The sequence below is a fragment of the Notamacropus eugenii genome, chromosome 1 (genome assembly GCF_028372415.1).
Source record: "Notamacropus eugenii isolate mMacEug1 chromosome 1, mMacEug1.pri_v2, whole genome shotgun sequence".
In the NCBI taxonomy this organism is placed as follows: domain Eukaryota; kingdom Metazoa; phylum Chordata; class Mammalia; order Diprotodontia; family Macropodidae; genus Notamacropus; species Notamacropus eugenii.
The window spans coordinates 145,654,821-145,726,909 of NC_092872.1; the positions used below are offsets into that span (position 1 = coordinate 145,654,821).

The 72,089-nt window shown below is 41.8% G+C and overlaps 1 protein-coding gene across 1 annotated transcript; it reads right to left on the minus strand.

Moving 5' to 3' along the window:
• Nucleotides 1–10,561: 10,561 nt before the first annotated feature.
• LOC140520994 (mucin-16-like) lies at nt 10,562–32,775 on the minus strand. Its single transcript, XM_072635512.1, has 20 exons — nt 32,496–32,775; nt 29,134–29,255; nt 28,972–29,039; nt 25,251–25,417; nt 24,824–24,865; nt 24,509–24,553; nt 23,466–23,590; nt 23,297–23,364; nt 22,792–22,964; nt 22,054–22,089; nt 19,180–19,304; nt 19,009–19,076; nt 18,105–18,277; nt 16,048–16,083; nt 14,336–14,401; nt 13,978–14,099; nt 13,805–13,872; nt 13,202–13,374; nt 11,561–11,596; nt 10,562–10,858 (listed from the first exon to the last, which is right to left on the minus strand). Exons 2-20 carry the CDS (start codon nt 29,242–29,244, stop codon nt 10,617–10,619), a joined length of 1,944 nt encoding a protein of 647 aa, XP_072491613.1. The 5' UTR covers nt 29,245–29,255; nt 32,496–32,775; the 3' UTR covers nt 10,562–10,616.
• Between the last annotated feature and the right edge of the window lie 39,314 nt (nt 32,776–72,089).

The following is a 72,089-nucleotide window of genomic DNA, read 5'->3' on the forward strand; positions in this document are numbered from 1 at the left end:
GATTACCCATGGAATAAAATAGAAGTGTCCCTATTTCATATTTTAAGCCAACAACAAATCCAGTTAAAGCCCAATGATCTCTATCCATTTCATTTACATGTCTCACAGTCATACACTATACATTCTAGCTGTTGTATTTTACCCGTACCTGACATTCCATCTTCTGGCCTTACATAAGTGCTCACACACCCCTGGAAAGCTGTCCATCCTCACTTCCACTGCTAGGAACCCCTCATCCTCTCACTGGTTCACCTGAAACCCTGTCTCCTCGAACCGTTTTCTTGATGTACCCCACTAGAAAGAGAGGTCGTGTATTTGCTGTAAATATATTTCATGTTTTGCTCTTTCTGGATACATGCAAGCTGCTTAAGTTCAAATGCTATTTGAATTTATGAGCTCAGCAAAATGAATGACACTCAATAGACAACCATCCAAAAGATAATTGGTTTGACCTGAATGGAAGTCCACTCCATTTTCACCCTGTTCCTCAGTGAGCCCCTCCCTGCCCAACACCCTCCTCAATTGTAACTGAGAGATTAAACTCGGTATTCAGATGTACTCTGATGCATCCAAAGCATGGTAGGACTAACACTTCTAAAGCTCTGCATGTGAAAATAGTCTCTGTAAATATATGCACGATACTTTTCAACTAACTTGTGCCATTGTCATTGTACTTGTCATTCATTATGGAGTTTGAAGTATGTGAGAACCCCCACAAAATGCTGTCTAGCCATGTCTCCTCCATTCTGAACTCAATCCATTGATTGAAAGAAACCTAATTCCAAAATCTTATATTCGTCTTCACTCAATTTATTTTGTTAAATGTAACAGCCTGTTTGTCGAGTGAGTTGAGTCCTTACTACATCCTGTTTCTTTGCCGTATGGTAGCTACCTACCAAACAACTCTGTGTCATCTATACATTTGCTTCCTTTGATGTATGACTTCCTTGAAGTTGTTTAGAAATCTGTAGAACCAAACAGCTACTTCCTCAGAGATTGGTGACTGAAACTGACTGAAAAGAAGAAAAGCCAGAACCCACTCTCTGGGGAACTAGGTATGTGTAACATGACTTTGGTGCAATTGTATCGACAAGGGATGAATGAGAAGAAAGTTTGGGCTGCCTGAGGGGCCAAAGCATAATGAAAATGAGAAAAGAGGTAATGTTGGGATTAGAACAAAGACAAAAGGCATGGGTGCGAAACCTTGCTTCAGTTAGGTAGCTCACCATTTAGGTAGAGGATGTCATTCTTCAGAATATACACGCCCAGCCTGGTGGTGCCATAGGTCTGGTAGTTCAGCTCGCAGGAAAACTTCTCTCTGATCAGAAAGGGTGTGGTAGGATCTTGCCAGCAGTGGCATACAACAGCCACTCTAGTCATGGATCTACACGTCATTGGTCTAGGAAAGGAAATTTTGATACAATCTCCTAAGACTGGTGCTGACTGCGGTGACAGAGACTTGTGTATTGGGGCAGTGAAACTGGGACGTCAGAGACGTCTGCATAATAGTTGATAGTGCCCCCGAGAGGACCTACAAACCTACAACTGTTCTGGAGAAAGCACTGTGGAAGACACAAAGATCTCCATTCCTGACACTCCATGGCCAAGACAGAGAGGCATGAAACAACTGAGGAATGGGGAAATGCAGGAAAAGGTCACTTTGTGGAGACTTTATATGTATATTGTCTACCGTGAGCCCTACTTATGTGAGTGTAGCCCCAGGACAGAAACCTAGACCTCCAAGTCTTAGCTTCCCAGGTCTCACCTCAGTGAAGTTAGTGTGCTTCCCGAGGAGAAGGGATTCAGCTGCAAGGAAAGGAAAATGTGAGTGAACAAATGGGCCTTGTAAAGATGACGCCCAAAGAATGGAGTAGACTATTGAGGAGGAGGAGGGGGCTTGACATCATAAATCTGGAGCTCCCAAACACCTTAGAAGCTGTCTTCTGACTTGCCTACATACTAAACTGCTTACACTCTGCTCCTGACTCGTTCTATCATACCTCTCTCCCCAACACAATCATCGCCACCAAAATATAAGCTTTCACCTTATCATCCCCGGAACCAGAGCCTTAGGACATTTCTCAAACACTGTGACACAATGCAATCTGGAATATATAATCTGCTGATTTTCCACATTGCCTTAATGTGCTGTCTTCAACCCCTTCCGGGCCCCTTAGAATTCAAGCTCCTTGAAGGCTTGGATGGTCTTCTTCACTTGTATCTGTATTCCCAGTACTTAGCAAACTGTCCAGCACACAGTATGCACTTGATTATGAAAGACTCATTCATTCATTCGTTTATTCTGACTTTGCTATCCTAATTTCACAGATGAGGAAACCTGAGGCTCAGGGAGATTAGATAATTAGCCCAAGGTAACACAGGCAAGAAGCACCAGACAACGTATTTGAACCCAGTGTCCTATCTCTCCAGAACCAATGCTTTTGTCCATTAGAGCATCCCAAGGTCAGGGTAGGGACTGAGAAATCTCACCAGCTGCTGCAAGGTCCTTTTGATGGAACACAAATAGGCAGAACCAGGGTGATCCATGTGGTCTTGGTAGGACAAGCTGGTCCTGATGAAGTTGAATGGTAAAGGCTGCAGGCTGTTTACACCAGCTATTGTAGAAGAGGAAAAAATATCCATGTCTGAACTCTGGGCACATCGAACAAATAGATGTACTGACAAATCTATTCTTATCTTGTCATGGAAGGAAAACTGGTAATCCCTGGCCTCAATAACATCCATTTCAAGGTACCCCTACCATTTCCTCAACCTCCCTTGCCTATGCCTCTCATCTGCTAGGAAAATACAGTAAGACACTCCTGAGGAAATGCATACTAAGCTTGCCCTCTGTACCTGAATAACCGTAATTTAAACGAAAAATTCTTTGCCATCATGTGTATTGACTTCTTTGTTACTATACATGGTGTTGCTTGGTGGCTTGGAAACGTGGCTTTCTGAGGTCCCAATCAATGTTTTTTTTCTACCTTCTCTATGGAGCATCTGTTACACTTTGCAATTGACAACTATGCCAGTATATATTCACAGTTACCCCCAGTACCGTAAACACTGCCTTAGCGATTCATTTGGCACCATGGACAGGATTCCAGGGGATAAAATTTGGAAATTAACCGTGCAAAGTTTCAAGAGCTAACTGAACTTGGAAAATTTGAGGGGTACATAAAGGAAAAGGGGGTTGACACCTCCCACAAACCTGAGAAGAGATTCAGAATTTTTCCATCTGCACCAATAAGATAGAGGCCCAAAAGTTTCAAGGATTATTTGGATATTGGGGACATCATGTACCACATCAAGAACAAAATTTGAACCCTTATAGAAGATTACAATAAAAAACACTGAATTGGCGCTTGGTCACTTGAACAAAGTAAAGCTTTTGTGGAAGCATAGACCACGATCCAATTGAGCCTTGATTTATGGCATATTCAACCTGTCTGAAATGTGCCCTTTGGATTTTTGTCTAGGAAACTCCTTTCATCTGGCATTCAATACACCCCTTTTGAAAAGCAGTGGTTAGCTGCCTGTTGGGCTTTGGTAGAGACTGGACAACTGACTTTGACTCATGGGGTAACATTAATGCTGGCAAATGGATTCAAGACCTGGGTAATGATTACACCAGCTTCTCAAAGAATTGGACAAGTCATTGGAAATGCTATGTTCAAAATACATTTAAATCAACCCTCTATGAATGAATAGCAAACATACCCACTAAGGGAAATGATATACCCTCCGAACCATAGCAAAAGTTGGTATAACCCTTGGCAAAATGGAATGAGGGATTAGAAGGATTAACTGAAGAAAAGGGAAAGGAAGAGTTTACTGATGGTGCAGCAGAATATTAGGGCCTCAGAATACACTGGAAAGCGGTAGCCTCTAAGCCAAGTACTAGGTGGATATTGGAAAGTCCTTGCACAGGTGGAAGGGGTCAATATGCTGAATTTGTGGCAGTGCATCAAGCTGTCAAAACATTCCAAGGAGGACAGAGTGACATATTGACTGATTCATGAATGGTAGCTAATTGCTTAGATACAAGGATGCGCATGTGGAAAAAAATCACATGTATATATACATATATATAGATATATACATAGATATAGATATGAATATATATAAATATATCTATCTTTATCTATAAATATATATGTATGTTATATATATAAAGATGTAAATGATATACACATGTGTGTGTGTGTGTATATATATATGTATATATATGTATATATATGTATATGTACTTAGTCATTCACTCCACAGCAGGAAATTTATGTCCTGTCTTCTGTGTGGGTATATGTGCACATGCGTTTGGGAGGAGGTCTTTGAGGGTCACCCTCCCCCACACAAGATGTGGAGGATGTGATCGTTGAACAAAGGGACAAGAGAATTCTCCTGGGAACCTGTCAGCTCTCTACCGTGACAAACATAACAAAGGATCTTGACTTGCTCTCCTCTGCTCTAAAGAGACACAGACAACAGCACACTTTCCCATGGGTTGCCTTGGATTGTCACCAGGCTCTTCTCCATAGTCTTTTCACTTCTAGGAGAAAATCAACACATCAGGATGAAGGACGAACAGAAATGTGACACCTCAGGCATGTCCTGGTCCAACCCTTACCTGACCAGGAATACCCTCTACCACATCCCCAAGAAGTGGTGATCGACCATTTATTTGACATTCCTCAGGAAAGGCAAACCTTCTCCTTCCTGAAGTAGACCATCCCACCACATGATACGAAATTTTTCTTCACTTCTAGTGGATATTTGCTTCTTTGTAACGTGACACTGTATTGCTCGTTCTACCTTCTGGGTCAAAGCAGAACAAGTCCAGGCACATTTCCCTGTGACAGCCCTTTAACTCCCTGAAGACAGTTGAATACTCTGTCTCTTTCATGTACCCTAAGGTTTTCCTTAACCTTTGTTATTTAACACATCACACTGTTGAACCATGTTGAGCTTCAGTCCATTAAATGTCCCAATATTTGTTCAGAAATTCCCAGCCTCTGCTTGTCCATCTTGGACTCATAAAAGGGTTTTGAGAGTACAGATGCAAAATTCTACTATGTCTATTAAATTTCACCTTACTACATCTGAGCCCACCATTCTAGCCTAAGATTTGGAATTCCAAATCTGTCATCCAATATATCCATTGGTTCTATCTCAAACCCTTGGGGTTAGATGTAAAATCAGTAAACGTGTTTTCTACCTATTCTCTAGCTGTTTTCCTTCCCTAGGTAGCACAGAGACCAAGAAATATCCCTGGGACAATTCACTACACACCTCCTTCCAGGAATAATTACTGACTATTCTTTGGGTCCAGCCATTCTTCCAGTTGTCAACTACTTAGCTGTGATGCCATCTAGTCACCATTTGTCCATACTGTCCATAACATTAGCATGGCAACATTTGACAAACCAATTCCTCTTCTGCTTACTACAAATGTCTTCCACCCTTAAGGGGAGAAAAATACCTTTCACTTGATCCTGTCCTCACCTTCCCCTATTCCTACATGTCTTCTCCCTTTTACAGTCAATCGAGAAAAAAGCTGCTTCTCCCTCTCCTCCTCACTTCTCACCCTCTTGCAATCTGCCTTCTGATCCTACCATTTAACTGAAACTCCCTGAGTTTGACCAATCATCTCTTCATGGCTAAATTCAGTGGCTTTTACGCAGTCCTTATTCCTTTGGAAATTTCTATGATACAGACACTGCTGATCACACCGTTTCTCCTCCAGACTCTCTCTTTCATAGCGTTATATGATTTAATTCTTCTCTTGAGGGACACGATGACTGGACATTTCCACACAAAGGTTGCAAACTCATCTTAAATACAACCTGTCCAGAGGGTGATTCAGATGTCTTTCTAAACCCACATCTCAGCATCATCTACCTATTGCTGCTGATGGCACCATGGTGACCCGGTTCACAACACTCACCCTCAGCCTTGCTCCCTTGCCTCCAGTTTCCAAAATTAACATCTATTCTATTTCTACAGCACCGCACACATTAACTCACCCAGACACTACCTTCATTCAAGTCCTCATCCCCACTAGCTGGCATGGCCTAGCACAATAGCCTCCACAAACTGGCCTCTCAGATTCTGCCCTCTCGACTTCAACCATCTTCCACACACTTGTTAAATTCAAGTTCCCAAAGCCCCGGTCTGGCCATGCCACTCACATCCTTAAGAACCTTCACTGGTCTAAAATTTGCAGACTGCCTTCTTTAAGATTACCCATGGAATAAAATAGAAGTGTCCCTATTTCATATTTTAAGCCAACAACAAATCCAGTTAAAGCCCAATGATCTCTATCCATTTCATTTACATGTCTCACAGTCATACACTATACATTCTAGCTGTTGTATTTTACCCGTACCTGACATTCCATCTTCTGGCCTTACATAAGTGCTCACACACCCCTGGAAAGCTGTCCATCCTCACTTCCACTGCTAGGAACCCCTCATCCTCTCACTGGTTCACCTGAAACCCTGTCTCCTCGAACCGTTTTCTTGATGTACCCCACTAGAAAGAGAGGTCGTGTATTTGCTGTAAATATATTTCATGTTTTGCTCTTTCTGGATACATGCAAGCTGCTTAAGTTCAAATGCTATTTGAATTTATGAGCTCAGCAAAATGAATGACACTCAATAGACAACCATCCAAAAGATAATTGGTTTGACCTGAATGGAAGTCCACTCCATTTTCACCCTGTTCCTCAGTGAGCCCCTCCCTGCCCAACACCCTCCTCAATTGTAACTGAGAGATTAAACTCGGTATTCAGATGTACTCTGATGCATCCAAAGCATGGTAGGACTAACACTTCTAAAGCTCTGCATGTGAAAAGAGTCTCTGTAAATATATGCACGATACTTTTCAACTAACTTGTGCCATTGTCATTGTACTTGTCATTCATTATGGAGTTTAAAGTATGTGAGAACCCCCACAAAATGCTGTCTAGCCATGTCTCCTCCATTCTGAACTCAATCCATTGATTGAAAGAAACCTAATTCCAAAATCTTATATTCGTCTTCACTCAATTTATTTTGTTAAATGTAACAGCCTGTTTGTCGAGTGAGTTGAGTCCTTACTAGATCCTGATTCTTTGCCGTATGGTAGCTACCTACCAAACAACTCTGTGTCATCTATACATTTGCTTCCTTTGATGTATGACTTCCTTGAAGTTGTTTAGAAATCTGTAGAACCAAACAGCTACTTCCTCAGAGATTGGTGACTGAAACTGACTGAAAAGAAGAAAAGCCAGAACCCACTCTCTGGGGAACTAGGTATGTGTAACATGACTTTGGTGCAATTGTATCGACAAGGGATGAATGAGAAGAAAGTTTGGGCTGCCTGAGGGGCCAAAGCATAATGAAAATGAGAAAAAAGGTAATGTTGGGATTACAACAAAGAAAAAAGGCATGGGTGCGAAACCTTGCTTCAGTTAGGTAGCTCACCATTTAGGTAGAGGATGTCATTCTTCAGAATATACACGCCCAGCCTGGTGGTGCCATAGGTCTGGTAGTTCAGCTCGCAGGAAAACTTCTCTCTGATCAGAAAGGGTGTGGTAGGATCTTGCCAGCAGTGGCATACAACAGCCACTCTAGTCATGGATCTACACGTCATTGGTCTAGGAAAGGAAATTTTGATACAATCTCCTAAGATGGTGCTGACTGCGGTGACAGAGACTTGTGTATTGGGGCAGTGAAACTGGGACGTCAGAGACGTCTGCATAATAGTTGATAGTGCCCCCGAGAGGACCTACAAACCTACAACTGTTCTGGAGAAAGCACTGTGGAAGACACAAAGATCTCCATTCCTGACACTCCATGGCTAAGAGAGAGAGGCATGAAACAACTGAGGAATGGGGAAATGCAGGAAAAGGTCACTTTGTGGAGACTTTATATGTATATTGTCTACCGTGAGCCCTACTTATGTGAGTGTAGCCCCAGGACAGAAACCTAGACCTCCAAGTCTTAGCTTCCCAGGTCTCACCTCAGTGAAGTTAGTGTGCTTCCCGAGGAGAAGGGATTCAGCTGCAAGGAAAGGAAAATGTGAGTGAACAAATGGGCCTTGTAAAGATGACGCCCAAAGAATGGAGTAGACTATTGAGGAGGAGGAGGGGGCTTGACATCATAAATCTGGAGCTCCCAAACACCTTAGAAGCTGTCTTCTGACTTGCCTACATACTAAACTGCTTACACTCTGCTCCTGACTCGTTCTATCATACCTCTCTCCCTAACACAATCATCGCCACCGAAATATAAGCTTTCACCTTATCATCCCCGGAACCAGAGCCTTAGGACATTTCTCAAACACTGTGACACAATGCAATCTGGAATATATAATCTGCTGATTTTCCACATTGCCTTAATGTGCTGTCTTCAACCCCTTCCGGGCCCCTTAGAATTCAAGCTCCTTGAAGGCTTGGATGGTCTTCTTCACTTGTATCTGTATTCCCAGTACTTAGCAAACTGTCCAGCACACAGTATGCACTTGATTATGAAAGACTCATTCATTCATTCATTCGTTTATTCTGACTTTGCTATCCTAATTTCACAGATGAGGAAACCTGAGGCTCAGGGAGATTAGATAATTAGCCCAAGGTAACACAGGCAAGAAGCACCAGACAACGTATTTGAACCCAGTGTCCTATCTCTCCAGAACCAATGCTTTTGTCCATTAGAGCATCCCAAGGTCAGGGTAGGGACTGAGAAATCTCACCAGCTGCTGCAAGGTCCTTTTGATGGAACACAAATAGGCAGAACCAGGGTGATCCATGTGGTCTTGGTAGGACAAGCTGGTCCTGATGAAGTTGAATGGTAAAGGCTGCAGGCTGTTTACACCAGCTATTGTAGAAGAGGAAAAAATATCCATGTCTGAACTCTGGGCACATCGAACAAATAGATGTACTGACAAATCTATTCTTATCTTGTCATGGAAGGAAAACTGGTAATCCCTGGCCTCAATAACATCCATTTCAAGGTACCCCTACCATTTCCTCAACCTCCCTTGCCTATGCCTCTCATCTGCTAGGAAAATACAGTAAGACACTCCTGAGGAAATGCATACTAAGCTTGCCCTCTGTACCTGAATAATTGTAATTTAAACGAAAACATCTTTGCCATCATGTGTATTGACTTCTTTGTTATTATACATGGTGTTGCTTGGTGGTTTGGGAACGTGGCTTTCTGAGGTCCCAATCAATGTTTTTTTTCTAGCTTCTCTATGGAGCATCTGTTACACTTTGCAATTGACAACTATGCCAGTATATTCACAGTTACCCCCAGTACCGTAAACACTGCCTTAGCGATTCATTTGGCACCATGGACAGGATTCCAGGGGATAAAATTTGGAAATTAACCGTGCAAAGTTTCAAGAGCTAACTGAACTTGGAATATTTGAGGGGTACATAAAGGAAAAGGGGGTTGACACCTCCCACAAACCTGACAAGAGATTCAGAATTTTTCCATCTGCACCAATAAGATAGAGGCCCAAAAGTTTCAAGGATTATTTGGATATTGGGGACATCATGTACCACATCAAGAACAAAATTTGAACCCTTATAGAAGATTACAATAAAAAACACTGAATTGGCGCTTGGTCACTTGAACAAAGTAAAGCTTTTGTGGAAGCATAGACCACGATCCAATTGAGCCTTGATTTATGGCATATTCAACCTGTCTGAAATGTGCCCTTTGGATTTTTGTCTAGGAAACTCCTTTCATCTGGCATTCAATACACCCCTTTTGAAAAGCAGTAGTTAGCTGCCTGTTGGGCTTTGGTAGAGACTGGACAACTGACTTTGACTCATGGGGTAACATTAATGCTGGCAAATGGATTCAAGACCTGGGTAATGATTACACCAGCTTCTCAAAGAATTGGACAAGTCATTGGAAATGCTATGTTCAAAACACATTTAAATCAACCCTCTATGAATGAATAGCAAACATACCCACTAAGGGAAAGGATATACCCTCCGAACCATAGCAAAAGTTGGTATAACCCTTGGCAAAATGGAATGAGGGATTAGAAGGATTAACTGAAGAAAAGGGAAAGGAATAGTTTACTGATGGTGCAGCAGAATATTAGGGCCTCAGAATACACTGGAAAGCGGTAGCCTCTAAGCCAAGTACTAGGTGGATATTGGAAAGTCCTTGCATAGGTGGAAGGGGTCAATATGCTGAATTTGTGGCAGTGCATCAAGCTGTCAAAACATTCCAAGGAGGACAGAGTGACATATTGACTGATTCATGAATGGTAGCTAATTGCTTAGATACATGGATGCCCATGTGGAAACAAATCACATGTATATATACATATATATAGATATATACATAGATATAGATATAAATATATATAAATATATCTATCTTTATCTATAAATATATATGTATGTTATATATATAAAGATGTAAATGATATACACATGTGTGTGTGTGTATATATATACATATAAATATATGTATATATATATGTATATATATGTATATGTACTTAGTCATTCACTCCACAGCAGGAAATTTATGTCCTGTCTTCTGTGTGGGTATATGTGCACATGTGTTTGGGAGGAGGTCTTTGAGGGTCACCCTCCCTCACACAAGATGTTATACCCTGTGTTTCAGGTACTGCTTTATCTTTGTTTGGAAGGGTTTTCTTAGAATGAGGTGATTCTTCATATTTAACGCAAGGTTCTTAACTTTCTTATCACAATCATATTCTCTACATAGCTTCCATGTGGGATCTAATGGATAGTCGCCTAATGTTGCTGATTTTCTACCTCTGGAGGATGGAGGACCTGAGGGTTCCTTGAAAGTTGGGACTGATGATGCATTGGGATCAGGAACTGCTGTAAAAATGAAGAAGTAGTACTGACATTGCATACTGCCCAACACCACTGTGTCCTATAACTCTTTGTGATCATTCCAATTGGTATATGGTTATTAACTCAGAGTTGCACATGTAGGGGATACATAATAAGTGTTTGAAAAATGAAGGAATGAAGAAAGTATCAATAAATGAGTGAATCTGGACAGGCACTTCAGGTTGACTTAGCTGCCTGGGGCCACACAGGAGGAGCCTTTTATAAGGACATGTCTAATGGGTCCTGCTGATGACACTCCAAGAAAAAGAGGTATTCAGTGGTACAATGGACACCATCATGACTTTCCCTCAGAAAATCTCTCTGAAAGAGTTGATTTACCCTGCTAATTCCCCTGACCATTCCATGCGCATGCCTTGCTAAGGTATCACCATGCAACCTCAGAGAGAGACCTAGAATCCCAGAAAATGAAAGAGTGTCTCTGGATCACAAAGGTCCAGAAGGATGGAGAGCCCATTTCTATACAACCTGGGACATTTTCTTCAGGGAAAGCCCTCAGAGACCATCTAACCCTCTTCTAATGCATTCTTAACATCTTGAGTGTTCACAATGATTTCTATTGCTGGGAAATTTACTATGGTGTGGAGAATTTCTTGGTAAAGCCTACAGAGTTAACTTCAGTGGAAGGAACAGAAGACTGCAAGTTGATTTGGATATCAAGACACTTACTGGTGAAGAGCTGTAAGGGATGGTGTTCATTACAACCTGTAAAGCAAAATAAGATATAATGAAGGGAAGATCAGAAATGAAGGAAGAGGAAATGGGAGAGACCCAAAGATGAGAGCAAGAGCTGTCAACATTTCATTTGTGCCAAATCATGAAAGAGAAGAGGAATGGCATTCCTGAGGACACGAAGAAAGAGACTGGGAATGAAAACATCTTCAGATTTGTAAATGGAGGACATGGACGCTGGATATGGGGAATGGCCTTTCCTGTTTGTGCACCCTGAACCTTAGCCATGACGTGAACGGCAGAGTCTGAGTTCTCCTGTTATATCCTTAAGGGAGGAGAGTGCAATTCTTCAGGGCCCTTCCGTAATCTGTTCCATGAAGTTCTTACATGAGGATAGAAGTAAGAAGGACCCTTCAATCTTCTGAGATTTAGATGGATCCAAGAGCCCTGATCCCTTTCATTTTTGCCTTTTCCTGGCTTGCAGAAACTCGGTAGGAATTCAAGCCCCCTACTGTCTAACCCGTTCATCTCTAAGAGCATGGAAGAACGCTTATAGACAAAAGGTACCACTTCAAAAGCTTTTTCATTCCTTGTGGTCCAAGCTTCCTGTAGATGTACTCATTCCGTTCCACTCCCAGCAAAATGTGATTTAGCCTAAGCATGGAAACCTTCTGTGAATGGGTGTCCACTGCATTAATCAATGAGAACAATTTGCTTTCATGTGAGTATCAATACTCACATGAGTATTTTGACGCAGGAATTTTCACGCCTTCCTTAACATTCTGCTGAGGCCAAGTAGAAGCATCTTATATAATATGCCCCAAGAGAGGTACTGGAATGTTTGAAGACAATCTTTATACCTCTTTCATCTGACTAAATACCTCAAGTTCCTTGAAGCAATCTTCTTATCACATCATTTCAATTTCCCATCATGGCCATTTTCTGTCTATATATGTTCTTTCTGAAGGCTGGATCCTCAGATCACAACAGATTACTATCATCAAGGGCTGATAAGGCCAGATGATAAGGGAACTAGCATCTTCCTCTTTACAGTCTCTAGATTTACCTTCATGAAATCTAATTGGTGTCTTCGCAACATGAATCCTTTCTGCTCATGTCCCCATCACCCTCTGGTCAGCCAGATTACTGGGTAACTCTGCATCCATATTTTGGCCTTACGTTGGTTAAATGTCAGGTTCTTAGATGTGATGCACCTTTCTCATTTTTGTGGAGTTTATTTTCTGCCTTCTATTATTGACCACCCAACACTTCTACTTGTCTGTCCTTTGTCTATTTTCTGCCATCTACGATTCTACACGATTGATGGCTAAAAACATTACATATAACAGGATCAAAAGCAGAGTTCAAGAGTGGGCAGCAAATGAAAAAAGTCAGACAAAGAGAAAGAATGGCTTAAGGTAACCAGGAAATAGACATGGGTACGGCTGATTGAGTGCAAGTGGATGAACAAGGGAAGAGTGAGAACATGAGCTGCTGGGGTGGGGCTGGGGTGGGAGAGATGGCCTGAATCTAAGTGGGGAATCAAGGGAAAAGATAGGAATGTTGGGACTATGGTCTCATTACAAAGCTTATGCTGGAGGGAAAGAGATCAATGGTTGTGCCAGTGAGGAATCTCACCATCAAGGTAGAAACTTTCCTTTTCCACAATGTAGGGGCCCAGTCTGCTGATACCCTCAGTCTGTTTGCTCAGCTCCCAATATGCCTTGTATTTGTCTAAGGAGGGATTGGTCGGCCCCCCTCGAAAGTTGCACACAACTTCCACTCCAGTTTTTGAGCCACCCTTGAGAGATCTGTGGAAGGAAACAAATGCTGAGGTTCCTGAGTTTCGATGCTGAGAAAATTACTTCTAGGAGACAGTGGGGACAGTTCAGCTGAGATTTCCTGCCATCACAAAGGCTGATACGGAATCCTTGATGGTGGAAACATGCCCATTCCTTGTGTGGGGAGTTTGCCTGTGCAGCCACACAACTCCCACTTGAGAAATGTATTTCCACAAGCCAGCATTTATTCCCAATCACGACACACAAGGGGAATCACTTTCCTAAGGACTCTGGAAGGAAGAGAATGGGTAGGAAATCCTGCTCAGATTTGAAAAAGGAGGAAATGGACCGTCCATGGAGACAGTGCTTCTGTTGTCCACCCACCCTGCACGTTAGCCATGAAACTGGGGGCATCATGGGAGATGATGTGTGGGCCTGACAACTTCTTCTCAGGTCTCACCTCAGGGCCACCACTTGGCATCCATCATAGGAGGAAGCAATGCTGCTTTCCCCGAACAAGGGTTTGAACTGTGAAGGAAATAAGAAGGGGAATGAATAACCAGATTTTCAGCCCCCACGGTGGAGAAGCTTGCTATGCAGGAATGGGTCTGGACAAGGCCTGTGAAATCTCACCACGCGACGAAGCATTCTCTGGATGTTATTGAAAATGCCAGAGCTATGGTCATCCATGCCTTCCATGTAGCGTAAGTTCGTGATGGTAAAGCGGATGGGTAAAAATGTCATGTTGTCACCGGCTGTTACAGAGGAAGGAAACAAAAGATCCAGCCCTGAATCCTGGGCATGTCTTGTACTGTCTTACGCTTTCCTGAAGGGCAATCTCATACTCCATGGCCCACTGACATTCACATCAAGGAATCCCTAACCACTTCCTCTCTTTTCCTTGCCTATGTCCCCACAGTTGTTCTTCCCCTTTTCTAGTTATGCACACAATGATACTCCTGGGAATGCCTATCAGCCGCATTCTTTTTACCTGAGGAAGTGGAGGATTGTGATGGAGTCAGAGAGGTGTCTGCAGGGTAACTGGTTCTCACAGGAACTGAGGAAAAATCATGAAGAGTGGAAATCACTGATAAAGACACTGTGGACAATTTCATAGTGGATGTGGGAGAAAAGTGAACACCTGGATGTAGTCACAGAATGCTTTGGGGAGGAGTTAAAGCAGTGGAAACAGATATTTGAAAAATGGGCTTCTCCTGACAAACTTGTCAAGCTGTGCGCTTCTTGTTTAGAATGGTCCAGGTCTTCACTTCTTTTAGGTTTTGAATGGGAAACATGGACTCATTTCCTAGAACTATGGGAGTATTTCTTGAGAAGCTGTTAAATCAACTGCCAGAAATTCATATCCTTCTTTCTTCGGTGTATGTGAGGATTAATGAGGGGAGAGCCTTGCAATATCCAACATACCAAGGTCACTGTCCCCCACCCAAGATGATGCACCAAGTCTCAGATTCTGATTCGCTCATTTGGAAGGAGGTGATTTTTAAGGATCGTGGCCATTTTCATTTTCCTAATCACATTCTTTAAGCAGCTTCCATGGGGGACCCAGTGGACATCACCTAGCATCCTAATCTTGCTGATTTTCTACCTGCGCGGGCTGCAGGCCCTAAAGATGCCTTGAGAGTCACAAATGATGACAGAATGGGGTTTGACGCCAAAAGGTGTCAAAAAAGAAAGAAATACTGACACTGAAACGTGACAGAAACTATTGTGTCTTAAAACTCTTTCAGATCAACTCAATTGTCATGGGGTTATTAATTCCGGGTTCCCCCTGTAGGAGATGTCAAATAAGTGTTTGACAAATCACTACATGATTGAAGGTGGATGGGTATTTCTAGTTGCCTGTGCTGCCTGGGCTATTACAGAAGTAATCTTTCATAAGGCCATGGCTAAGGTGCCGAGCTGGTGACACTATGAGCTCCAGTGACACTTCGGAATACTTCCTAAATACCATTATGAGTTCTCCTTTAGAATATCTCTCTAAAAGAGGTGAGGTCCACTGTTAATCCCCTTGACCATCTCGTGGGGATGCTTTGCTAAGTTTTCACCATGCTATCTCAGACAGAGGCTCTGGATTCCCCCACAACAGAATGTAAACCCCCTTCCGAACAAAGATTCCCACATTTTTTCACCCTCTACTCTGAGCACCGAGTTCAGAGATTGATACATAGATGGAAGTTAAGCAATGTTTGGTGCATCATTGACTGATGGTGAAGACAGCTTAACAAGTCATCTCCACCCAGTTTCGAGCCAAGGAAGGGCGAGTGATGAAACAGGAAGCCATTTTTGCATGGCAAGGGAGACTCAAAGGATCTTGAGTGCCTTCCCTACATTTCAGTCTTTTCTTCACAGTTTCACCAAATCCTATTATATCAGAACTAAAATCATGCTGAGAGGAAATCTAATTGAAGAACACATGCACACTCCAGTATCCCTGAGAACTTGTCCTTTAGCTGACATTTGAAGACCTCCAGTGACAGGAGGTCTTTGTTTCCCATGATTTACGGAAACATGCTAACTCTATATCTTGGATTCCTTTCTCATATCACCTGAAAATGGCCTCCAGGGTCAGGGACTTGGGCATGGCAAAGGCACTGGCCTCCAACTTTAGGGGTCAAGAAAGGAGTAAGGTTCAGTGCTCCCAGATGGCTCAAGATTATGAGATGAGAGTGCCCACATACTTACCAACACTGGGTAGATCTGGACCAGGTTCATTATAACCTGGAAACAAAAAGGTTGACAATGAGGGTCATGAATACATCATGGCAGAAAAGAACAGAAAGGAATTCTCATACTGAATAACACAGGTAAAGTGGATCAGCTCTGCTGCACCTGATCACTTATGAGAAAAAGCTGCTTCTTGGAGGAGAACCCTATCACACCAGGACGAGATAGGAATGGGAAGCTTGCAGCTTGTGAGGAATGAGAATAAGACAAAGCATAAGTAAGTGCCTGAAATAAGGCATTCTTTCTCCTTTGGTGTATAGGAAAGTGGAAATGGTAGCTCCTCTCCTTCCACTCCTGGCTTGATGGAAAGCTTAGGATCACACATAAAGAATAGAAAGGGTCGTCATAGGCTTTCCAATGCACACCCTTCCTTCTCCAGATGAAGAAACTGAAGCTCTGAGATGCTAAAGGATTGGATTGTTGATGGACTTGGTGTCAGGGACACTGAGTCGGATTCCTCCCTCAGGCCCTTGCTTCTTTGGTTTAACCTCATTCAGTCTCAGTTTCCTCATATGGAAAATTAGAACTATGGTAGAACCTACCTCACAGGACTATTGAGAGGACCAAATGACCCAACATTGTCAGTGTTATAGAAATGCTATTGTTATTATCATTATTAGAAGGTCATTTTCATTATGACAAGGATTTCTTCAAGGTCACCCAGCTAGTAAGTGTCCAAGGGTAAGATCTGAACAATGTCTTCTCTTTTTTTCTTGGAGAGAGAAGGTTCTCTCTTCTCAAAAACTTCAAAGAATAATCCTAATTTTGAATCCTTTCTGCCACTGTTCAAATGAATTCAACATGCCTTTATTGAGCTAGTTGGTGCTGTGGGAAAATTCCAAAAAAATACAATGCTAACCATCTTTCTCTAGTCACCTCACATTGCTGTCAGAGGCACAATGATAACAATTACTGTTCAGTCAGTTTTCAATTTTGTGAGACTCTTCATCATCCCATCCGGATGTTTTCTTGGCAAACAAAATGGATTGCTTATCCATTTCCTTCTTCCACTAGTTATTATTTTTTTCCAATAATTAATCACTTTACTTTTGCTTCTTAACATTGACTTCCACAACATTTTGAATTCCAATTATTCCCCCCATCCCTCCCTTCTGAACACCCAAAGACAGCGTGCTTTCTGATTGCCCCTTCCCACAATCTGCCCTCCCTTCTCTCATACCCTTCCATCTCTTCTTCCCTTCCTCTCTGTTTTCTTCTGGGGCACGGAAGATTTCGATAAAGCTATATCAATATTGCTTGCCTTCCCAATGAGAATAGGGGGAAGAGAGTGAGAGAAAATCTGGAACTTTTGTAAAAAACAAAAACCAAAACAAATGGGAAACATGCTTCTTTACATGGAGTAGGTGAAGAAAATAAAATATTCAATTAACAAACCCAAAAACTAGGACTACAAACAAATTAGTCCAAGACACTAGAATTCTTTCCACATAGACTCACAGGGCCAGAGAGTCTCTCGTTGGCACATTAAACTGCTGACTGTAGCTCAACAAGAGCTCCAGCAGCATCTTCCCAGAAATTGTTAAAGGACATAATGTTTTCCCTGTTCTATCCTCACGTAGAATTTTGCATTTATTTCTATTAAAAGTTACCTGGTCAAATTTGTCACATTGTCTCAGCTTTCTGGATTCTGGTTCTACGCAACACATCAATGACCCTTTCTCGCCTAGTCTCACGGTATCAATAATTGGTTTCCATCTACGTATCTCTCTAAGCCATTGAGAAAAAGGTTGAAGAAGACAGGACCAAGGAATGCTCTGTATAGTTTCCGTCAGATGTCAAGAAACTCACAAACTCAGAGGAAAGGTCTCCGTAGAGGAACAGGTAAGGTCTCTAGAGTCTGTCTTTCTCTCTTCTGAATTGCTGCATGAGATTAGAACCTTGTTCATAGCAGAAGCGTCAGAAGGAAAGGCGAACGTTCAGATTAAAAGAGAGGAGGAAGAGAAGAGACAGAGGCAGAGATAGATGTTAAGACTTCCTTCCATGAGACTGCTTACCATTGATGTAGAGACTATCTTTGTCGAGGGAGTAGTGGCCCAGTAGCCGGATACCACGAGTTTGGTTGCTCAGCTCGTGGAAAATCTGCTTGGCATCTAGATGAGTGCTGCTGGCAAATGGGAGACACGTGCAGATGGCATCTACAGCTGTCTGTGATCCTTTCTTCACAGGCCTAGGAAAACAGATACTCTGGATAAACTGAGAAAGAGTGGTAGGGACACAATTTTTTATGATTATTTTTCAATGAGGAAAACAGTAATGATAATTGTCATTTCTGTAGTGACATTGCAAAGCGCTCCCTTCAAGCAACTTTATCAAGAATATGGTATGAGTACTCTCTTCTGTGTTCTACAGATGGAGAAATTCAGAAAAGGTAAGTCACGTTACTCATCCATGTTCAAAGACACTGGCATTAAAGCTGGAATTTGAATTCAGCTCTTCTGAATCCAATGGAATTGGGGGTAATAGAAGCAAGAAAGAACTCCAGGCATAGCCAAAATTGTGATCAGATTATAGTGACTCCCCCAAATGAATGTAAGCTCGTTGAGGAAAAAGATTGTTTGGTGGTTTTATTGGGGGAGAGGAAGACATTTGTTTTTGTTTTGCTTTTCTGACCCCAGTGCCTGCCACTGTTCACAGAATCTCGCTGATACTACATGCATTTCGCTGAATGGATTGATGCATGTGAGGTGTAGAACTGGCTCTAGATAGAAATCCTAAAATATATGTCTTCTAAAGGACGGGGAGAGAAAGGAGAAGAGATTCCTTTTGACAGGGCTAGCATGAAACTAGAGGAAACAGAATGTGTGAGTCAATGTACAGTGAAGCTTTGAAGTCTGTGCTTCAAACGTAGAGCTCTCTCCCAGGAGACTCACTTGCAAGTCCCCAGCTTGGCAGCCTTACCTGAGTTCAGTCACTTTGCATGCAGAGTACAGGGAACCAAAGGTGGTGTTTTTGAATGAGTGGCCAATCTGGTCAAAAAAGAAACAAAGAGAAACAAATGGTGAGTATGTCAGGTGGATGTTCAAGATATTAGGGCAGCTCGGCAGGGTGGCTGGAAGCAGGCAGTCTCACCAGATGCTGCATCATGGTGTCTACGATATTGAATTGGATTGAGTTCGGACAGCTCATGTCTGCCAAATACCGGAGGCTGGTGATGGTCAGCTTCAGGGTGAAACACTTCAGGCTGGGTTCCATGGCTATAAGAGGGAGGGAGAGAGAAGCCCAGGTTTTCAACTGGAGGCATATTTGTCTCGTGCCTCTTAAGAGTGCGTGGAGTAAAGGAGTAGTCGTACTGGCTCAGTGACTGGCTTTGAAGTCAGGAAGACCTGGTTTTACCTCCAAAACTTATTAGCTTGGTGAACATTGGCAAGTCACTTGGCCCCTCTGATCCTCAGGCATAGACCTAAAACTAATACGTAGAAAGGATACAATATGCATCGTTGACATCGTAATGTGGCCTAGGATGTACGCAGAAGTAAATTCAAAGTTTGGATATGATGTGGTCGTAGCACTCCTAACAGAACTTCTTACACCCTCCAAGCTCAGAACCAAGCATGAACTATTCAGAGGGCAATAAAGATTCATAACCTATAAGCGCTGGAAGGAACCGCATTTCCTTGCTTATCTACTCCAACCGCTTAATTTGAGGAAAAGAAAGCCACAGCCAAGGTAGGGGAATAGACTGACTCAAGTCTACAAAAAGCAATTAGGGGAGATAAGTCTGACTTTGGGAAAGTGGCGTTGACTACATTAGATACATAGATGGGCCTGACAAAGAAAATTCTGCAAAGCCAGTGCAAAAGGCTTCAGCTGGATATGGTGAGCATGAGACATTGTGATGTAGGAAGAGCAGCAATTTGACTGAAACTGTAGGAGAGCTGGCAAAATGTGCCCAGCTCCTCCTTGTGTCTTCCAATCTTTCAAAGTCAATCCCAGAAGTATAAATGGCCATACAGCTATGGTAAGATAGGAGCTGAATGAAACTTACTGGGAAAATCATTCAAATATCAGGTGGTAGTGGAGGAACTGCCATTATGCAGCAAGCGAAAGATTTCCAAAAACGAACAACTTGACCTGAAAGTTGTTTGCTGTGCCAACTAGGTATAACTGTGGATCTGACTCATTAACTCATTAACAGGTTGCTCGGTGGCTGAGGTCTAGCCTAACAAAGAGCTACACCCATTATCCTGCACAGAAATGGTCACTAAGTAGCTACATTTCACTGAGCAAGCAGCAGACAATCAGCCTTGGATGATGGTTCGGGAGCCAGGGTTTTTTCAAAAGATTCTTATCGAAAAAGTATCTTGAGCATCAGGACAGCTTTGAGTCCTTTGAGTGACCCATTGCCCAGGTTAGGTGTTGTGTTTGGTTTGTTCAATTCTGCAGCATATCGGGGTAAAAGCTCCGGTTCAAGAAATAGATTCTATTTATATCATATGGTGACTGGCTTGTATGCTGCAGCAAATAGGAAGAAGGAGCTGGCTAGCTGGCTTCTGGGCAGTTATGTAATACTTTGAATGCTGCCAATCTAGTCCATGAACAAAAGGCCATTCCTTTACAAGAGTAACGCTGCCATGGAACAACACAATTTGGGGAGGACACAACTGCAGGTGTACCACAATGGAAAGATATATGTCAGAGATTATTAGGCTGCAGCATGTTGCTCCTGATGACTCACCCATTGTAAGCTTGTTAAGGGTAGGGATTATTTTCCCTTTTTCTTTGTTCTTCCATCATTTGGAATAATGTTTGTTACCCGTGGGAAATGTTAAGAAAACACTTGTAAGTATTGAAATATTGGAGTACATGTTAAATGGGTTGGAAGGAGGAAAAGCTTAGAGGCAGAAAAGCTATGTTCCAAGTTGATGCAGCAATCCAGGAGTCCAACTCTGAGAACCCAGACTACTACATGTTGTTAGTGGCGATGGGGAAGGACTAGATCTTAGATGAAATTTTTCAGAAGAATCCATGTGACTGATTGGGTAGAGGAGAAGCAGATCGAAGAATCAGAGATGGCTTCTTAGGTGGATGCCTAGGTAAAGGATACAGCAGTCAAATCAATGACAGGGCAATTAGTGGATACGGAAGAAATGAGTCAGAGTACAAACTGGAAATACTGCTTTGGGCAGCACTAACGTGATCAAGTGAAAATGGACAGATGAACTTTGTGTTGTACAATTCGAATTCACGGGAAAACAAGGGACACTTTTCAGATCTTTAGGACAGAGAGGAAATTAAAGCTCCGATGTCTTTCAAAGAGCGTTCCAAACGAGTTTCGTACTTAGAATAATGAAGAGCCAAGGGGTGCGCCTTGGGGAATATGACAAATGAGAACAGTAATGACAACCAGCAGCACCACCAAGAGTTCTGTGGCAAGTTAAGATTGACAAAGCCCCTTCCTCACAACCTGGAGCCACAGCAAGCACTATGACTCTCCTTGGACAGCTAAAGAAACTGAGGTTCAGAGAGTGTAAGTGATTTGTGAAGGGTGACAAAGCATACTGGGATCAGGATTTGAAACAAAACCTCCTCACTCCAGCTTTGGAATGCTCCCTCTATTCTATCCTGCAATCTCAGGGGAACCCGCTAGAACATAGCACCATGAGAGTATTTTGAGAAGGATATTAGAGGCCTCTGGGAACCTTGAGGAATTCATCTCCATGACTGAGGTGAGGTTTTGTGGTCAACTCACTCCTAAGCTTGGTCAGCCCAAGGTGAACTGAGGCCCAGAACTAAATCTTAAGGAATCAAGAGAATAATGGTGCTAGAAGCAGAAACAGGAAAGATCCAGCAAGAGATTTCTATGCACACACCCACCCTTCCTTCCCTGTTCCTCTCTATCTAGGCCTGAACACAGTGCTGGGGCTGAGGGGTAGAGTGAATGAGCTGTTTCCTTCCCAATAGGGACCTTAGAAGGCTGGAGATGTTGATGTACTGTAGACTTACAGTTTTTGGTGGAGTCCAAGGTCAGATAATTGTCATCTGGAGAGAGAAAGAAAGAAAGAATCACGTTGTGAGGAAAGTTTTCACCAGCCTCACTTCTCCTCCAGAGCCGTCTGAATCCAGTGACCAGATATTCATCAGGATGACTGGAGATGACCCAGGATGAGGTCATTGGGGTTAAGTGACTTGACCAAGGTCACACAGCTAGTGAGTGTCAAGTGTCTGACGTGAGATTTGAAGTCAGCTCGTCCTGATTGCTGCACTGTTTCTCTCCGCACTGCACCACCCAGCTGCCCCAGCTTGTGCTCTTCTGAAAGGGAAGAAGATCCATGTCAGGGATTGGTTGTACTTCAGGCAGCAGAGAAATTGCCTCCCCTCCAAAGAGCTCATTGACAGATTAGTCGCTAGCTGTGTACTGGCTTAATACATCTCAGAGAACCCACACCTTTCCAAGAAGAAGCATGAAAGGAGTCTGGGTCAGGTTGTAGCTTCCCTAGAACCTGGCAAAGGAAGAGAAAGAAATCTGACCCTCGAAAGTGAGAGAGTGTGAATTGGAACACATGCACCAATCCCTTGAAATAAGGAACGAAATTACAGAGCTTCATTTGCAGACCTGGGCTACTAGCCATGGGAAGATGAATGAATGGATACACGGATGCATGGCTAGATGAATGAATGAATGAATGGGTGAATGAAAAAGCATTTAACAACGACTTACTAAGTGCAAAGCTCTGTACTCACCATCGAGAAAAAGACTTCTCTCATCCAGCATGTAGGACCCCAGTTTCGTCATATTGCAGGTGTGATTTCTCAGCTCCCAATAAAGTTGTTCTTTCTGCAGGATGGGGCTGTCTGCATCTCTCCAACATGCACAAGTGACACCAACTCCAGTTCCTGTTGCTTCTTTCCAAGGCCTGGGAAAGGAGACAAAAATGGGCATCAGAAGCCCAAAATGGGACTGATAAGTCTGATAAGAATTTTGCAAGTAGGAACAGCACCCCTGAGAAGGCTGAGGTAAACCCTGAAGTAGAAGAGACTGAAAAGGGAGACTTTTGTGGGGAACTGCCAATTTTCCAAGTCTGATTCACCTCCCTGAGATGATGTGGCAAGGAGACGTGGATCGATTCAATGAGGAACTGGAAAATCGACCTGGACCCACAACACAGCGGGTTGGAGAAATCTCCTTTCTGAAGGGCACCAACTGGGTACCGTGATTCATGAGGCCAGTGACTCCCAGGGATCTCACCTGAGCGAGGTTAGTCTGCAGCCGCAATAAACAGAAGCAATGCTGGTTTTGGCCATCAAGCACCTGAGCTGGAAGTGAAAGGAGACAGTCGGATTTCAAGATCAAGCCTCTATACCAAAGGACGAGGAAAGCAGCTGGGCCAAGCGGAACGGAAGGAGTCATGTCTCACCAGGAACTTGAGGACACTCTCTGTGCCATAGAATTGACTTGAGCCCACCTGGCCCATTTCACATGTATAGATCAAGTTGGTGATGGTGAACTTGAGGGTGAAGAACTCAAATCTGCAGTCCGGAGCTACAAGAAAGAGAGTGAGAGATGTCTGAAATGCTCAATGTGCGTCATTCAGCACAGTCAGGGACACCCCATTGCAATGTACTTGGGAGGAAAAGTCAGTAACCTGGCCCTATTCACCGCATCCCTGAGGCAACCTGTAACCCTCCAAACTTGGTTCAGCCTCTCCCATCTGTCAGCATCATGATGAAGCAAGGTTACTATGAAGGAGGATTGAAATGCCCACGTGTGGGCTTGGGAACTATTCATCCCAGTGATGTAGTGTCTGTAAAGTGCCTTGTGAAAGCACTATATACATGATAGATGATGATAATGATGACTGTCTCTGGAGGCTACATACATAAGCCATTACATCTCTATCTTCAGAAGCAGCAGAATGGTTCTCCATGGTTCTACCACCGAGCTTTGCTTCTTTGATACTTCAATGTATTTGCAAACTCATATTTTGTTGTGTTTTTTCTTTTCCACACTTCTAACAACTGCCAAATACTGAATATGTGGAGGCATGTTTTCTAAGAAAATCATCATGAAAACAATCACCCTCATCTTTAAGGACACTGACCTGAAAATGTCCTATTCTTTCGTGCAAGGAAAACTCAGCAACCTGAATAAATGAATGAATCCTTTAGGAAACCTTGAGCCATAAAACTATTCTTCTGCTCACACAAGGCAACAGAATAATATTGTATTTGGAGAAAGGAGACATGGGTTCCCATCCTGCCTGTCCCCCTTGCTATCTACATGGCTCTGGGCTTCAGTGTCCTCAACTCAAAATGATGGCAGAACTCAGACTAGACTAGATGACCTGGAATTCTCCTGCCAGGACAGCCTAAGATCCTAAAATCCCCTCTCTCTCAGTCTCCTAGCCAAATGAAAGCAAAAGCTTCCAGAGAAGGGATCAAAGGTGGAAGCAGACCTTACCTGTGCAAACTGAACTTGGATTTGGCCTCCTGGATGTTACTGGAACTGAAGAGAAATATCATGAATGAACACTGTGGACCCAATGTCCATGTGACAAGGAGGGGAAGGGACTGTGACAAACAAGGAAAAGAGACTTCATTTGGATAGGGTACTGAGTCAAGCGGTGAAGACTGCTTCCTGAGAAGGAGGGGGACATTATGCCTTCCTCTCACTAGTACACTCGTGGTCCATTCTTGCCTTCCTAATATGCTGGGAGAACAGGGTCGGTAAGGACAAGGGGTGTTCTCTCTTTGATACTAGGATAAGAATACTCACAACAGCTTACGCAGGAGAACAGGGACACCCTATAGTTGTAACCTACAGAGTGAGAGAGAGAGAGACAGAGAAAACAGCCATGTTTGGAAGGACCAAGAGATTTTGAGAAAGTGTGAAAGAGCAACATGAGAGAGCATCTGAAAGCAAAGCAATTGAAAACATATGGGTCATCAGCTAAGAGGAAGCATTTCAGAAAGTAGTTCCCAGGTCAGAAGTCCCTTTGCCCATCTAGGGTCCTGTGGGGCCTTGGCTACCCCTCAGACTCTGAGCGCATCAGAGGAAAGTACTTTCAGTAAGTAGGTGCCCTCCAGGCAAAGCTGGATCCTCCAAGGAACGGAAGATTGCTTTGACAGGTGAGTGCTTAAGAGGAGTGGGGCCAAGCATGGAGGTTAAAGAACTATATGTCCTGGACAGAATTACTGCTCACCATTGATGTACAGGCTTTTCCTGTCGAGGGTGTAGGGACCCAGTCTTGTAATTTTGCATGTCTGACTGCGAAAATCATGGTACATCCTCCTTTCGTCCAGGACTGGAATGGTGGGGACATTCCAATAGGCACAAAGTAGATGCACGCCAGTGCCTTTCTTCACAGACCTGTTGAAGGACACATTGGTAAGGACTGTCAAATATCTGGCTTCTCATGGGCATGCCAAAGTTAGGTGCAGTGAGAAGGGACCATCAATGCGCCGCAAATTATTTCAGGTTTATTTTAGAATAATTCTTGATTGTAAAAGAAGTGTTTGGTAGAACTATCACTTTATTGATTTAAGGGGTTGAGGGTAGGGAAAGGCATAGACCTTTCTTGAGTAAGGCCTGTCAGCACCTTCCCTGCAACATATACTCAGATGGTTGCCTGGGGAAATTTGATGATTTGCCCAGGCTCACACAATCACCTGGTGTCAAGAGAGGGGACTTGAGCCCAGGTCTTCTTGACTCTTGGGGCCTACTCGCTACCCACTAAAACAGGCAACCTCTGGAATATAATGGATATAATGGAATCAAGATGAGCAGCACTAGCACTCCAGACACAACTTCTGCAAGACTCTGATATTGTTATAATCTTCCTGTTCACTCCTCTGTGGACCATCTTTCAACACTCACATATTTTGTAAGTAACTTCTTAATTATCCAAGCTAGTTGGTTAGCTCCTTGTGCATCCACTTCCAGCTCTTTGAACAATTGCCATTTTGCTGCCTCTGTGGAACTGTTTCACCTTCTGGGTCTTCAGAAGTTCATTTGTGGGAGATTCTTATTCTTCCTCATCTACTACAGTGCTGAGAACTGGATGGCACACAGAACTTTGTAGTTCAGAGGGAATACCATTCCCTCACAGGTGTGAACATAATTGGACTCTTGTAATCGTTGAGCGGGAGAGGCAACATGTGACCAAGAGGTAGAGGGGCTGTGGCTGAGACAGAGAAAGGAAATGGAAAGACAGAGTAAAAGATGGGGAGGGGAGGAAGAGGGGAAATATAGAAAGAAGAGTGAAAGAACAGGAGGCAGAATGTGAGAGGAAGGGAAGAGAGTAAGAGAGGAAAGTGGAGGAGGAGAGGGAAATGAGAGAAAGAGAAAGAGTGAATGAGAGGAGGAGGAGGAGAAGAGGAGGAGGAAGGAAAAGAAGGAGAGAAGGGGAGAAGGAGAGAAAGAGTTAGAAAAAGAGAAGGAGCCTAGGAAAATGAAAGGGCAGAGAATGGGGAAGTGAGGTAGCAAAAGGGACAGGGAGAGGGGGAAAGGGAAATGGGGAGAAGTGAAAGGGAGAGAAAGGGAGTGACAGACAGAGAGACAGACAGAACAAGAAAAAGTAGGGAGATAGCGTCTGTAGCCATGTGCAGACGTTAATAAGTTGAGGTGGGGGGAAAAGGCGACACAGCAATGAGAGGCAAATAAGGGAAGTGAAAGAAGAGATTCTGTTAGAGAAGGGAAATCTCAAGGTAGGTCACTGAGTTCCTGTACAGACCTCAGAACAGAGAATTCTAACCAAAAGTTGCAAGGATTGAACGTGCCTTCCTAAAGGTCTACTCTTTTTTTATCTGCCTATACAGTATAAAGAGTTATGGAGCTCTGATTAATTCTGCTACCTAACTCTTTTGTCTACCTTGATTTTGTTCCAAATATAAATAGGCCAGGCACTAGGGGAAATACAGAAAACTCCAATGAAAGCAGAGTCAAATCCCTGAATGTGAGGAAATTCCTGAATGGAGTGGGATATTAGCTATTACAAGTCATTGGAATTAAAGGCAATTTTCTTATACAAAGTGCATAAAATAGCAGAGAAAAGGACCATGTGAAAATGAGGCCCATTATATTATCCCTAAGCTAAAACTCAGCTAACTCTTATTGCAAGGCATAACTGACGAAATCTCTAGCCCCTTATGGGAGAAATGGAAGGCAGGGGCATAGTAGAGACAGGTGAGACCTGGGGGACACAGCTTGAGCATATGTAGCTCCACTGCTTCCAGGAGGTAGGACACAGCAGCTACTTTCCACACTAACGCTTATCCCTTCTTCCACCAGGATGACTTGTCGAATTTCACCAGACAGGACCATTCCTAATCTTCATATGAATTCTTGGAACTCCTTTCTAAAACATAATATAATAGGAAGATGGGCCAAGGAACCTAGTCCTTATGAGCATGTGCAAGCTGCTTGGCTGATGTTCTATAGAACAGTTTTATTTGCTATCCATGTGAAGAATCTGATCGTTTCTCCTACTTTTACTATGAATGGGTGATCTGTGCTCCAAAAATATTCTGCAGTTTCACAACTGAAATATCAGAGAACAGGTATTCCCCTTTCTCCACAAATTTGAGTGTCATTTAGTTATTTCTGCCATTTTCATTACCTTGACTCGATCCTTCCATATGGTTTAAATTACATCTCTTCTGACTGTTACCATCCATGGATACTTTTCTGACTGACTACGTACAACTTGAAAATTGTATGCCCATAGACTTTAGCCATTTGTCTCGTGTGTTTGTGTGTGTGTGTGTGCGCATGTACGTGTGCATTGCTCTGGGTAAAATTCACTTTTGATATGTGCTAAACTGGCCTTTAGGTGAACTAAGGGGAAGTCATTCTTTCCACCTCTGTGTCCTGGTGGTATCTCAAAACCCAATATAACCAAGATGGAACTTGGTATCTCTTCCATTTCCACTGCCCCCTCCATAAGCCTGTCCCTCTTCCAGACTTCCGTAATTTTGTGAAAGCCACCACCATCTTACCAATCACCAGGTTTCAAATCTCTGTCTCTGTTACAATTTCTTCCCTCTACCTCAGCTCCCATAACCAGTTTATTGGCTCCTTGATTTCCTTTAGTATCTTTCACATTTGTTCACACAAAGGCCCATATCAACAACCCTGACCTGGAAGCTTCCAATAACCTCCCACTTCCTCTCTTTGCTTGCAGTGCCTCCTACCCTCCCAATTCATCACCGACTCCTCCTCTCTTCTATCCATCCATCTTTCCCATGCCTGCCAAAATAATCTCCCTAAGACACATCTCTCACTATGTCACTCTCCTACAACCCAAATGTCTAGTGGCTCCTTATTGCCTCTAATGTGAATTAAAAACTCCTCCACCTGACCTTTAAAATCCTTCTCGATTTGCCTTCTTCAGTCCTGTGTTCCAGAGCGATGTACATACTGCTCACTTGGCACTTGCAGAAGACTGGCCTACCAGCTGTACCTTGAACTCAGATGTTGCATGGTGCTTTTGCATAAGATGTCTCCCATGCCTGGATTGCACTCCCTCTTCAAGATGCTCTTGGACTCCTTAGTCTCCCCTTCAAGGAACGCAGCTATGATACCACCAATAGAAAACCTTCCCTGAATCCTCTCAGTTGTCAGTGTCCTCTCTCTCCTCAACTCACCATGTATTTAGGTCACACATTGTATCCCCTCAGCGCCACCACAATGCCAACTCCTTGAGGTCAGGGCCTGTTTTGTCTTGAGAATAGCTACCTAGCGCTGCTGCTGGGAAGCAACCCAAAGCTTCTTGAAGCAAATCGTGGTGGGACAGCCTCTGGTACTGGCAGTAGTCTTCCTGGTGTTGTCCAAAAAGTGACCATAGACCCAACAAAAAGGAAGAACTGCACCAGGCATCATCTGTTTCCCTGACAACCTGGGCCCATCTCCCTCAGTGTCCTTACCTTAATGACTTCAGCTTGCAACCAGAGAAATGGAAGGCAATGCAGCTCTTTTCAAATATTGCTCCGACCTGAAAAGCAAGACAGAGATTGAGGGAGCCCCTGGACATATGGGGCTGCAGGTCCAGAGAGGAGGAAGGCAGGACAGGAAGGGAAGATTCTCACCAGACTCTGTAGGATGTTCTCAGTGGCGCTGAACTGCCTGGAGCCTGACTGTTCCATGTCTGCCTTGCAGAGGAGATTGGTAATCGTAAAATCGAGTGTGAAACACTCCATAAGGCGAGTGTCTGTTTTGGGGAGAAGAGAAATTGAGTCTTGGATACATAGGATCAAAGGATTACAGATTTAGACTTGGAATGGACCTTCTAATCCCTGCATCTTGCAGGTGACGAACTTGAGGCCCAGGGAGGATTCACTGTAGTGGCCACGTTCCCATACACAGTGACAGAGGTGAGACTTGAAACTAGGTATTCACGACTTGTAGACAAACGCCCTATTCAATGGAACATGTTGCCATCCATCAACTCCAAAAAGGATACCCAAGTGAAGTTCATCTATACTTTACTGGAAAGAAAACTGGCCATCTTGACTCCAATTATGCATCTGTGATAGGACCTCCCTAACCCCTCCCTCCACTACCACCTTCTTCTGCAACTCCCACCTCCTCTGCTTACAGTCAGTTTCCCAAAGAAACGCTTCACTTCACACTATATAGGGCACAGAGCACAGACACATGGAATTAGTATGGGAGGAACTGAGGAAGAGAGATGGAAAAGAATCTCGCTGTCAATGCAGATGGGAAATGATGGGGGGAAAATTAAGGATGAAAACCACCCTGGTCAACCTATATGAATGTCAGGAGAAGATAATGTTTTAGTGTGGTATGTGGCAAAAGGGACAGTGCGAGGCTAGGTCCTTAACTATCCCATGGAAATTGAGGACTAAACTACTGAGAGACCACAGGTCATCACTGGGCCACCACTTTCCCTTCTCCTTCAAGAGTATAGAGGAAAATAGGATGGGGAAGAGGATCAACAGTTTACTTTGCCAAGTCATGGGTCCATAGAGAAATTACAACACTGAATACTCACTGCTTCTTGCTGCATTGGAAGGCTATTAATTCTGACAGAGGGGAGAGAAAGACATAGAGAGACAGAAAGAGAGAGAGACAGACAGACAGAGCGAGAACGAGAGCGAGAGACAGAGAGACAGAGAGAGAGAGAGAGAGAGACAGAGAGAGAGAGAGAGAGACTAAATTAAACTGATGAATAAAATCATCCAACATAACTGCAAAGGAACTATAATGAAAAATTCTCTCTAATTTCAAAGGGACAACTGATGAACTCTGGTACATATTGAGGCCTGCTACATTTTTCTTGCTTTTTTGTAAAATGGCTAATACAGAAATGTGCTTTGCATAACTTTAACATATATAACAGGAACCATATCCCTGGCCCTCTCAATGCATGGGGGACAGACCGAAACTAGGGAGAGGATTTGGAACTCAAAATTTAAGAAAGAATGGTAAAGAAAATGGATGGATCCACAGATCAGTAAGATGAGGTTCGTGAGAGACTGTGAAAAGTATGTTGTCCCTACACGTTTCTTTTAGAAACTCTCAAATTTTACTTTGCTGTTTGCAATTGGAAATGTCAGCATTTCACCAAAAAAAAAAAAAAAAAAAAGAGGAAAATGAACTTACCACAAGGACCGCTAGATTTGACAAGGGAGTGAACAGAGTGTCACACCACTCAAGTCAAAAAAGCCCCAAAACAGAGGTGCCAAGAGAGAAATGCCTACACAAGGAAATTCTTATGGCAAGGGTAGAGAGTGCTGGATTAGGAATCAGGAACATCTGAGTTCACATACAGCTGCAGATACTTACAACAATGGGTCAAACCAGGAAGGGTCACTTGATCAATGTCCCTTTCAGTTTCCTCATCTATGAAATGGGGAGATGGTTAAAATTCCCTGTAGAACTAAATTTAAAAAATATCTAGACGGAACTCTGTGAACCCTAAAATACTAACTATATCATGTGCAGCAGCAGCAGGAGTATCATCTTCGTGATTAAGCCAGACACAATTCTCATTTGGTGATCCAAACATATTTTCCAAAGTCTTATCACTGTACCTTACTGTGAGGTTTAAAGAAGTCTACTTACTTGTAGACACAAAAGTAGAATAGCTGGGTTCTTGGGTTGTGGTATAGGAGTGGGTACTTGTAGGAGGTAAGGAGGTGGTGAGTGCAAGGAAAGTCCAAACAAAGTGGTAAAACAATGGGGCTGGTAGAGCTGATTTATCCCCTTTTGAGGAGCTGTTGCTAGGCAAGTCACTATGACCCTGTTTACATAAACATTCTAGTCATCGATAAGGAAACCTTAAAGTGACAGCAACACCCAACTGCCAGAGCAATGGTGGGCTTCAGGGTACCTGTACTTAGACTCCCAGAAGATCCTTGGGTCCCTAGCCCTGCTGCTGAGGCAGTGACTACAGGCAGCTTTGTGGAAACAGAGGCAGCTGAGCCAGTGCCTGTTCCCCACTGATTTCCGTTGCTAGAGGGCTTCGTTAGAGCAGAGTCAGGATGAGTGTGGTCCTAGGGCTTTCTAACACAGGGGATAAGTTAAGTCTTCTGTGCTTGAAATTGTGCCCAGGGATGCCTGGGTCTCCTTTAGCGCTGGGCTCAGAGGACATTCTATTATGGGCTCACCTTCAGAGACAATAAAGATTCTGGGCTACTGTCCTGTAAAATCTGAGTGAGCAATAGACTTGGAGACTCAGATAGTTCAACCTGGGTCACAGCAGCCAGATCTGTACCGGATTCACCCTCCCTTGGTCCCTGTGGGCCACCTAGATGAAGAGCTATTCTCTCTGGCAGTCTGAACCCCACAACTTGCTACAATCTCTCCTAAGTTAACACTAGGAGAAAGTGAAGGTGTCACTTCAGTTTGGGTGCTGTATCGTGGAGGACCTGCAGAGATGTCTCTAGTCACCTTGATGATTGAAACATACTGGCCTCGATGACTAAGGTGCTTAGAGATAGCTCGGAGGTTTTCTCTAGGCCTCTAAGCAGGATCGCACTAACGATTTTCTCTAGGGGAACAAAGGTAGCAGAGATGATCGATGAGCCTCCGGGAATGCTCACTGACAACACTGGGGCCTTGGGAAAGAAATTGGTCAGTGGAACATCTCTGCTGCTCTCTGCCACTCTATGTAGGAGCTCAGGGCTAATAGGGAGTGTAAGGAAAAGAAAGACAGTGTATGTGATTTGGGTGCTGAGAGTCAGATTTCGGTTTAACACATATAGGAGAAAGCTGAGCTCATGTGCTCCAGCTTATATAGCTCACCTCAGAACAAGCTATTAGACTGGAAGGAGAGCGCCCTTGGCCATGAAGGGGGGTATCTGGCCTAGTGATGATGGCAATTGTGACCTGAGCTAAACATGAGGACCAGGGGTCACCTCTTCTTGTTGGAGAAAAACCCACAGATACTGGTGATGGAGACAGCAAATGCTGGTGTAGTTATTACCATGGATGAGTCTATTTCTCCTCCAGGCCTGGTCTTCTGGACTTTGTATTACCGAGGGTGAAGGATGTCCTATAGACAGCTGGCTCTGGGCTGCACCCTTCCACAGGACTTGATGAAACTTCCCTGAGATGAGGGTGCTGGTATCTGAGATTGCAGGGTCACCTGGTCTGCTGGTCCCCCACGCTGGGTTGATAGCTGAGGCCAAAATACTCTCTAACACTTCACTGTACCTGCTTCTGAATTCAGTCTTTGGAGCAACAGTACGACCCCTCAGGGACTGTGGTGACTATGCTGTCTCTGGGCTCTAGGCTGGATGATGTAGTTGAGCTTCTCTGAGCTCCAGGCATGGCCATGATTCCCAAGAGGCTGAAGGAATGTGAGTAGCTGGGTCCTTCAGTCAGGCAGAACAGACAAGTAGGGAGGGTTCCCTCAGGCCAGAGTCTTATCCCTGTGTTTGCAAAGCGCATCTGTTTTCTCTTAGTGCTTGCAAAAGTGTCTGTGTTCTCTGGGTAGGTGCTGTACAACTTTTGACCTTCTGTTGGCCTTTGTGTAGACATCAAGAAAGGGCTTGCGTCCCCTCCACCATCTGCTGGGATGGTGCTTGGAGGAGTGAAGGACAAGGCAGCTGAACCCGCCTCTGGTCCTGCCTGAGTATGCCATGCCACTGGCGTGGTCTTTCATGGCTCACAAGATCCTTGGCAGACTGTGGGATCTGCTGGAGTCAAGGAGCAGGGCAGGTTTATGGGAATAACCATGGTCACTCCAGAGGGTCTCAGGTGGAACTGATGTTTCTATGGGAAAACAGAGTTCCTCTGGGTGTCTCAGATTTGAACCAATTTGTGATCATCCCCACAAAGAGAAGATGGATACCAAATGGTCGCTGAGCCTAGAGGGGTTTCCTTGATCAAGCCTCTCTTCCAGTCTCTGAAACAGAATTTGTCACTGTGAAGCTAGTCCTCAGGATGGTGGTAGACTCTCTTGAGCTGCTTGTCACAGCAGACCCACTGAGCCACCAACTGTATTCCTGGAGGAGAATGCTATGAGCACAAGAGGTGGTTAGCATGTGGGCAGGGTTGGTCTTCTTTTGGCAGGGATACTCATTTCCTCTCAGTGCGATTCTTTTTTCCTTTGGATAATACCCAGTCTCCAGGATCCCATTTTCCTCTCCAATACACATCATGGGCACTTCATCCTCTAAAGGCCTTTCACAAGCCCTGTTAAGGCCTTGAACCTACACTCTGGCCATTTCTCCTTGAGCTTTATTACTGCGCCAATGATCATACCAAAGACTCTTCTTGCAGGATTCATGCTTAGTCCCTAGAAAGTCTCCCCTGGACTTCCATGGTCCCCATTGGTGAATGACTCTCCTGATCTATTTTTTCATGAAATCCAAAGTCATGCTTCATTTCATCCCCTAGATCCTCTCCAGATCTGGAACTGTGACCAAATCCTCACTGCCATTCTTCTCGAATATCTTGTGTCCATATACTCTCTTGGTCCCCCACGGACCATTCCTGCAAGATACATAACTCAGTTGTCTTTCACTGGGGACCACTCCTTTCTATATGTTGTCTCCCCCATTAGAATGAAAATTCCTTGACAGCTGGCTGCCTGAGGAGCTCAGTTTCACACCTTTGGCATATCCATGCTGAGAGAAGTTGTGATCTTTGATACTGGAGACGTAAAGGTCCTGCTACAGCCAGTGCCTACTCTTAGGGTCCCTATAACAACCAGGGTAGATATGCTTTGATTTCAGTTCCTTGGTTACTTGTCTGTGGTGCCGATACAGTGACTTTAGAATGCGTTTTGGAAAGAAAAGGAGCAGCCCTGGCTCCTGTCTCAAGCAACTGCTCAGTTGGCTCAGTGGACAGTGCTTGCTCAGTGCATGTTCCCCTCTCAGGACTAGTGTCATGTCACGGTGTTTCTGAAGGAGAAATTAAGCTGGGATAGATCTTGCTGGGCTCTGTCCCTGAGATGGCACCGTTGGAAACCTGGCTCTCCTGCAGCCCTGATATCAGAGTCTAATCTGTTTGGGTCACTCTGTTATTGGCCTCGATTGCAAGAGAAGACAATGGACCTTCTGGGTCACTCTCCCACGGGGCTTTGATGATAATTAATGAACTCTGAATTTCAAGTGGATGAGTCTGGGACACAGCAGCCACACTTGAACCTGATAACAATATGGACAGCAGTCACTGGGGTTCCCCATGCCCCCTGCCACGTGGAGGAAGGGCTTATGACTCTGCTGGTCAGAATGGCTTCAGAATTTTTGGAGAGTCTTCTGGAACTGCAGGAGGAGCAATGGCTGAGTTCACTTCAACTTCTGTGTTGAGCCCTGCTTGGAATGGTGCTCTTTGTGGTCTCTCTGGTTAACGTGGTCAGAGGAAGCTCTGAGCTCCCCTCTCTCTGCATGTGGAACACTATGGGCATCAGTCCCCACAAAAATTGAGCCAGTGCTGACCAATGAACCTCCAGGATTAGTCTTTGAGAAGAGTGGATCTTCAGTACAAGTGGTGGGTGGTCAATGGGGCATTGGTGCTTTTCTCTGATAACGTATTTGGGAACTCAGGGCTGAGAGTGACCACAGGAGGGACAGGGCCAACGTCTTTGATTTTAGTGCTGAAGATGAGTCTTTTGGCATCAGGCCTTGGGGCAGTTGAGCTCATGTTCACTGTGCAGGGAGTAAGACCAGATGAACTTACAAGAGCAGAAGAAGACAGTGTCCTTGGCTATGCAGGGATGGTATCTGATTCAGCCAATCGTCAGATCCCTGGCCTCAGAATTGGTAGATGAAGGAGAAACTGTGCTTTGTCCAGGGAGAACCATGCAACTGGTGCTGAGGCTAAGAAGCAGGACTGAGATCACTTGAGCTTCTGTGTTGTGCTCCATGGGAGCACAGACAGATATCCCCAGTCATCTTGACTGTGACAGTATGGACTGTGCTCCATTGTGGCCAATGGGAGACTTCAGGTCCACGCTGAGTCTATCAATTGCAGTGTAGATTGTAAGCTACAGTCCCGACTGGATTGAACCAGGAGGGGTACCTAACCTACTTGGTACCTCTCCCATAAGTGCAGATAATTACACAGGAGGTCCAGGTAAAGGAGTGATCAGCAAAGCACCTGTGGTATTTTCTCCCACTCTACCCAGAAGTTCTTGGTTGGGAGTGGTCTCCTGATAAAGAAAGAAGATCGTTACGACCTTGCTGCTGAGGAGGATGCTCAGGCTTTCAGTCCCAAGATTATTGAAGCTCATGGCTTGAACTTGTATGGAACCCCAGAGAAGGTGACTGGAGACAAAGGACAGAAGGCCTGTGGCAAAGCAGACATAATACCAACCAATCACCGTGAGATCCAGGGCTTCAGGGTAAGTCAAGATTCAGGGATCACCATTCTTATGCCAGCGATCCTGGTGATGGATACAGCAGGTGCTGGTATATTCAATACCAAGACCCAGTCTATTTCTCCTACAAGCCTGATCCATATAAGTACTTGGGGTCTGCGATGGAGTCGTGTAGCCAGCTGGCTCTGGGCTGGACCCTCACACACCACTTGACATGAGGTCAGCCTTGCTCCCACCCAGATGAAACATTCCTGGGATGAGTGTGCTGGCATCTGAGGCTGCAGGGTTACCTGATCCGATGGCCTCCCACATGAGAACGCTGGTGCGAGGCCAAACCACCCTGTCAATTTTCACTGTCCCTGCTTCTGAAGTCAGTCATTGGTGCAACAGAGGGAGTATCTCACTCAAGGGCTTTGGGTTCTGTGAGCTCTGGGGGAGGAGGTTCAGCTGGGCTTCTCTGGGCTGCAGTCATGACCAAGTTTTGTCATGTTTCCCACAGAGGGGTAGGAGACTCTTCTGCAGTAGCTGGGTCCTTCACTTAGTTGGCTCAGAGAAGAGGTGGAAGCCCTGCTGTCAGGCCCTCCTGGCCTTTTGGTGAACACGTGCTCGCTGGCACCGATTCCAGGGGTGTCGCAGAAAGTGCTGGACGATGCTTTAGCCTCTGTTGGCCCTTCTGGAGACATCAAGAAAATGCTTCTGTCCACTCCAGCAGATATCGTAATGATGGTGGTAACAGGAGAGGACAAGGCAGCTGAAACTGGATCTGTTACTGTCTGGGTATCCTGGCTCTCCAGGGTGTTTCTCCACATCTGCTAGTCTGGGTTTGGCCTCGTTTCCGTAGCCCTCATTGCTGTAGAAGTTGAAGACAGAGTCCAGGTGGGAGTGAGACAATGAAATGTACAGACTGGCTTTGAAGGGAAGGGTTGCCTCTTCATCAGAGACTAGCACTCTGAAGCAAAGGAGAAGGGACAACAGGATATAGAGTCAGAGAATCCACTAGCTCATTTTTTAGAGTAGGAAACTTATGCCTTAAAATTAAGCAACCGTTTCAAGGTCACATAACAGGAAGTAATCAGCAGAAATTGGAATTATACTTAAGTTTCCAAATTTTGCTATAGTGCTTTTGAAGTATTTAATTTAGCTACATGGTTCAAACTACCATCATTTGGTATAACATATATGTATATATATATATATATATATATATATATATATATATATATATATATATATATATATATATATATATATATATATATATATATATATATATATATAAATATTTCATGTAAAGCAGCAAATCAAGTTCTCTGACCACAGGGAAATGTTCAAGCACCCAACACGTGAACTGCTGCAATATATACTATTAAACGGGAAACAAGCACATCATGAATATGTCAGTCAAGAAAAATAGGAAAACACGTGCTGGGAGAAGTCACTAATTTTTTTCAGACACATATCAGAGGAAGAAAAAACCCCAGAACTGTGAAGAATGCTCAATAAGCTGGGAGAAGCCACTAATTTTCTTCAGGGACATATCAGAGGCAGAAAAAAACCCAAAACTGTGAAGGATCCTACATAAGGAGGGCAGTAGTGCATATCACAGCACTCCCTGTATCACACACTGTTCTAAATCTACTATGATTTTAAAGGTTCAAAGTAATTCTTCATGTTACAATCCTTTCGATGATTTTTTCCCACTGTTAGGAGAGAGAGTCAGCAACTTATGACCTGTGTGTGAAGGCAAGGAGACAAGAAAGCTGACACGTGTAGTGAGTGGGAAGGAGGCTAGTTTAGTAAGAGCATCGAGTACTTTCAGAAGAAAAATATCTGAACCATCAGAATTCATGAACATCTCTGCCCTTTCCTTCTACCGCTTCTGCATCTGGGGTCTACTTAGTGAAAAAGCCAGGTAGACAAATCTGTACCCTTTCCTTTTAATTAGAAGGCTACTCTTGATTTTCTTACATAAAACATAAAGTTCTGATTTAAAAAGTTAAAGAATATGACTTCAATCCTTTATTTACTCACCTTGTTTGGATTCGGAATTTTCTGCTACTCTCTTCAGATGTGCGGAGAGAAACTTAAAGGTCTCATAATGATGTTCAGGCAAATCATGAATCAGTAAAAACATCCTTTTAGAGATGGATTTAAAACTCTGGAGAACTTTGTGGTGTCATTCTCCAACTGCCTAATAATACTCACCAGTGGTTTGAATGTTTGTAGACGCTCTAGGGGATCTTCTTCTTGAATTGCTTCAATAAACTCCACATTTTATTTGACAATACAAAGACACTGTTTCTCTCAAACGCTTAGGCTGAATGCATTCTTTCAATTGTTAACGAAATGACAAATGTTGATTTGGAGAAAAAGAGTGGGTCTTAAGTAGGTTTAAAATTTAGGCCTCCACAATGATATCAATTTTAATGAGAAAATCCTTAGAGTAATTTAGAGTGCAAAAGTGCCTTGAGAGCAGGAACTTTGTCTTAAACATACCTCTCTTTTTCCTGCCCCCAACATCAACAGAAAGATCTTTTGGCTTTGTGTGTATAGCAACATAGGTGCGTGTCTGTGTGAGACATGCTCAGAAAAGATTTGTTGATTTATTAAAAACATGTAAATATAAGTAATATGGAATAACATGTTTAAAGAGTCTGAGTGCCAGAAATAAGGAGGGACACAAGGTAGTTTTGCTGTATGTAAATAATTTGTATATAAATTTGTATTTATATAATTTGGATATGAACTTGTTTTCATGGATTGACCAAAAAGAAAAAGAAAATACATTCTAGTTCAGCCCCATATAACTCTATTTCCAGTTTAATTTCCTTTGAAATTCAAACCTAAGGGTGGGGAACTTCAACTGGTTTTATAGAGGATAACTTACCATCTGATTTCAGTAAGCTTATCATCACTTTCAAGTCGAGCCATTTTTAGGAATTCAAAAGGGAAACAGGTTATGTGTTCTAATCACCATGAGATTTTGAAACATTCAGATCAATGGGAAGGAACGAATTAGCTTACATCACCATGTCTATCAATATCAACCATTCCCTTGTTGAGTGCTTCTTGCATACTTGAGATAGCAGCATTATTTCCAAGGGTTCGGTAAACATCTGTATATTCAAGTCGTCATTCTTCAACTGATTTGCAGCATATGTCAACTCCTAGTGGAATCTACTACAAAATAAAAAGAGACAATTCTAATGATTATAGGCCCCCCTCAAATGGTCTTGTAAAGCTGTTATTTATCTCTATATATTTCTCAAATAAAAGATTTCCGATTTAGGTCATGGGAAGTAGCTAGAGAATAGTGAGCTCAGTTGTAACTGAGTTAAACATATCTGGAACACTGGGATGGAAATGAGTATCAGCCAAGTGTTATCTAATAGAGTATTGCATGGGGGAGTATGGAAGACTCAGGTGGTATTTATGCTGCCTTCAACATTTATTCGTTGGGAGAATTGTGGGCAAGTTACTAAAACTCTGGGAAGACCCAGTTTGCATGAAACGCATCGAAAGACAACGGCAACATCTTTCTCACAGTGTTGTTATTGTAAATCTTAAGGTAGCAAATATACATTTGTTCTTATTACTAAGAAATCACTGAGTTAGTCCGCTGAGCAAAGAACACTAGAAGTCAGGCAATTAGCTCCTGAACGGAGAAGGCGGTAGAGCCTTCCAATCTCACATTAGACAGATGAGCCATATTTCAATGCACTGGACCAACACTGTGATATCATCAGTCCTCTGGGAATACGAAGGAAGAACAACAACAACAACATAAGAAATATTTGACAACAGGTCTTCTCTAATGTTGCTTCCCACGTCTGCATACAAATCATAAAGCATTCCTTGAAAGATGGAACAGGGATAACTTCAACTTTGGATTAGTCATTTCACGGGAAGCACAAAACAGACACTCAGAAGCTTGCTAGAGGAGTTCAGCATTGTCATGGAGGGTGTAAAATATAATGCCTCGGTGAAAAACAAGAACATGGTGGTATCAGTGGGGAGATCCTACTGATGCTCTTGTTCAAAAGTGACACTGAGCTGACCACAATTTCCATGTCTTTATGCACAATATCCTAAGTGACATCTCCATTTTCTCAAAAAAAGTAGGTCTAATACTCGCCACAGGAGAAAAGAAGTCAAAGGCATAGAATGTCTACTGGTAGACATCTTATAATATCCATTGGGATGCTCAGCCTGAAGAGAATGTCAACGTATAAGAATATTCAGTGATTGTTTGTAAGGTATTTGGAGGACAGGTAGATCTCCAAGGTCTCCCAACGATAAAAGGTAGTGACAAGTGGGTTTTCAAAAATGGTACGTGACAATCAAACATCTCAAAATTAATGGAAACAAAATGCTTATCAAGTATGAAAAAACATTGGAATCATTAAAGCAAAATGCTCTCTGACAAGCTCTTACAGCAAGGCATCTGCCACCCAGATATTGTCATCCTTCTTTGGAAGTCTTAACGGCATAAATCATCCTGTTGAATGACTCTTTGATAATAATCATCTAGTGAGGCATAAGATAGGAGATATCAGCAATGTATTGAGCACATCCAGCCCAGTGCCTAAGGCAAAAAGGGATGCCCAGTGGATGGTGAGTTTCTCCAAATACTCTTGCTTGCAGATGACATCCTGTTCACTGCATCAAGCAACAACACATTGCAGAGCCTCCTGGAAGAGATCTGCAATCATTCAAAGGATAGTGACTTGACCATCCAAAGAAAAAAGGAAGACCAAATGGATACCCAGATTCCAACCTATGTCTGGCTGGACCCCTACTGAATTTGTCTAACGGTATCTCCATGTGGGTGCAGAGAGGAAAAAGAAGATGAGAGCTCTCCGGATTGCTTTTGGAAAACTGACCAACCCCAAGCTTCCCCAAACAACAAAGGCCCAGCTATTCAGCACTCCCTCGGAAAACCTAGAGACGAACCTCATGTGGCAGGCAGAGAAGGGGGCTTGGTTGGTGTGAGCGGCCTGCAACATATCAACAAGGCACTCCAAAGAGCAAGAGTAAAGGTGGTCATCTAACAATCACATGGCAGAAAGAGAGGATGGACTGATTTGGGGGAATGGGAGGGAAGGAAGAAAGGAAGGTAGGGGAAGAGCACTTTCCTACTGCCCTTGTGTTGCAGGGAGAAAGAGAGAAAAGTTCCCAGCATTTTGACAGAGAATCTTGGGGAAAATATAGACACACAGGTTGAGCAGGCACAGACGGCTTGCAAAGTGCATCATGGAGGGAACTCCCCAAATCATGAGACAAAGCATCTAACTCAGTGTTCTTTGCTTCAAGATTCTGCTCAAGTGACCACTTTCTTCAGCAGGAGGACTCTCCTGGTCCCTTCGGGGGCGAATGCTTCCCACTCTCTCCAGGTTACTGTGGATCTCTTCTGTACACTGCTACCCACAGGCATGCTTTTAAACCGGTTAGTGCAAGTGCTATGAGGCCAAATGCTGTTTCCTCTTTTGCCTTCACAGCCCCAGAGGCAGGCACAACACCTGGCACGTAGTAGGCATTTCAATGTGTGCTGAGAGACTGGCAATACATGGTTGCAAGTCACAGATCACAACATTCAAAGGTCAACACAGAAGTGCATGCAGGCCACAAGTAGGTTATCCACTAGAAAAAAAAAAGTTGTGTACAAGTGGAGAATGTCACAGAAGTAACCATGACCCACATAAAAAAGATGAGTCAGCCACTGAAGTGAGGACAAGGGATTACCAATGGATACCTTGTGCCACGGGTGGTGGCACAAAATGTCAACAGAATGAAAGTAAGGTCCGGCATGTATGTACATCCCTGCCAGGGACAAATTAACGGAAATACATGATTTTCTGCATCACACATTGTTCTCTGTATCACTGGAAGCAGCAGCCACACTGAGGAGATTACAGGTATCTTAGACTCTTAGGGTACGAGCAAAGATTTCGTCTCTTGCCAGATGGATATGTGCTGGGGGGCAGTCATCCAGTCTGACACCAAAGGTTCCTACAGCACTTGGATTTTTCTCAAATATTTCCTTCATGACGTTTGCAATGAGTTTTCTCCATGTGCCTTTGTATTTTGGAGGACTGAAGTCATCTCTGATTATTGTGGGAAAAAGGAGGTGATTTATTTGAGAAAAAGCAAAGGAAACAAAATTGTTTGAATCATCATTCAAATACATGAACAAAATATTTTGGCTGAAATGGCATCCCTTCAATATTTGAATTTTTAAGAAAGATGCACCTATTACCAACGTGGCAAGTCATTCTAATTCCTCACTTGCCATTCATCAGTAAAAGAAAATTAACTTCTTCCATATATTTTAAAGTGCACTAAGTGTTTTTCATGCCATTATAATGTAAACTATGCTGAATTTTTCACTGAGGAAAACCTCCACAAATATTCACAAAGTATCTAGTATAATTAAGCTGGAGATACAGAGAAGGATTCTTCAAATATTCTAGATCCATTATCTTCTACCCCAACATCTTCAAGTTTCTAATGGTCCTCTATTTATACTAATATATATATGTATATATGTATATATGTATATATGTATATATATATATATATATATATATATATATATATATATATATATATATATATATATATATATATATATACACACACACACACACACACACACACTCAGGCATGCATGCATATGTATATGTGTGTATGTATATGTGTGTGTGTGTGTGTCTGTGTGTGTGTGTGTGTGTGTGTGTGTGTGTGTACAAGTGCTGACACTCTAATTTCTTTTCTTTTGGGCTAGATATTGTGCGATATTTTCAGCAGGTACAGCTCATTCTAGAAATACTCATTCCTGCTCTGCAACCGAAGGGGCTTAAAGAGTGTCCTATAGCCCACAGAGGTAAAGAGCCACAATCCCTATGTGCCAGAGGCGAAATTTGCACTCAGGTTTTGACTCACTCTGAGGCCAGCTCTCTACCTGCTATTCCATGCTGCCTCTCACTCTTGTATCTACAGAGAAAAGTAAAGGGGTGGATAATATATGTGGGGACTGTCATATTTCCACTGCAGATAATAGGATCATGATGGATTCTTGATGATGGGTCTTAGGGAGAGTTTATGGAAGGGATATTTACATTATTAATGCTAGCATGAGAGAGTCCTGTGAAGAAAAGATGGAGCCTGAAATGAACTGGATCACAATGTGGGCATCTTCAAGCATTAGGAGAGCCCATCTCATGTATGTGTATGTCACGCTATAATATCTTAAATTGCCCAGGATTCATTTCCACATAGGTGTGAAAAATGAATTTTGTATTTGCAATTTTCAGGAATACATGTTGCTTGCTTTTTTATTTTTGTAATACATACTATAGAAAGCTACATTTTTGTGCCTAAGCCTAAATGGAAAAGGACCCCCGGGACTATGGCCCTTACAAGCCAGGTAAAACCAACCACCAAGACTTAGGAAGAATATTTAGGAAAGAATTTTGAAAGTTAAAATATTTTGAGAACTTAATATTCTAAGTAGTCTCAATCACTGAATTGTTACATTTCTCCAGCAAAAGCATGGTCCTTTACTGAGGACATCTTTCTTTCTGACTCTTCTTTGGGAGAAGGTGGACTGTGAAATTTTGATTCCAATTCACTACCAAGCAAAGTCTGCCTCATAATGACACTCTGGCTGCGTGTTGTTGGCAAACGGTCTGCTTGGCTGAAGCAAGAAAATAAAGAGTTGCTGGCTTGATTTCCACACCTTCTCCTCTACAAATCCACAAAGAAAAAAACCCAAAACTATAACAGATGGTAGACACCGTACCATATCAGACTGCTATATTCCTTTATCCTCCAGCTCATGAGGTCGCCATTAGTGACCCCAGGATCCTTATATAACAAGTGGAGGCCAGGATTGAAATATCCACTTTATGGAAATGCTCACTCTTTAAAATATACTAAGTGGAGCTTTACATTTTCTCCCTGAAACCCTGTGGGACTTCAAATAAATTGCTAGAACCTACAAAATCCTCGTCAAAGACGCCTGACATTATAGAATAACTTTGAAAGAAATGGAAGCTGGGGAAAGTTTGGCATGAAATGAAGAAAGTTCAAACTACTTTCACAGGGAGTATCTGCCACATGAGTATCCCTAGAAGACACATTCTATCACAGAAACTCTATTCATAACCTAGAGTGTATCTTGGTTATGGGAAATATGGAAAATATTGGGAAAGTAGAACAGTAAGATTTGGATGAATCAACAACTGGGACTTATTCCATTCATGACAATAAATTTATTCTGAAGACTCTTAAAGATCCTGACTACTAAAAGGAACTTGACTCATGATCAAGATGGCCAATGGTCATTTTGCAAATTGTTTACAATGAGATTTTGCCTGAAGGTTATAATATCTAGCTAAAATTTACAAACATTTAACATGTAAGGAAGTGAAATTATAACAGATTCAAACTAGAAATGGATCAAGAGCCTTGTCATGTGTAAAACTGAAAAATGGATAGTTTTAAAGTGTCTACTACTTGGATTAATATTGTGCATGTTCACCCTTGGTTGCCGAAGAAGACCAAGCCATCAGAGAAATAAAGACATGACCTGCGCTGGACTTTGTTTTGGGTGAGGGAGGGCTGAGCAGGTCACCAGTCTCACTTCTTCTCCAAAGCCATCTGAATCTAATGACCAGATACTCATCAGGATGACTGGAGATGACCCAGGAGGAGGCAATCGGGGTTAAACGTCTTGAGCATTCACACAGCCAGTGAGTGTCAAGTGTCTGAGGTAAGATTTGAACTCAGGTCCTCCTGCCCTGGTGCTCTGTCCACTGCACCACCCTACACCAATCTGATCAAAGAATGTTCCTTTCTTCGTAGGAACTTTGCATCTATGTTGTTTTAGTATCTGGGCAAAACTGCCAAATTCAAAACTGGTCAGAACGTTTCAAAATAGCCAAATCTGGAAAAAAGTGGGCAAATGAAGGACTGAGTTCTTGCATATGTTTTTTCCCTGGGTAGCCACAGATTTTACTTCAAAGTTATTTTGCCATGTGTTTAACTAGTTTGGACATTTATGCATAGCTTTAAGAGTGAATGTGTTCCCCTCATCAGTGACAAGTAACCGGAAATGGGGTCATTTAGGAATATCTGGAAAAATCTTTGAGGGAACATACTTGACAAATATGTATTATGTAAAAACTGGATGAAGAGTTGAGCTGACATTTACTACTTTGCAATATTTTGAGAGCTCACTGAAGAAAAACCTCAAAATCTTTCATTATGACCATAGGTAGATTGCTTGCATTCAAGTCCATGATCAGAATGAGAGAGCCACAGTAATGAAAAATAAACAGAATCATACATAAGATACTTGAATCATAAACTAAACATGTACCTTGATTTCCTTCAAGGTAGATACATGCTTATAAGTCCTGTCAGAAAAGTCAACTGTATCAGATTATTTACAACACAAACAAAAAATTAGTGGAAATACAGCAGGTTACTTGAACATGTCATATGAGAGAGATAACACTCAATAAAAAAGTGGATTCCACAAGAATTTTATTCTACAAGAATTTTTTCAAGGGTAAATGACAACCTAAATAAGTAATTCTCAATTTTATAATTTTTTCCCAAATGAAGTCATATATTAAAGGTCCCTGAGAGATGAAGTATGATCATCTGGTAATAGTATCGAGGATTCTTTGTGCCTTACTGCTATTAAAAGTGGTATCCTCTAGGGAGGAGAATGAATGACATGGCATCTTCTTATTACTTTAAATGTAGCCTCAGAAATACCTACCTCATCCTCCCTGACAGTCCCCAAGGTAAAGGACAACTATTAGGTGTACTTACAGGACCATGTTAAAGTTAGTTGATTCATTCTGTCCATCATCTGATAAAACGTATATACTTATTAGGAGGGGACTTCATTTCTTAGGCTTTTCAATGTCATGTATGAGAAAATCTAAAATGGAACTCCTCCAAGTCTCTCTACCCAGACAAGTATGTGCAAGAGTCTCACAGCAAACGCCCAGTACTCACCCTTTGGCCTCTACTCTGCAATCCCCCAGGCTTTCTTCATATGATTTTGACCTTTCAGTGTTCTGAGTTGCGCTGGCCATCTAGGATGGCGCAGAAGATCCCACACATCAAACTGAGCACTTAGATGCACACGGCTGGGCTTTGGAGTTGTTGCAATGACACTGAAATTCTAGAATGCTATGACCTCCAAGATGAAAGACTGAGGTTAGAATTGCGTCTAGGCATTGACTAATTTAGACTTACCATGATGGTGAAGCTGTAAGGCTGGGAAGAATCTCGGCTAGAGTGAGTAAGTGGCAGGTGGATGCCAAAATGACAGCAGAAGCAGGAATAAGTGCAATCTCATCATCTGTGCTTGGGCTGGTTAGCTCATCTATAACAGATCAGAATACAATGAACAATTTGGCAGAATTTCTGCGTAGGAATGTTAAAACTGCAGAAGTCAGTCTGTAATCAGCTTGGGGGTGGGGCACACTGTCAGGGGCGGAACCCCGACCACCGCATCAACTTACCCTGCCCAGGGTCTTCAGACATATCTGGCTCCCCCCTTGGGGATCAGGGGGAGAAATTACCAGGCAGAACTCCGGAGGTGGATAAGAGCACCTTTATTACATGATAGTCAGCCAGAAGTCCCCCCTGTCCCCTTCCGTGTTGTGCCTTATGGCCCCCAGAACTCGCCCTCCTATTCCGGGTAAGCCCCTCCCCAGTTCCTCCCTGAGGGCGGAGCCCAGCCCAGTCCAGAAGAGCCGCCCCAGTGCCAGCGTGGCAATGCCGCGTCAGCAGGTCCAGACCCTTGGGCGTCTCCTATCCTCTCAGGGGGGCCCAGGTCCAGAGCGCCCCTCATAGCACACTTCATCTTATTCCACAGTAATATTTCAGCAGAGATAGGAACCAATGCCATTTCAAATTGATTCAAAACATTAACTGGCTTGCAAAAGAGAATCACCAACTCAATGAATAAATGGACACTTAAAAATCAGTTACACATTGTTCAAGAAGAATTATAACACACTGAGGAAAACAATAAAAATTGCTGTGGAATTAGCATTTTCATACACAAAACTAAATATTCCATTAACCTATTATCCAAAGTATTGAAATGCAGCTCATCAAACTTTACAGAATTACATTCGGTTCAGAACAATGCTCCCTCACCACAATTCCAGAGGTACCAAAAGTATGATTAACATTATTCAAAGAGGTCAAGAATGGAAAACTTGATTACCATTGAATTCATTTTTTTTATTTTTAAAAAGAACCACAAAATACTTTAACTTCCCAAGCATCACTGATTGTCTCCTTACTTTGTCACAACCTGAAATCATTCTTGATTTTTGAGGACATTTTTATTTTTGGAGACAGTGAAGATATATACACAGGTATGCGGTTTTGGATGTGTGTGTATATGTATATATGCATGTGTCCATACACATATGTAGACACAAATAAAAGAAACTTACTTCAACGCAACATTCCAAAAAAAATGTTCACTTCTAACTTTTACAGAACTATTTTCTTCAGCAGATGTAAGGTAAAGAATTTATGAGAAACAAGGAAATTGTCAAACAAAACCAGAGAATCAAAACATAGAACACAATGTGAAATATCTCATTGGAAAAACAACTGACCTGGAAAATAGATGGGGAGAGACAATCTAAAAATCATAGGACTACCTGAAACTCATGATGAAAGAAAGGAGCTAGACATCATCTTTCAGGAAATTATCTAGGAAAATTGGCTTGACATTCTAGAAACAGAGGCCAAAATAAATATTGAAAGAATTCACCCATCACCTCCTGGAAGACATAGGAAAAGCGAAATTCCTAGGAATATTTCAGCCAAACTCCAGAGTTCCCAGCTCAAGGAGAAAATATTGCAAGCAGCTAGAAAGAAACAGTTTGAAAATTGTGGACATACAATCAGGATAACTCAAGATCTAGCAGCTTCTTCATTAAGGGACTCCAGTAGTCAGAGGAACTAAGATGAAAATCAAGAACCACCTACCCAGTAAAACTGAGGATATTACTTCAGGGGAAACAACAGTCATTCAAGGAAATAGAGGACTTTCAAGCATTCTTGAAGAAAAGCCCAGAACTGAGGAGAGAATCTGACTTTCAAACACAAGAATCAAGAGAAGCATGAAAAGGTAAACAGGAAAGAGAAATCCTAAGGCACCTTCTAAAGTTGCTCTGTTTACATTCATATGTGGATAGATAGTATTTGGAACTCTTCAGACTCTTCTCACTATTTGGGTAGTTGGAGGGATTAAACACACACACACTCATATATGCATATACAGACGGAGAGCAAAGGGTGAGTTGAATAAAAGGGATGAAAAAGAAAAAAATCAAAATAAGGGGTGGGAGGAGAAAGGGAGAAGTGGAATGGGGCAAATTATCTCACAAAAGGGGCAAGCAAAAGCTTTTTCCACGGAGGAGAAAAGGGAGGAGGTGAGAGGGCAGAAGGGAAGCTTCCTCGGGTCACACTGGGCTTAAGGAGGGAACAACACGCTCACTCCACTGGGTGTGAAAATCTTTCTTACGCTACAGGGAAGTGGGGGAGAAGGGGACAAGAGGGGTGAGGGGGAGGACACAGGGGAGGAGGAAGTCATCGGAAGTAACCACTTTTGGGGAGGGACAAGTCAGGAGAGAGAACTGGATGAAGCCGGGGCAGGACAGCAAACGCAGCATGACAGTCCTGGAAGTCTTTGGCAAACTCCACGTGGAGAGCCCACAGTGAACTGCTTCCCTTCTCACGGGCGGGAAGAGTAAGCCGGCAAAGCGAAGCTGGTCTCAAGCCCTCCACTGTCCGCAAAGACCTCCAAGTGCTCCAGGACCCGGGACCCCCGGGTGACAACATCACGCAGGACGCGGGGTGGCCAGCGGCAGCAGCGCCCGCGAGTGCCCCCTCGGCCAGCGGGCCAAGGACCAGTGCGCGGGCCCCAGCAGCGCCCACCACGCAGGGCGTCGGCCGCTCCCCCCCCACCCCCAAGGCGCACACACGGACACGCGGCTCACGGCTGGCCCGCGGCCCTGCGTCCTTGAGCTGGGCGGAGCCGCGCATGCTCCGCAGCACTCGCAGCCTCAGGCGTGGGGGGAGCCAGAAAGAGCAAGGCAGCCGCGCGCTTCTCTGCCCACCCCCGGGTCCTCCCCCGCCATCCGGGTCAGCCGCCTTCCCTCCCCGCTCCCTGTCTGCCTCGCGCTAGGGGAAGCGGAGCCAGAGGGTCCCTAAGGCAGACGCCGCCCACCCCGCCATGCGCCACGTGCCTCCCACCAGGACACCCCACCCCGTAGGAGGGGCCTAGGCGGCTGCGTTACGCCTGCATGCGGAGGGGGACCCGGCGTGGGGCTTAAAGGCGCCTGCAAACGTCCTTCACGTGCACGCACGGGGCACGTTTGTGCTGGCAGCGCTCCGCACCCCCAGAGCCAGGGATGCACCGAGAGCGCCCCTCCCCCCGCCTGCTGCTCACCGCGGTCACCCCTTTGCAACCCTCGGGCTGGCAGCAGCCTCCCCGCCCCCCTTGCCTTCATCCTCCCGCGTGGCTCCCTAAATCAGAGGATGCAGGAGCCCCAGGAGCTTAGGAAGCAGGCTGTAGATGCCTCTGCCCGTGGTCAGCCTCAGGCCGCTTGGCGGCTGGGCCAGCACAATAGTACTCGCCAGGCCCCGAAGCGCGCCCCGGCGCCGCCGTTCTCGGGAGTGCGTGTCCGCGTTTTTCCGTGAAACTTTTCACTTTCCTTCTGAAGCTATGATTCTGCCTGCTCTGTGCACCTCCCCAGTCCCGTCCGACTGCTGCGTGGGATACCAGACTGGCTCGGACCAGGCAAGTGCCGCATCAAGCCAGAAGCCTGAAAGCCATTTTTCTGTTTCTTCCTCAAGCGCGCTTTGGGGTCCTTTGATGTGTCCTCGAAATGCACAGTTTTCAGTCACCTCTTCGGGTGCCCGTTCCTTCCGAAAAGGAAGTCCTGGCGTTCTCGTCCCTTCAAAGCCATGCCTGCCCGCTGTGCTAGCTTGGAGCAATTCCCGTAGCTCTGCTTCTTGTTTTCAAGTGGAAGTGACGTTTTAGGTCTGTTTTGCAGGTGGTCTGCGAGCGTTGTTATCAATAGAACCAGCAGGGAGTTCTGTTTCATGCGTGAAAATAACCTGAAGTAGACCCAGAAATCGCAGTGCAAACTGCTGCCCTCAATTCAGGCTATTTCTGACCCTGTCAGAGGGCTGGAGCCTGCTGGAGGTGGAAAACGTTCCCGCAGAACACCTAAAATTCACATGCTGCTGCCTGCCACATGAATCACAGATTTCTGTACAAATGGGAGGTGTCCCTTGTACTTAGATGTTTACTTCTTCATGACTATGTGGGTTACAATTTCTTTCAAATGAAGAGCTTTCCACCAGATGTTATATTGAGTCCTGAGTTCAAATAGAAGCAGCGAAACATACGTGTTTTTCCACTAAGTGCAGTCATCAAAATCCAACCTTTTTTTGGATTAAAAATATTCTGAATTAATACCTCTTACTCTCTTGAAGTCCTGACAAGTTAAATCCTTTGCATCTTGTGACTTAACTCATGCCTCTCTTGGACCCTTTGCTTAGATTTTTCAAAATCGCAATTGAAACATAAAGCTGAAGATGATGGAACATGCTAGAAAGTGTATAACTATCCTACAACTCAAGATCCCTTTTTCTTACAAAGTACTTCATTGTAGCATTAGAAATAATATGAAATCGTATTTTTCCTTTCTATTTGAACAGTCAAGAGCCCAGAAAAACAGATTGCTACTTTCGTATTCCATGATGGGGTTGCATGTTTTGCCATGATGTGTTCCAATGGGATGAGGGGAAAGGAAGAGAAGAGAAGAATTGGAGGAGCCCCAAAGGAAGTGAAAATTCAAGGCAAGAACTGATTCAACTTAAAGAACAACGGCCAAGATGTGAGGGGTCAGTCATTCTGGTTCGACATCCTGCTATGACAATGTATAGGTAGGTATTAGAGAAAATTATTTAATCTCTTCAGTTATATTTGGAAAGGGTCATTTTGTAGGAAATAAGTGCTCCAAGTGATCAAAATTTAAAAGAAAAGTAGGAAAATTTTATGAATGAAGAAGTCAAAAATAATAGTTGAAGATTGAATCTTACCAATCCACAGGCAGCTGAAAATTGAGTGTACTTAATCAGACTCACTTGGGATCTCCCTTGTTACTTAAAACCATTCTTGGCACCTAAATATGAAAGATTTGAAATGGGATTTCCTCCTGCATTGCATACATATGCTCTTTTTATTCTACCAGCACTCAGATTGCTGTCTGGATGATTTTCCCTCTTTAATTTCCTTTTTTTTTTTTTTCAATTTCCATTTGAAATTACTGATATCTTCTTCCAGAAATTTAACCTACCCAATTTATAGAGGTGAAATTCAAACACAACATTATTCTCAGAGCTTCATATTTTTCTTCTTTTTTAAGCCTTAAAAATTAAACTCAATAGACACACTTTATCATTGACGCCTGTGACAGAATTAGTTTGAAAGTAGCCATTAATGTTGCTCATAATACTAATAATATCATTTCCTTAATAATAATAATTACACTCCATTCTCTGAATTGCTCAAAATATGAGTCAGTTTTTGCAGTTGTATCATAACTAGGATTGTGTTATCCAGTCACTTTGACATGTTAGTCAAACTGAAAACAATGAGTTATATCTGGGTAGAATACTTGGAAAAAAAACAACAATCTCTCCATGGTAAAATAATGCCTACGTGTCACTCCTACGGAGAACATGTGAACATACATTTCTTCTATCTTTAAAAAAAATATGGGTCTTTAAAAGGGTTGTATAAGACCTCCCAATATAAGTCTTGTGTCCTTTTTCTATACCAGTTCTTAGAATTTCAAATTAAGCGACAAATTAAAACGTAATATCTAGATAATCTAATTGACAATTTATTTTCACCATAATTTCCTCTTATGTTCCACCTTATTTGCAGCTATAAAGTTAAATATTATGATCCTTGGAAAAGAATTCTTTTTTGTTGTCACTGGAGGAAAGTGGATATGAGGAGTGCAACCATATCTTCCCAATTCTAATGACCTTATACCCTCCCAAGAAGTTCCTTTGCTATTGATGGATCTATTGCCTAAACCTGAGGAGAGAAGAGATAAAGACCATCTCTGGCAAATTAAATAGGTGTCGTTTCATTTTCACAGTCAGGTATCCCAAGGATTTTCTTGATAGAACTCAACTTATTAAAATAATAGACCTAAGAAATTTCCAGATGGTCTTCCAATTGACTAAAACATGAAGGCCCTAATTCATGTTCTTCCCAATCAAGGGTCAGTAAATTGTTTAACTACTTACAATTATGGCTGACGTATCAATCGATGATATACATTTTATTATTTGATCGTGGGAACAACCTTGTGACTAGTAATTGTTCTCCCCACATTTGAGAGGAGGAATTATCCCAACGGGAGGAGATGGCTTGACTCTGTTAAGACACCTGAGAGATGTTGGACACAGCGTTTGAACCCAGAATTTTGGCCACTGGGGGTAGTGCAATAGATACAGTGCTAGATTTGGAATCCAGAAGTCCTGAGTTCCAATCCTTCCTCAGACAATGACTTAGCTGTGTGACTCTGGGGAAGTCATTTAACCTCTCAACCTCAGTTTCTTCATCCATCAAATGAGTATAGAAACGTTTACCTCACAGGGCTGAAGATCAGATGATTTCTACAAAGTGCTTTGCAAAGCTTGAAGCACTATTTAAAATGCTAGCTAACACAATTATGGTGACTGCAAATCCAGTGTTAATTTCCTGCCCTTAAGATAGGCTAAGAAGATAGAAGGGACCTTGGAGGCAAGGAACACAATGCTCTTCTGTTTATCAATCACAAAACTGAAGCACAGAGAAGTAATTTGCCCAAGGTCGCAGGAGTAGAGCCTCGGACCGGATTTAAATCCAGGTCTTACTGACTCTGTGTATCATCTTCTAATGCTTCAGTTCTTAGGGAATAGATTCTGCAAAACAAATTCAAAATTTCTCATTTCTTACCACTTACTCTTATTTTTTTTTTTATTAAACTAGGACCAAACCAAAGAGAAAACACGTTTTGTTATTATTTCTGTTTAATGATAATATGAATAACATTACAAAACATAGTTTCCCTACATCAGAATCATAATGTTCCCAATATGACTGCCAAGAAATGTGGAAAGTTGATTGCTTTAGAATAGTAAGAGCTAAGAATGTAATATAAAGATGGCGTTCAATCACAGAAGTGGGCTGGCAGTCAGGAGATTCGGGTTCTAGTCTTGGATCCTGGTTTGCCAGCAGTCACTTGAAGGCACAGCATTTGATGTCTTGATTCTTTCATTTCACAGAAACAGCTATGTGACATAGCAAAAAGAGCAGTGGATTTGGAGTTAGGATACTTGGGCAGCTACGTATAAAACTGGGTAAAATTTCAGGCCTGTAGTCAGCAAGGAGAGAGAGTTCCAATTGTCCCTCAGATACTTACTAGCCCTGTGACCCTGGGCAAGTCTCTTAACTCTGCCTCAGTTTCTTCTTCTGTAAAATGAGCGAGAGAAGGATATGGCAAATCTCTCCAGTATCTTTACCGAGAAAACACCCAACAGAGAGCTGGACACGACTGAAAAAGGACTGAACAAAAAGGCTTGCGTTGGAGTGCTTGCATTTACTAGCTATGTGACCACAAGCCTCAGTTTCCTCATTTATAACATGAGGAAAATAATAGTGCCTACATCACAGAGTTGTAATGAAAGTGCTTTACAAATTGTTTAAGTGCCATTAGATCGGTAAAAGCAAGAGAACTCAGAGTTTTCAGGAAAACATCATGGTAACTACAAAGCTCTACCAAAATGTGAAGGATTTCTGTAATTGTCCTTCAAAGGGAGGCAGTGATACCAGCCTTAACTGTTTCCACAGGTTTTTCTGTTACATTAGTGATCCCAGCAGAGCTCCTCAAGGTCACAGACTGGTTTTGAGGGGTAAGAATTATTGGAAGATAGAGTTGTGGCAAGGTTTTTGAGGATTCTCCATCACAGTACAATAACTGCCGTTGTATTTTCTTCAAATGTTTATTTATTTCTTTTTAGGTTTCAATATTGATTTCCACAAAATTTTGAGTTCCAAATTTTCTCCCCATCTCTCCCCTCCCCACACCCCGCAACGCCTTGCATTCTTATTGCCCCTTCCCTCTATATGTTCTGCCTTCTATCACATCACTCTTTTCCCTCATCCCCTTCTTTACTCTTTTTTTGTGGGCCAAATAGATTTCTATACCCCATTACCTCTATTTCTTATTTCTCATTTGTACGCAAAAACAATTCTAAATATTTGTTCCTAATACTTTGAATGCCCATTTCTCCCCATTCCTCCCACCACACCCATCCCCACTGAGAAGGCAAGCTATACAACATAGGCTATATATGTGTAGTTTTGCAAAACCTTCCAAAATGGTCATGTTGTATCAGATTAACATGTTGCGTAAGACAATTTACTTCATTATATTGACATTTCTTTACAATTTGTTCTCTGTGATTAAAGCTACTGTAATTTGTGTCCCAATTATTTTCTCCTTCTCTTGCTTACAATACATTCCCTTTAAGAAGGAAGTAATTTGGATTCCAATTTCATGAAACCTCAATGATGTTGCTAATGAAAAGTCTATTTTCATGACACTCATTATCAGGAACAGGACTTGCTTTACATTTGTGTAGGGACACAGTACTGAATCTTCTCCTTTGTATTCTCTTCTCTCCAAGGATAAAATTTTTAAATCAATGAAAGTTCTGGGTTAAAGTTGTTGCAAGTTTGCAGACCTTGCACTTTGTGTTTCTTTCCGTATCCCCCTTTTCCCACTTTTAACTTCTACCTTTATGAAAAGAAAACCATCCTTTCCCCCCAAAAACATAGTTTAGCGTCATGACTGCCACATCATCAGCCTTTAAAAAATGTTGACTGCTATGGAAAGATACCTCCACTCCAGAAATTGTTCTTTGAAATGGGGGGACACTGTGGGTGTGAAAGGCTACGTATCACGTCAAACTTTCTTTAACACGTTGGAGGGCCTCATAACACATGCTCCTGCTGGGCCCTCCAGATGATATCTGATCAGGGTGTTGTCCCTAGGCAACCAAGGTCTCACCATGAGGGTTCAACAGGAACAGGCACTGAAAACCAGTCTGCCTTCTTCTTCCACTCCTTTTCCACCCTTCCTGCCAATGTTCCCTTCCTCTTTGCCAAATTTGCTATTTCTGCATTTGTAGCATCTCTCACTTCGGATCCATTCCCATTGACTCACAAAACTATCTCCTTCGATTAAGCTCTTTTTACCTCTCGCCTAGATTATTGCAACAGCTCTCTAATTTCTCCCCACATCACGTCTTTCCTACTTCTGTCTATCCTACACCACGGCTCATAAAGTAATTTTCCTTAAGTGTAGAACTGACCATGTCAATACCTATAGCCAACCAATTCAAGTGGCTTATTATTGCCTTTACAACAAAATAGAAAGTCTATAGCTGTTTTCCTGTTTGGCTTTGGAAACCCCACAGCACCTAGCACCCATCTGTCTTTCCAGCCCTCCTGTATATTACTTTTCCTCCGACATTCTGTAATCCAGCCAAAGTGGTCTTCTCTCTGCTCTACACTCGCAAAACTTCATCTCCAATCACTGTGCCTTTGCACTGACCAATCCCCTGGAAGGCACTCCTTCCTCATCTCTACCTCATAGAGTCTATCTCTTCTTGGATGGAGCTCACATATCATCTTCAACACAAAACCTTTCTTCATCCTCCAACAGCTAGTGCCTCCCTTTCACAGCAACTTGTTTTTCCTTCTTCTCTACTTTTATGTAAGTATTTTTTATTGTCATGCCCTCCCACTCTGCCCTCACAGAACAATTTTTTAAAACTCTCCTAGTAAATATGCCTAGTCCAACAAAAGATACTTCCAAATTGCCCACATGCAAATATGCAGATCTCCTTATAAATTTCAAGTCCATCCCTCCTTGGCATGATTAAATCGTCTAGGTTCAAGGTGTGTCATTACGTTTCTCAGAGTTCTAAAACATTTCAAAAGTGTTTTTCTCTGTACAGTTGTGCGTGTGGAAATGGTCTCCTGGTTCTGTTCATTTTATGGGTTCCAATGGGCCCTCCCAGTTTCCTCTGAAATGGCCCGTTTCATCTGCCACAATTCTTTTAGCTATTCACAAATAGATGTACACGCCCTTAGTTTCCAGTTTTTAACTACCATGACAAAAACATGTAATCATATATGCGGTTGTTGACTTAATATCTAGGCTGTATTCTTATCGTCTTTCTCATTAGAATGGAAGTTTACTGGGAGTAGAAATGTTTCATCCTTTGTACTTGTATTCCACTGCCTAACCTAGTACCTGGTTTATAGTAGCTGCTTAATAAATACTTGATTGATTGCTCATTGGATGGTAATTCTCCAATCCTGGTCTGACAGGAGGGGAACTCAGAATCCTGAAAGTAGCCAGGCTAGCCTTGGTAAGAATGAGGGATGATTCTTCAGTGACCAGATGAAAGGAAGTTAGAGAGGTAAATGGAAGTAAAGGAATTAATGGATTGAGCAAGAGTATGCCTAAAAAATGTAAATAGATCATGCCAAAAGTCACCCTAGGACAATATCATCTTAATACCTTGAGGGGCCCTTGGAGGTCATTTCATCTGTAATCGAATCAAGGACACAAACCATAACTCAAGCACTTGCCATATATATTGCAGTGGAAATTTCATTTGGATTATTGGACTAAGTGACTCCATGTGGAGGTCCCTTCAGACTTTAAAATTCAGATTCATTAATTTTGTAGATGACTCTGAATTGCCCGATGCTGTAATCTGAAGAATAGAATTCGAAATATGTTTCACAAAATTTCTAAAACCTCAATTGTCAACAAAATTGCCATTAATGAGAATGTAAAAGTTTAGTGTCTCATAGTGTACTCCTTTACTCTAGTTAAAAATAGTCCAATACACATACGTTCATTGGAAAGAAGAAATGATTTTCAGTCACAATGACACAAACAAAATGAAAGTATCACATAGACTATATCATGTTACCGTGAAAAAATTAACATAATTCTATGCCAAAATTAAATTGCTTCAAATTACAAAGAATGAATTTAGAAGTCCATGTTCACTAGAGAATGAAGTGTATTTATTTGCCTCCAAACACAGTAACTCCATATAGACACATGTAAACCATTTCCATTAAAGCACAGAAAAAAGAAAAACATTTAGATGATGAAAGCAATTCTTCTCAGAGGCCTGGAGAAGAAAAATAAGCAACAGAAATAGGCAGAAATTACAAAAGAATAAAAGCCAAAATATGAAATGACCAAATTTGTGACATTCTACCTCATGGCAATGACTGTGATAAAGGAAGCAAGTTTTGGTTTCTACGTTTCTCCTAGTGAGAGATTTTGTGATATCAGAAGGGAAACTGCCACAATAGGAAAGAGCAATTCTTAGGGTGCTTCTTCTTTCTATATCCAAGGAATGGGGCAAGGCGAAGATAAATTTTTACACCTCTTTACGTTTTATGAAATAGCAGGACACACTTCCAATGTACTTACCTCCAATGTTTTCTTAATACATGCTTGAATCTGCTCCTAAGGCTACTATAGGTATGACCCAAATAGTTTCACTGTCAACTTAATATAAGGGCATGATTAGTGGGATATGAAGTATGAAGGCCACTAATTTAGGAAAAACTCCTAAAAGTATGAACTGTTTCTCAATGAAGACTTCAAAATTCATTTGAAAAGTGTTCTAAATCATCATATTGTCCATGAAGAGAGTAAAGGGAACCAATGCTGCTAACGTAATATCTGACTTTTGTTGAATGTATATGTTTAGATTCCTTCAAATATATCTACCATATTGGCCACTGGAGAAATTTCCAATGGGATATTTTCAAATATCTCCCAGATAACTCCAAACTCGATTATGAGGTCATCGCAGCAGCTACGAAACGTGGAGGTTTACCCTTTGCATGTATTACTTCAAATTTTGAATTTCGCTGATTGGCCCAAATGTGTTTATTTGCATTCCTAAGGTCCTCAATTGAAGAAATGTTACATACTGAGAAAACACCAGGAAACTTGTAGAAGGTTAAAGTTCATGTTGTCCCTGAAGATTGTAAGGAAACCAGTGCTGGTGAAGTAGTGTCTTTCTTGCGTTGAATATAGGCCTTGAGATACCTTCAGATATATCTCCCCTATTGATGAATGGAGAAATTTCGGATGGGATATTGGAAATATGTCGCAGATAACAACCAACTCTATACTGAGGACAGGCCTGCAGATACGAAACGTGGAGATTTACCCTTTCCATATATAGATCTAAGTTTTCCATTTAGCTTTCTTCCCAAAATGGGTTTATTTGCATTCCTCTGGCCTTCATTTGAAGAAGTCTTCTAGGTAGACAAAACCGCAGTAAATTTGTAGAAGTTTCAAGCTCATGTTGTCCCTGAAGAGAGTAAAGCGAATCAATGCTGTGAAGGTTATATCTTCCTTGTGTTCAATGTGTGTCTTGAGATACCTTTCTATATATCTACCATAAAGGTGAAATGAGCAATCGGGAATGTGTTCCTTGCAAATACCCCCTAAGAAAGTGCAAACCTTGTATTGTGCTGATTGCTGCATAGAAGTCATCTGGAGTTTTACCTTTGACCTATATTCCTTCAAAGATGTATGTGAAGGTACCTTGTGTAAATGTGTTGATTTTGATTCTTAAGGCCTTGTAACGGGACGAGTTAGAGCCGACCCCTATCCATTTTCAGGACGCCACACTGAGAGCCTGCCTAGATAACCTAGGGGCTTGTCAGTAGGGGTGGAACTAGATGGATTCAGGAGGAAGGGTCTCGTCCTTGTTTGCAACGTGGCAGCTCTTTGTCCTGGCTCCGGATGTCCAGTGGAGAAGATACCCATATAAGGAAAGGTGATAGGTGATAGGTTCAATGTAAAAGGTGATAGGTCCTACGTAGGGCTTAGGAATGTACTTAGGAATGTACGTAGGTAAAACTATAAATGCATGTGATTTAGATGAATAAAACGGAGACTCACGAGATCAAGGCCTCTTGCTGGACAAGAGCCTTGGGTCGGGGTTAGGGGTTCCTGTAAGTGGTCTAGGGGACCCCAACATTCTGGCGCCCATTTCGCGGGGCGGAAAAAGAAGAAGAAAAGAAAAAAATCCACGGAACACAGCACAGGGCCAAAAGCGTAGTCCTTTAGCGGGGAAAAGACGTACCTGTGTGCCCTGGGGTGCCTCAGACTGACCAATCTGAGAAGAATTCGGTGCACTCAGCCTCAGGAAGAAAAAGGAGAAAGACGACACCAGTCTCGTGAGTAACCTGCTTCGGGAGCAGTGAAGTAAGACTAATCTTACTATGGGGCTAGTTGAATCAGTAGAGACGGCCGATAGAGAAACTTTTGTTAAGATAATTTACAAATCAGCTAAGGCACAGGGGGTCGTCATTCAAAGTAAAGTGATCAGGGAGTTCTTAAACGAAGTAGAAAGAATTTGTCCCTGGACAAAGCAGAGACCTCCGGTCTCTATAAGCTCGTGGAAAGTTGTAGGGGAACAGTTAACTAGCTATGACTCCGAAATTCCTGGGGATCTGGAGCTAACAAGTTTCTTTATGTACAATATAGTAAAAGCGGCCCTTCAGGCTGCGGATGGCTGTTGTGATCGGCAACCCAGGCAATTCCCAGCCTCCACACAAACAACGCCTTCCGTTTCACCAGATTCCTCCCCTGAACCATCCCATCCGAGTTCTCCCAGTCCACCTTCAATTTATCCTAATTTAGGACAGCTGCAGGAGCAGAGTCAGAGGGAGGAGGAGAGAGAGAGAATGCAACAGGAGATAGATGAGCTAAAGAGTAGATTACGGGACTTAGAAGTTGAAAAGGAAAAATCAGTTAAGTTCAAAGAGGAAGTCAAAGTTCCCGCCAAACGGGAGGACCCTGAAACAAAGAAAAGAGCAAAAGTGAGTGGGAAACAAAGGGAATTGGGACAGTCTCCAGGGAGAGAGAGCGCAAGGGAAACACCTAGTGGAGCCAGCAAGTTTAAAATCACTCTTGAAGGAGATTACTTACTGTGGAAATTTGAATCTCAGAAAGTATGTTTGAAACTAAGTAAAAGAAATCAAGCCATAGGTCTAATTTGTGCAGAGGATTTCCGACAATCTTTTCTCAGTTTTTGAATTCTTTTTTTTTATTGTCTGTGTATGTGTTCAGTCTTTACATGTTCTGTGTGCGTGTGTATGTGAGTTATTACGGTCAGCTCCATTGTAGTTGGAATTTGGAATGTTATCTCTTCTCCCTCCCCCTCATCCCTTCTCTCTGATGGCTGCAGCATCTGGGAGGAGAATGGGAGAGAGAAAGTGAGAAACTAATCTTATATTATTTATATGATTGCTAAATGCAGTTTTACACAAGAAATACAAGGAAATAATGCATGTGTAGTTTTAAAGGGGCTTTAATCAAAGCCCACTAGGAGTACAACATGGGTATGAAGTTTAAGGAAAGCATAAAAGCTTTGGAATTTATTGGAAAGTTGTTGGTAAAATTCTCTCTCTCTTTCTACATTCTAACTCTGGCCAAGTTATGAAGGTGGAGAGAAAGACAAGATGAAATTGGGGAAAAATTTTTTTCCCTCATATCAGAAAGACAGATTGAATAGCATTTTAATTATCTCATGCCTCACATAAAAGAGAAAAGTTTTTGTGTATGGGATACAACTAAAAGGTAGTTATTCTGGTAATATTTCAAGTGAAACATGTCACTCCTAATTGGATGTTCAAGACAGGTCAGAATTTATTGTATTATTTGGCACTAAGGCAAATTGAGAATGCATAAATCTGAAAATGAAAAAAGACACCTCAGAGATCAAGCCTTGAACCCCCAAGTGGAAAGGAGGGGACTGGCGCCACTGGACTTTGTTCCAGAGTCTCCCTCACTTCCACTTGCAGTTTTACAACTTTTTCTCTTTCAAAAACATTTTTGAGGAGTAGACATAGATGTGAAATTTTCTTGAGTAAAAAATTAGAATCATTGTGATTTTTATTTTACTCCGTTATCCAGAAATGGTGTTAGAGAAAGCAATTTGTAATCTGAATCTTGTTGAAACTAAAAGATGTTGGAAAAATTGTGTGTAGCCATTTATGTTATTTAAAACTTTTATCAGTCCTACTAACCTTATCTTATAATGTTTTGTAATTGCCATTTAGAAAACCAGGTATTTTCACCGTTGCCTGTTTAAGAAGTTACAGCTAAAATAATTTATCAGGTCTAAAAGTTGTAAGATTGTTAACTAAGTTTTTGAAGTTGCTGTTTTTATGCTAAACCTAAAATTGTTAATTGACTACTATGTGTGGAAAGAAGATTGTTTGGCTTATATAATTCATAAACAATGAATGTGACTTGCTCAAAAGTTGTAATAGATAAGAAAATATTTTTAATAATTGACTTTTATAAAAGGACAAGTTTTAAATTTGAGAAGGAAGGATCTTAAATGGAATCTCTTATGTATGTGAGTCCTATTAATCTTCATTGCTTATTGCAACTCCATGGGAATACAAATAACTGTATTTGGCTTTAACTTGGGAGTAGTGAAATTTGCTGTTTAAGGTAAAAGCATTTCAGACCATAAATATTTTTGTTTAAGTTTGAATTTGGGTGTAGTTGTCTGCATTAAATCAGTATCTGAAAGGATATGCCACAAGTTACTCAGAGGGACTGTGATCCTGCATCATGTACTGTTATCAGGTGAAATTTGTATCTGTAGAGGAAACACTGAGGGGACAATTCTAGACTCAATCTAGTATGGGATCCTCCTGGTCAGTTTCCCCATTGTGTCTTTTTATAAAGGAATGTTTTCTACCTGACTATTCCTGAGTCTGGCTATAATACAGATACTGCATGATTGGAAAATTTTACTCCTATCTGAATTCAAAGAGAGTCAAATATGTTTTATCCTATCATGTTTGCTATATCACATGTCCGTATTTTTTCCTTTTATAGCAAACTTCTATGATCAATTACAAGTAGTCAGTATAACATGTGAGCCCTTTTGTGTAATCTTACTGGAAAACAATATTATTTTTATCTGAAACTGGAACATGTTCAGAAATTTATGTAAATGACTTAAGACTCACCTTAAGATGTCCCTATTGTTTTAAAGCAGTAAATTTTTTTTGTAAGCGGTCTCTTACTGTTACCAATGTGAGATTCTTTTATGCACTTTTATTAAAACATTTTGTGATATCTAGGAATTCTGGTATATCTAAGAATGTGCTTTGTTATAATACTTTGGGAATTCATATTCCTTAGGACATTTTTATACCAACTAAGTTTTAATAAATTTTAATTTTAAAAGGTTTATTTGTGCTTCAAAGTGAAAAGACAACTATCATTTTAAAAGGTTTCACCTACTTATTAACAGCTTAATTTCTAAAGTTTTTTCTTCCAGAGTGAATATAATCAGAAAAAGATAAACAAGCTGATGAAACAGCGATGATCATCTATTCAGTTATGAGATTCAACTTAGAAATCTCTTTTGTTTAAGACAATACAGCTATGCTAGTGAACACTAATAACTTATGCACTATCTTGTCTATGGTAGAAATATAAAGGAATATGAAGCAGTCTGAATGATCAGTTCTAGAGATTTGGAAAGCTAAATAAAAGCGTGATCAAAATATATAAAAAGCAGATAAGGATGTTGGGGACAAATGGGAATCATCCAAGCCCCTCCTATCCTAGATAGTTACTAAGTATGTCAAGAGAGTGTGAGGAAGTCTGACAGTATTCTCACACTTACCTCACTTCTAGTTATTTTATTCTTACTCCTTTTTGGTTCTTGTTTGTTTAATCTTTGTGCCAGATTTGTGTCTTCTAGGTGTCTTTGTCCAAGACCATCATCTATCACCCTCTGAATCGTCAAGTTCCTCATATTGGTTAAAGACACAACCCCTCCAATGTTGGGACCCTGTGAGGTAGGGTCAGCTCTACGTCCAATCTCAGCAGGAAGCAGTTTCAGAAGCCGAGACCTTCATCCCTTATCCCAAAATGTGTTGGGTCCCATCAGTTTAAAGGGGAACAGGGTGAGGTGCTTGAGTGCATGTACTTGGGCCCTAGTTCTAATATCACATTTCTCTTTATAAATCTTTCATATTTCAGGAATACCTTATAACCCCACAGGCCAAGTCATTGTTGAAAGGCCAAATCATTCCCTCAAGGTTTACTTGCAAAAACAAAAAGGGGGAATTACACAAGGCCCTCAGGCATATGAAGGAAAACAGGCCATGTGGCGTGATGCAGAAGGAATATGGCATGGTCCAGGAAAAATAATCATATGGGGAAAGGGTTATGCTTGTGTTTCCACAGGAAAAGAGAAAGAACAGTGGGTACCAGTACGCAGGCTTCGGCTGATAGAAGAGAGAGACAACGGGAAGAAAATCACAGGGCAAGAGACTGAGAGCAGCAAAGCGGAGAAAGAAGCTGGAAGAACAAATAAGAAGTCTTTGTCTACAAAATGAGGAGGTTGATTCTGTTTCTATTAGTGACTCTTGGGGTCAGAGAAAGTCCAACTCCGACCCAGGAGACAAGTGGGGATGCACATCACTGGGCGTTCATCCCGAATCCTCCGTGGGTGAGGGCCATAAGATGGGGTGAAAAGATACCAACACTAGTATTACATGGCAGTTTATCACGCATGTTTGGGGGTACAGGTTTTGAATCTATAGGTAAATCAAATAGTTCACAGCCAAGGATGAACTTTACTGGATTGATCGCAGGATTACCGCTCTGTCTTCAAAAGAAGGTTGTTGGACGATGGACTGGTACATGGGTTTTTAATAATGTAGCGGCTGATGCGACATGGTGTGCAAATATAACTCTGGGACATGAGACTTTAGCTTATCCAGGGGACTCTAGACTTTTTCGCCTATGGACTTGGGTCATTGAGGGACAAGATATAGATAAAAAAATGAGAAATAGGTTTGAGACATAGACCATATTGTACAAAAATGAATGGGGCACAAGACATGGGACAAAAACGAGAAGTGATTTCTAGATCTGGACCACAACGTAGCAAGAGAAATGATCCTTATGTCTCCATTTATCGTAATTATTCAGGTTTTGTATCATTTGAAGATTGTCAGTCACATCAATGTCAACAGACTGTGTTATTCTTAGAGCATTATAATGAGAGTCTTACCTCTTGTCACAACCTATCGCATTTTAGGCCAGATCGCTATGTCTCAGGATATCCTAGTCAAACGGGTGATTGCCGCTATTGGGGGGCAGACAGTACAAAGTTTTGTAGGACCATTTATTATTGTAAGACCAAACGGTAAAATAATTACAAACCATATTAGTCTTACAGCGCGAGTGTGTTTAGGATCATCTCATGCCTTTATGTGGGATCGTGCAAGTCAGTCTACACTCATGCCACATATGAATATGACAGGGATACTCAATTTAACTTGTCTGAATTGTTTGAAACATGAATGTGTAGGTCCACAATTTGATAAAGGAAGGCTTTACATCATTACTAGGCCAAAGTATACACCCACAGTAGTGAAAACACAAGGATGGTATTGCACTCCGGCTGACAATATTATGTCAGTATTAGATCAAAAGATAACAAGTATGATGCGATTCAAAAGATGTATCTCATGTGTAGTGTTAGGTATAACCTTATTAGTTGAACTAATTGTTAGTTCTACTGCTCTCGCAATGTCTGTTTCTAACACACAGAATAGTGTCCAGGAAGCAAATGCTCTTCATGATCTCATGCGCAATGTCTCAGAAGGATTTCAACGTCAGGCTCAAATGGATAAGGAATTTTACAATGCTATTCGTGCTTTACAGAAAGCAGTACTGTTCTTGGGACATGAAGTTGCATATCTAGAATTACAATCAAAGTTGCAATGTGATTATAGGTACAATACTTTTTGTCTTACTCCAAAACAATATGATGCAACTGAAATGGCATGGGAAAAGATTCGGGCTCAATTACAAGGTGTAATCAGTGATAATATGACCTTAGAGCTCCAACAATTGATTCAATTGGCAGAAAATATCAATCAGGCTTCCCATGAAGACCTACTTCCACATAAAACTGCTCAAAATATCTTAGATTTTTTCCAACATGCTGATCCCTGGCACTCACTAAAAACTTGGCTAATTTCATTAGGATCAGGAGTACTAACATTGCTTATATTAGTTGCTATTATACCAATATTATTAAAATGGATATTGTTAACAATCCGTAATTCCCTCTTCTCCACTAAACATACCGTGTTGGCTATGAAAGAACAACTGTACCAAAACAAAAAGGGGGAGTTGTAACGGGACGAGTTAGAGCCGACCCCTATCCATTTTCAGGACGCCACACTGAGAGCCTGCCTAGATAACCTAGGGGCTTGTCAGTAGGGGTGGAACTAGATGGATTCAGGAGGAAGGGTCTCGTCCTTGTTTGCAACGTGGCAGCTCTTTGTCCTGGCTCCGGATGTCCAGTGGAGAAGATACCCATATAAGGAAAGGTGATAGGTGATAGGTTCAATGTAAAAGGTGATAGGTCCTACGTAGGGCTTAGGAATGTACTTAGGAATGTACGTAGGTAAAACTATAAATGCATGTGATTTAGATGAATAAAACGGAGTCTTCACCATCTTTGTCTCCCGCCCCATTCATTACTCACGAGATCAAGGCCTCTTGCTGGACAAGAGCCTTGGGTCGGGGTTAGGGGTTCCTGTAAGTGGTCTAGGGGACCCCAACAAGGCCTCTAATGGAGAATTGTAATATTGTGAGGTAACCCCGAGGAAATTTGTAGAAGGTGGAATCTCATATTGTCCATGAAGAGAGTAAAGAACCAAGGCTGCTAGTTGAATATCTTCCTTGTGTTGAATGTATGTCTTGAGATACCTTCAAATATATCCCCCATATTGGCCACTGGAGAAATTTCCAATGGGATATTTTCAAATATCTCCCAGATAACTGCAAACTCCATTATGAGGTCATCGCAGCAGCTACGAAACGTGGAGGTTTCCCCTTTACATATATTACTTCAGATATTCAATTTCGATGATTGGCCAAAATGTGTTTATTTGCATTACTAAGGTCCTCAGTTGAAGGAATCTTACATACTGAGAAAACACCAGGAAACTTGTAGAAGGTTAAAGTTCATGTTGTCCCTGAAGAGAGTCAGGAAACCAGTGCTGGTAAATTAGTGTCTTTCTTGCGTTGAATGTAGGCCTTGAGATACCTTCAGATATATCTCCCCTATTGATGAATGGAGAAATTTCAGATGGGATATTGGAAATATGTCGCAGATAACAACCAACTCTATACTGAGGACAGGCCTGCAGATACGAAACGTGGAGATTTGCCCTTTACATATATAGATCTAAGTTTTCCATTTAGCTCTCTTCCCAAAATGGGTTTATTTGCATTCCTGTGGCCTTCATTTGAAGAAGTCTTTTATCTAGGAAAAACCGCAGTAAATTTGTAGAAGTTTCAAGCTCATGTTGTCCCTGAAGAGAGTAAAGCGAATCAATGCTGTGAAGGTTATATCTTCCTTGTGTTCAATGTATGTCTTGAGATACCTTCCTATATATCTACCATAAAGGCGAAATGAGCAATCGGGAATGTGTTCCTTGTAAATACCCCCTAAGAAAGTGCAAACCTTGTATTGTGCTGATATGCTGCATAGAAGTCATCTGGAGTTTTACCTTTGACCTATGTTCCTTCAAAGATGTATGTGAAGGTACCTTGTGTAAATGTGTTGATTTCGATTCTTAAGGCCTCTAATGGAGAACTGTAATATTGTGAGGTAACCCCGAGGAAATTTGTAGAAGGTGGAATCTCATATTGTCCATGAAGAGAGTAAAGAACCAAGGCTGCTAATTGAATATCTTCCTTGTGATCAATGTATGTGTTGAGATACCTTCAAATATATCCCCCATATTGGCCAATGGAGATATTTCGAATGGGATATTTGCAATTATCTCCCCTATAATTACAAACTCTCTATTGAGGTCACTGTTGCAGATGTGAAATTTGGAGGTTACCCTTTACAGAAAGTACTCCAAAGGTTTCTCTTTCACTTATTGGCCTCATGTGTTTATTTGGATTCCTATGGCCTTTGTTTCAAGAAATCTTCTATCTAGAGAAAAACCCAGGAAACTGGAGAAGGTTAAAACTCATGTTGTCCCTGAAGAGAGTAAAGCGAATCAATAGTGTTAAGGTTATATCTTTCTTGTGTTCAGTGGATGTGTTTAGATACCTTCATATGTATCTACCATAATGGCAAAATGAGCGTTTGGGAATGCATTCATTGCAAATAACCCCTAAGAAATTGCCAACCTTGTATTGTGCTCATTGTTGCAGATAAGTCATCTGGAGTTTTACCTTCTACCTATATTACTTCAAAGTTGTATGTGAAGGTACCTTGTGTAAATATGTTTCTTTTGATCCTTGAGGCCTCTAATGGACAAATGTAATATTGTGAGATAACCACCAGGAAATTTGTGGAAGGTGGAATCACATGTTGTCCATGAAGAGAGTAAAGAACCAAGGCTGCTAATTGAAAATCTTCCTTGTGTTGAATGTATGTCTTTAGATACCTTCAAGTATATCTAGCATATTGGCCACTGGAGAAATTTCCAATGGGATATTTTCAAATATCTCCCAGATAACCACTGACTCTATTATGAGGTCATTGCATCAGCTAAGAAACGTCGAGGTTTACCCTTTGTGTATATTACTTCAAACTTTCAACTTCCCTTATTTACCACAATGTGTTTTTTTGGATTACTAAGGTCCTCAAATGAAAGAATCCTACATACTGGCAAAACACCAGGAAACTTGTAGAAGGTTAAAGCTCATGTTGTCCCTGAAGAGAGTAAGGAAACCAGCGCTGCTAAAGTAGTGCCTTTCTTGTGTTCAATGTAGGCCTTGAGGTACCTTCAGATATGTCTACCCTATTGACGAATGGAGAAATTTCGAATGGGATATTGGAAATAGGTCCCAGATAACTACAAACTCTATGCTGAGGACACTGCTGTGGGTACAAAATGTGGAGATTTACCCTTTACATATATAGATCTAAATTTTCTATTTAGCTGTCTTCCCAAAATGTGTTTATTTGCATTCCTATGGCCTTCATTTGAAGAAGTCTTTTATCTAGGAAAAACCCCAGGAAATTTGTAGACGTTTCAAGCTCATGTTGTCCCTGAAGAGAGTAAAGCGAATCAATGCTGTGAAGGTTATATCTTCCTTGTGTTCAATGTATGTCTTGAGATACCTTCCTATATATCTACCATATTGGCCAATGGAGATATTTCGAATGGGATATTTGCAATTATCTCCCCTATAATTACAAACTCTCTATTGAGGTCACTGCTGCAGATGTGAAATGTGGAGGTTACCCTTTACAGAAAGTACTCCAAAGGTTTCTCTTTCACTTATTGGCCAAATGTGTTTATTTGGATTCCTATGGCCTTTGTTTCAAGAAATCTTCTATCTAGAGAAAAACCCAGGAAATTGGAGAAGGTTAAAGCTCATGTTGTCCCTGAAGAGAGTAAAGCGAATCAATAGTGTTAAGGTTATATCTTCCTTGTGTTCAATGGATGTGTTGAGATACCTTCATATGTATCTACCATAATGGCGAAATGAGCGTTTGGGAATGTGTTCATTGAAAATACCCCTAAGAAATTGCCAACCTTGTATTGTGCTCATTGCTGCAGATAAGTCATCTGGAGTTTTACCTTTTTCCTCTATTTCTTCAAAGTTGTATGTGAAGGTACCTTGTGTAAATGTGTTTCTTTCGATTCTTGGGTCCTCTAATGGAGACATGTAACATTGTGAGATAACCACCAGGAAATTTGTGGAAGGTGGAATCACATATTGTCCATGAAGAGAGTAATGAACCCATGCTGCTAATTGAACATCTTCTTTGTGTTGAATGTATGTCTTTAGATACCGTCAAGTATATCTACCATATTGGCCAATGGAGAAATTTCCAATGGGTTATTTTCAAATATCTCCCAGATAATTAGTGACTCTATTATGAGGTCATTGCATCAGCTGCAAAACGTGGAGGTTTACCCTGTGCATGTATTACGTCAAATTTTCAACTTCCCTTATTTGCCACAATGTGTTTTTTTGGACTACTAAGGTCCTCAAATGAAGGACTCTTACAGAGTGAGAAAACACCAGGAAACTTGTAGAAGGTTCAAGCTCATGTTGTCCCTGAAGAGAGTAACGAAACCAGTGCTGCTCAAGTAGTGCCTTTCTTGTGTTGATTGTAGGTCTTGAGATACCTTCAGATATTTCTACCCTATTGACGAATGGAGAAATTTCGAATGGGATATTGGAAATGTCCCAGATAACTACAAACTCTATACTCAGGACATTGCTGCAGGTATGAAAAGTGGAGCTTTACCCTTTACATATATAGATCTAAGTTTTCCATTTAGATGTCTTCCCAAAATGTGTTTATTTGCTTTCCTGTGGCCTTCATTTGAAGAAGTCTTATATCTAGAAAAAACCCCAGGAAATTTGTAGAAGTTTCAAGCTCATGTTGTCCCTGAAGAGAGTAAAGGGAAACAATGCTGTTAAGGTTATATCTTCCTTGTGTTTAATGTATGTGTTGACGCAAACCAAAACTCAAGCACTTGCTGTATATATTGCAGTGGTAATTTCATTTGGATTATGGGACTAAGTGACTCCATGTGGAGGTCCCTTCACAATTTAAAATTCAGATTCATTAATTTTGCAGATGACTGAATTGCTCAATGCTGTGTAATCTTAAGAATAGAATTCAAAATATATTTCACAAATTTTTTAAAAGCTCAATTGTCAGCAAAATTGCCATTAATAAGAACGTAAAAGTTTAGTGTCTCATGGTCTTCTCCTTTAATTTAGTTAAAAACAGTCCAACAAAGATACGTTCATTGGAAAGAAGAAACGTTTTTGAGTCATAATGATACAAACAAAATGAAAGTATCACATTGAGTAAATCATGTGACCATGAAAAAATTCACATAATCCTATGCCAAAATTAAATTGCTTCAAAGTACAAAGAATGAATTTATAAGTCCATGTTCACTGGAGAATGAAGTGTATGTATTTGCCTCCGAACACAGTAACTCCATGTTGAAGTATGTAAACCATTTCCATTAAAGCACAGAAAAAGGAAAAACATTGAGAAGTTGAAAGCAGTTCTTATCAGAGGCCTGGAAAAGAAAAATAAGCAATAAAAATAGGCAGAAAGTACAAAAGAATAAAAGCCAAAATATAAAATGACCAAATTTGGGACATTCTACCTCATGGGAATGACTGCGATAAAGGAAGGAAACTTTGATTTCTGCGTTTTTCCTAGTGAGAGATTTTGTGATATCAGAGGGGAAACTGCCACAACAGGAAAGAGCAATTCTTAGGGTACTTCTTCTTTCTATATCCAAGGCTTGGGGCAAGGCAAAGGTATATTTCTACAACTCTTTACCTTTTACGAAATAGCAGGATCCTCTGCTAATATACTTACCTCCAATATTTTCTTAATACGTGCTTGAATCTGCTCCTAAGGCTAAGTATGACTCCAGTAATTTGAGTGTCAACTTAATATAAGAGCGTGATTAGTGTGATATGAAGTATGAAGGCCACTAAATTAGGAAAAACTCCTAAAAGTATGAACTGTTTCTCAATGAAGACTTCAAAATTCATTTGAAAAGTGCTCTAAATCATTACCGATTAGAAAAAGGAAAATTAAAACCACATGGAGACATCATCTCAAATCTATCAAAATGAAGGAAAGGGGAAATGAGACATGTTAGAGCGGATGTGGAAAATTTGGGTCTTGAATACACTGTTGGTGGAACTGTGAACTCATCTAATCATTTTGTAGCACATTCTGGAATTATGCCCAAAGGGCGATAAAACTCTATATACCATGTGAGCCAGTAATAGCACTTGTAGATGTGTCACAAGGTGATCAGTTTAAAAAGAAAAGAATCTATATGTTCTAAAATATTTATACCAGCTCTGTTTGTGGTGGCAAAGAACTAGAAATTGAGGGGATTCTCATCAATTGGGGAATTGCTAAAGAAGCTCTTGTGTATGGTTGTGAAGGAATACTTACATTCTCTACGACATGATGAGCTGTTGGAGTTTGAGAAAAACATGGAAAACTTGCATGAAATAATGGAAAGTGAAGAGAGCAGAACCAAGAAAACACTGTATATAATAATAGCAATAGATTGAAGAATAATTGTGAACAACCACGTTATTTTGAGTACTGTAATTAATCAAATCATCTATAAAGGAGCTAGGAAGTAATAGGCACTCTCACCTCCAGAGAAAGAACTCAGAAATGGAGACGCACATAGTCTAATTTACATATGTTTATGGTGTATAGTTCTACACCATATTTATAATTGGTAGCCTTCACTAGTTCAGGGTAAGAAAGGAGGAAGGGAGACAGTTTGGAAATTGAAATATAACAAAAATTGCGTCAATAAAACTAATTTTGAAAAAAAAAATTTCCTGTTTGCTCCACCTGTTTTCATTTTGCAAATTGCTGTGGCCAGGAGAATATGATGAGACTAGGTTAGCACCACAGGTGTCGTTGCTTGCTACTGCTATCTTGCACGTGTTATTTTCCGGGTCCAGAACAGCTCAGTGACATTTTTATGTTAATAGAGTTTTGACTTTTATTTATAAACTCTACTCAGTTTGAATCATGTTTCTAGATTATATCTTTAGCAGATCCTGAGGCCAACAGGGCAAATTTGTGTTACGGCCTATATTTCTGTTTTGTATTTAGATATATATTTGATATAATGATATATCAATAATTTTCCTTGGTACAGCGTTCTCCTTTTTTCTGCAATGTCCAAGACACAGATAGCTACTAATAATGTCATGACTCTTCCATCATTCACAGGATCATTTGCTAAAAGGAAGGTGCTTTCAAGGTTATTTATCTAGCTTAAACCCTCTCATTTTAGAGAGGAGGAAACTCAGACCCAGAGATATACAATTATTTGCCGACAGTTATTCAATGAGTAAACTGTAAAAGCAGGATTGGAACCCCAGGTTCTCAGATTCCAAATCAATCCATCTCCCTTTCCATTGTGCCACACTGCCCTCCGTCCATAAAATAAAAGAG

What these genes read in the sequence shown, in the direction of transcription:
- LOC140520994 (XM_072635512.1), bottom strand. Translation starts at nt 29,244, where the DNA reads ATGGAGTGTTTCACACTCGATTTTACGATTACCAATCTCCTCTGCAAG. An exon ending in TCCAAGTTCAGTTTGCACAG is followed by an intron (nt 23,591 to 24,508) that starts GTAAGGTCTGCT and finishes TCTTTCTTGTAG; the next exon opens with CTCCGGACTGCAGATTTGAG. An exon ending in TCCAGATCTACCCAGTGTTG is followed by an intron (nt 14,402 to 16,047) that starts GTAAGTATGTGG and finishes ATTTTTCCTCAG; the next exon opens with TTCCTGTGAGAACCAGTTAC.